Source organism: Lactuca virosa, chromosome 9 (genome assembly GCF_052849685.1).
Source record: "Lactuca virosa cultivar CGN04683 chromosome 9, Lactuca_virosa_CGN04683_v6, whole genome shotgun sequence".
Lineage (NCBI taxonomy): Eukaryota > Viridiplantae > Streptophyta > Magnoliopsida > Asterales > Asteraceae > Lactuca > Lactuca virosa.
In genome coordinates this window covers 191,277,901-191,349,989 of record NC_136434.1, presented here as the reverse complement: position 1 = coordinate 191,349,989, position 72,089 = coordinate 191,277,901, and the positions used below count along the sequence as shown (strand labels likewise).

At 37.3% G+C, this 72,089-nt stretch overlaps 1 non-coding gene across 1 annotated transcript; it reads left to right on the top strand.

Annotated features, from left to right (window-relative positions):
- The first annotated feature begins 23,975 nt into the window (after window positions 1–23,975).
- LOC145141781 (small nucleolar RNA R71) lies at window positions 23,976–24,082 on the top strand. The gene has a single exon (XR_013722975.1). It is a non-coding gene; the product is annotated as a small nucleolar RNA R71 (small nucleolar RNA).
- The last annotated feature ends 48,007 nt before the right edge of the window (window positions 24,083–72,089 follow it).

Here is a 72,089-nt window from a genome sequence, read left to right as displayed (position 1 = left end):
GCAAGAACAACAAGGGTGTACGGCCGTACACACTTCATATGGCCGTAAACCCTTGTTTAATGCATGTATAGGCCTCAAACTCACCCCATGTTTCAACATAAGACCATGAACACTTAATGGATGCTAGTTAGCACCATGAACACCCATTTTTGCATGTTTCTTCAATGAGTGTACGGCCGTACACTCCATGGCCATACAAATCATGGCCGTACACTCCCTTAAGTGACCATATACCCCTTTAATGCAATCAGATGTGATTGTAACACTTCAATTCAAGTGTTTCCTAGTCCCTAAAGTGGTTTCCTATCATAATTAGTTGTCATATACACTAATTATATTCATATATGTATCATTATATGCTTAATAGGATCCGTTTGTGCTCAAGACTTCACTTGACACTTAACATCCTACATCGACCTTTCACTCGAATCACTCACTGCAGGTGAGTTCATACCCCCGTATTTTCATATTTTTACTGTTTTAGGGGGCGGGGGGGGGGGGGGGGGGGGGAATACAAGTCTAACACAAAGATTTTGTGTTATAAACAAATGGTTTCAAATATCTTATCAAAATGGATTTCAGTTATCATCAAATCAAATGATTTTCAATGATTGTATCAAAATGACATCAAGTCACCAAATTGTATTTCAAAATATTAAATTTCTTTTAAATGTTTTATAAACTTATATTTTCCTCCAGAAATCATTCTTGTATATCTATATTTATATAAATAAGATTTAAAAGGCTTAGGACTGATAATCCGCTTTGGTTCCTTTTCCTTGTTTGGATGTGGGATCATAACTATCCGTTATTTGTCCGAGTGTCATTTAAATTTTACTTATATATATATATATATATATATATATATATATATATATATATATATATTTCTATATGTATACAAGTATAAAAGTTTAGTTCATTAAGTTTCAATTACCCTTTGTAACATGTTGCGCAAGGGGTTGTATTCATGAGTACTCGGTAACAATACAGAAAGTACATATAAATTATAATAGGTATAATTTATGATTCACAGAACATTAATTCACGATTCAAGTATACTAAAGTACATTGTTTTACAAGAACAAAGGTTTGATTTAAAACTATTCAAGAGTATACATCTTTCAGATACATGTTAAAAATACTAATTCAAGAACATACTATCAATCATTTATTTTAGAATGATTGGGTTTTCATAACTATTATACATGTAACGTTTATATGATTTTTATGAGTCTATTGATACAGGTTGTTTAATTCATTTAAACAATATAGTTAAAGTCCTGACATTATAACCAGAATCTCCTGCGGCGGATCAAAACAATGTGTGTATAGATCGATATTGGGATTGACAACCCCGCACTCGGACTGCTAGCTACAATCAGACATACACGCCTGTGAGTGACAATTGTTATCAACAGTTTTCAGTGCATTCATAGCGTTGGGTCAGGCCATCTAGTCAGTATGGTTATAATAACTCATATAAAAGATATTAACAATACGTTAGTGTATAATTAACTAAACTTAAGTACATTTTCAAAGTACTAGTTTACAAGATACAATTTACAGTATTACATTACAGTTTACAATAACAGTTGATGAAACCAGGCACACTCTCAGATACAAGTTTACAAAAGGATTATAAATACAGAACATTGGTTTACAAATAGTACAGTTTTATGTAACTAAAACTACTTTTCATATACAACAGAAAATATAGGATTTTATGGAATAGTTTACATATTCAAGAAACTGAAAACATTATTTCAAACATAAATACTTATGCACTCACTCAACTTTATGTTGATACTCTCTTTTCAAATTACTTGTATTCTCAGGGAACCAGTAGACAGGTACTCCCCATGCTTTGAGAAGATGGAGCTATTTATGTCTTGTCTTCTTCTTTTGTATAACTATTTGGTTTCAGTATACAATGATGAAACACATGTAAATACTACTACTTTTTAAACACAGTGGTTGTTTGTACTTTGATTACGATAATGCATGTGTTGTGATACTACAAATGAAGTCCTCCACCCCGGACGTTTCCACCGTCTGGTTTGGGGGTGTGACAGATTGGTATCAGAGCAATGTTTATAGTGAACTCAGTATATCAATCCATAAAAGATATACAAACTATAAATACATTTGGGGCTGAGAGCTCTGACTACAAGTATACTTTTAAAAATTGAAGTATTTTTACAAGAAGTATACTAACACTCATACCTACATGTACAATATCACAGTCATAAGAACTTAAAAGTATTTGGATGTTGAACATTACAGTCAAACTTAGGTAGTTATGTTATCATATCTGGGATTAATATAGCCTGATCAACTATATTAATTTTAGATATGACCAACATGTGTTTGGGAGTGATAGTGGTGTTGCGACATGTCTAAAACTTACCAACCATACATATTCAGAAGAACTCTAGAACACAACATAAATATTAAAATACTATAGGGGTATTTTAGGCACTATATACTAATAACAAACATGTGAAAACAATAGAACAATTGAGGGTAGAACTATAAATATTAAGGGTATATTACAATTATATATAATTAAAGTTATATAGACTTAGAATATGTGATCTAGCTTCATTTCCTGTTCCTTGTTTGGTTGTGGATTTAGAGCCGGGTCATTTAATCGAAGGTCGGATATACTCAAGTTATATATAATTAGTATACACTTTATAGTTATAGTAATACCTAGAACAAGTCATACATAATACATTACTTGTTAACTGTAGGTCTCTCTCGTAGAAACTTGTATCCATAATCAATCGTTACTAACTATATTCTATATCTCTTATCCCTATTCTCGCTTAGATAACAATGGCTGGATTTCACTTACCGAGAGACCCGTACTTCCCCGGTCAAGGACAAGATGCAGAGCCAGAAGAAAATCACGAAATTCCTTTAGATGATGATTTTGCAGAAAATTTTCCTGAAAACAACGATTCCGGATCAGAAGCCTATAATCCACCACCAGTTGCCCAAAATCCTAACCCTCGTCCGGCTTTTCAAGGCCCGACGTCTCTGTGGGCGGAAAGCTTGGAAACATGGAGTCAAGAGCAGGGTCAACCTATGCCATACAACGGAGACAGAAGCTTCTACAACCTGAGCGAAGGAGGCTCAGCAGATAGAGTCCTGCCAATTCTGGTCCGCATGGTTGCTCGAAATGAAATACAGGGTAGGACAGGCATCAACCGAATCATGGAAGTTGATGCCAATGCAGGAGTTACTATAGTCCGCATTTGTCGTCTTGAAGATGCTCGTGATAGAGCAATGAGAGACAATGAAGCCTTACAGCAAGAGTTAGCTGTAACTCGAGCTGAAGTCATAGAGCTTCGAGCACGTCTGATAGTATATTAAAAGACATCTGCTTGCTGTGGAGCGTCAACTGGCTGAGTTGAGGTTTCATCCAAGTGATACCCGTCGCTAGTAGGAGATGCTCTACTTGTTTCCTGTTCACTCTTTTGGTTATAGTTTAAGTCTACGGATAGGTTCTAGCGTTATTTTTCATGTTTTACAGTAAGACCGCGAAAATTTTATTTTCGGTAGGTCAGTATGATGTCGATATTTTTCCCAGAATTTGGTATATTGTAGACCTGTTTAGGGTCAAGTTTTTCAGACTTTATGTATTCAATATGCCAATTTAATCAACATGCATTTTCATATTCTTTGAGAAATAACCATTCAATTTCATATCATTCTGTTACAAGTCGTACTTGTCGTAGACTACTATTTCCAATTCATTACAAGATTCATGTTGAACTAAATGTTTTAGTTCAGAGATATCAAAATTCATATTCACTCTTGATATCTTACCATATTTGTATCTTTTAACTTTTATAGAAAAAGATGCCTCCTCGTAGAAATCCAAGACGTAACATTGTTAATGAAGCACCGACGCCACCTCCGCCACCACCTTCTCAGTTCGACGCTGCTATGTTCCAAGCGACGGTCACGGCGGCTGTAGCTGCTGCCATGTATCATATCAATACTCCTGGTGCTAGTGGGTCGGGAGCTGGTGCACATCCTTCTAACCATGGCAAGAGTCATAGGCACTCGCGAGAGTGCACTTATAACGATTTTTCTAATGCCAAACCCAGAACCTTTAATGGGACTAGAGGAGTTATGGCATTAAGACAGTGGATTGAAAAGACATAAGCAATTTTCGAAATCTGCTCCTGTTGAGAGAGCAGCAAAGTCAAATTTGCTGCTTGTACCTTTTCGGATAGAGCTTTAACGTGGTGGAATGGCCATGTTAAGTCACTGACTCTGGTAGTGGCTAACTCGATAAGCTGGGAGAACTTAAAAGCCATGCTAATGCGGGAATACTGTCCGCGAGGGGAAGTTCAGAAACTTGAGCAAGAGCTCTGGGGTCTTACAATGGTTGGTTCGGACATATCAACCTATACTAGTAGATTCTGTGATCTGGCAATTCTTTGTCCGGATATGGTTGCTCTGGAGAACAAAAAGATTGAGAGATATATTTGGGGTTTGTCGCCCCAAATTCAGTCAAGTGTTTTAGCTTCAAGGCCTGTTACTTTTGACAGTGCCAAAGAGCTGGCACAATCTCTTATTGACCACGGAGCCCGTCAAAACTCAGTGGTTGCTGCACCAGAACAATTATGGGAAACAACAACAACAACAATAACAACAACAACGACAAGAAGAAGGTTTGGAACAAGAGGAAGGGCAAGTCTTCACAGGAATCCTCAAAAAAGCAACAGCTGGTTGCAGTCAATGCTGCTACTGTACCTGCTGCTGTTCCGGCTAACCCTGCACCAGCTAAGCTTTATGCTGGTAACCTCCCCAAGTGCAACAAGTGCAATTATCACCATAATGGAAATTGCCGGGAAATGAGTGTCGTAACCGCAACAGAAAAGGGCATACTACCCGATTCTGTAGATCACCACCTCAACCACTTAACCAAGTACCTGCTGCTGGAGTAGGTCAAGCATGCTACCAATGTGGTGAAGTGGGGCATTTCAAGAAAGATTGTCCTGAAGCTGGAAATGCCGATGGAGTTGGGAGAATTTTAGCCTTGGGTCACGAAGAAGCGGTAGCAGACCCTGCAGTGGTCACGGGTACATTCCTTCTCAACAACACTTATGCATGCATTCTATTTGATTGTGGTGCTGAGAAGAGCATTGTGAGCCATAATTTCAAACACTTGCTAAATCAAAACTCCCAACCATTAAAAGAAACATTTACAGTCGAAATGGCTAACGGGAAATCCGAATCCACCGACGATATATACATAAGATGTACTCTTACCTTGAATAACTTTTCGTTCCCAATAGACCTTATGCCAGTCTCTATCAAAAGTTTCGATGTCATAATAGGTATGGATTGGTTGTGCCCTAACCATGCTGACATCGTATGCTATGAAAGAGCCATTCGTCTGAACTTGCCAACTAACGAGACTCTTATTATTTACGACGAGAAACCCGGAACGAACCTACAGATCATTTCTTGCATCAAGGCACAAAAGTACCTTCACAAAGAGTACTGTGCTTTCTTAGCTCACGTGGTAGACAAAAAGCAAGAAGTGAAAGATATCGCGAGCATTCCTGAAGTCTGCAACTTTCCCGACATTTTTCCCGATGATCTTCCAGGAGTGCCTCCCGAACGACAAGTCGAGTTCAGAATCGACTTAATCTCTGGGGCTACCCTTGTAGCCAAATCCCCCTATCGTCTTGCACCTTCTGAAATGCAGGAATTATCCAGCCAGCTTAACGAACTCCTTAGCAAAGGTTTCATAAGACCAAGCTTCTCACCCTGGGGAGCACCGATTTTGTTCGTGAAGAAGAAGGATGGATCATTCCGTATGTGCATAGACTACCGCCAGCTGAATAAAATTACCATTAAGAATCGATACCCTCTGCCTCGCATTGACGATCAGTTCGACCAACTTCAAGGTGCGAGCTACTTCTCAAAAATAGACTTAAGATCCGGGTATCCCCAGTTACGGATTTTGGAGGATGACATTCCCAAAACCGCATTCAGAACTCGTTATGGTCATTATGAGTTCGTAGTGATGCCATTCGGATTGATGAATGCACCTGCTGTGTTCATGGATTTAATGAACAGATTGTGTCGTCCATTCCTGGACAAATTCGTCATAGTCTTCATTGAAGACATCCTTATCTACTCAAGAAGTGAAGAGGAACATGGCCAACATCTTCGTCAAGTATTGCAAACTCTTAGATCAGAGAAACTCTATGCGAAGTTTTCAAAGTGTTAATTTTGGATCAGGAAGGTTGATTTCCTAGGTCACGTGGTCAGTTAAGAAGGAATACACGTCGACCCTTCCAAAATAAAGGCAATTGAAAACTGGTCGGCACCAAAAACACCTACAGAAATCCGTCAATTCTTAGGTCTTGCTGGCTATTATCGCAAATTCATCCAGAATTTCTCTCGAATAGCTAAGCCTCTTACCACCTTGACACAAAAGGGTGTAACTTTTAGTTGGGGAGAAAAGCAAGAAACAACGTTCCAAACGCTGAAACGAGCTTTGTGTAGTGCACCGATCCTGTCTCTTCCTGAAGGGACAGAGGATTTCATAGTGTACTGTGATGCTTCTAATCAAGGGCTCGGATGTGTTCTTATGCAAAGAGGAAAGGTTATATCCTATGTCTCAAGACAACTAAAGACACATGAAGTCAATTGAATAACACATGACCTTGAACTAGGAGCAGTGGTATTTGCTCTGAAGATCTGGAGACATTACTTATATGGCAGGAAATACACAGTATTCAGGGACCATAAAAGTCTCCAGCATATCTTCGATCAGAAAGAGCTGAGCATGAGACAACAACGGTGGGTGGAGCTGCTGAACGACTACGATTGTGAGATTCTTTATCACCCTGGTAAAGCTAACATAGTAGCTGATGCCCTTAGTAGAAAAGAATACTCAGGACGCCGAGTAAAGTCGTTGACCATGACAATCCATTCACATCTGTACACACAGATTAAAGAGGCTCAACTCGAGGCCTTAAAACCTGAAAACGTGGCAGGTGAAAGCTTGAGAGGAATGGATAAAAACTTCAAAGTCAGGGATAATAGAGTCTATTGTTTCATGAACCGGATCTGGACACCAAAGTTCGGTGGTTACAGAGACGTGGTTATGAATGATGCACACAAAACCCGATACTCCATTCATCTAGGTTCAGACAAGACGTATCTGGACCTCAAGAAACTATACTGGTGGCCTAACATGAAGGACGAAATTGCTATCTTTGTGGGCAAGTGTCTTACTTGTGCCAAAGTCAAGGTAGAATACCAGAAACCTTCAGGTTTATTACAACAACCTGAAAACCCTGAATGGAAGTGGGAGTGGATTACGATGGATTTCATAACCAAGTTACCCAAGACAACGGGTGGTTATGATACTATTTGGGTAATTATCGATAGATTAACCAAATCCGCACACTTCTTACCAATCAAAGAGACCGACAACATTAAGAACTTACCTCAAAGAAATCGTTAGGCTGCATGGTGTGCCAATATCTATTATTTCTGACCGAGATAGTAGATTCACTTCTCGTTTCTGGCAGTCTTTACAAAAATCTTTGGGAACTAGGCTAGACATGAGTATAGCCTACCATCCACAAACTGACAGACAAAGTGAGAGGACGATTCAAACTTTAGAAGATATGTGGCGAGCTTGCATGATAGACTTTGATAAGGCATGGGATACTCATTTACCCCTTGTCGAATTCTCTTACAACAACAGTTATCACACTAGCATAAAGGCTGCTCCTTTCGAAGCTCTCTATGTCCGCAAGTGTAGATCACCTCTGTACTGGGCTGAAGTGGGTGACACGTAGCTATCTAGAAGTCAAGTTCCTGACGGTACTCTCACTGGTCCGGAAATCATTCGCGAAACTACGGAGAAAATTGTACAAATCCGGGAGCGACTTAAAGCTTCCAGAGATACAGAGAAAAGCTATGCTGACAAAATCTGAATCCAAGGTACATAGGACCATTCGAGATTCTTGTTAGAATCGGTCCAGTAGCTTACAAACTCCGACTACCTCAAGAACTATGTAACATACATCCTGTTTTCCACGTCTCGAACTTGAAAAAGTGTCTGTCCGACGGGACTCTTGTAATTCCACTCGACGAAATCGAAATTGACGAGAGCCTCAACTTCGTGGAAGAGCCAGTAGAGATCATGGACCGTGAGGTCAAGCAAACGAAACAAAGCCGTATTCCTATAGTGAAGGTTCGCTGGAATGCCAAGCGGGGACCTGAATTCACTTGGGAGCGTGAGGATCAAATGAAACTGAAATATCCTCATCTTTTTGCTTAGTTATTTGTAATTGGTTAATTCCTTAAACTCTAATTTCGGGACGAAATTCTCTCTAACGGGGGGATAATGTGACAACCTGAGATTTCTATCTTGTATAGTTATTCAATTCAATCACAGTCAGACTCGTTTATGCTATCTTTTAGCATTGCTCAGGGTCTGTTTGAGTTTTCTAAGTCTAGTACATTCAAGGTTTGGGTTTATGGATGAGTTAACTTAAGTTCATCGTATCACATTCGGGCCAAACACTCCATTTAGAGGAGTGTATGGCCGTACACATGTGCACGACCGTACACATGAGTGTACAACCGTACACATGGGTGTACGGCCCTACACCCAAGGTGGCCGTGAACCCAAACATATATATATATATATGTTTTCCCTTCATTCTTTCTCATTTCTCACACTTTCACCTCAAGAAAATCCGATTCTCTCTCAACTATCATCAAGTTTTACACCTTGATCTTCAAAGATGTAAGTATTCCTTCCATTGAATTGTTGATACATGGCTTTATCTAGTGAAGATTCATGTTTTCATCCATGAAAACTTCTCTTATGATTAGATCTTCAAATCTTCTTCACTTTCACCAAGAACACCAAGAACACCTACTTGTTCTTGAGCCTTGAACTCCTTAGAAGCCTTCAAAAGTGTGAGTATCTCTTCTATCTGCTTGTTAAGCTTAATAAACACTTGATTCCTAGCCTTGATTCATCATCTAATGCAAGAACACCAAGGGTGTACGGCCGTACACACTTCATATGGCCGTAAACCCTTGTTTAATGCATGTACAGGCCTCAAACTCACCCCGTGTTTCAACATAAGAGCATGAACACTTAATGGATGCTAGTTAGGGCCATGAACACCCATTTTTGCATGTTTCTTCAATGAGTGTATGGCCGTACACTCCATGGCCGTACACATCATGGCCGTACACTCCCTTAAGTGACCATAAACCCTTTTAATGCAATCACATGTGATTATAAAACTTCAATTCAAGTGTTTCCTAGTCCCTAAAGTGGTTTCCTATCATAATTAGTTGTTATATATAGTAATTATATTCATATATGTATCCTTATATGCTTAATAGGATCCGTTTGTGCTCAAGACTTCACTTGACACTTAACATCCTACATCGACCTTTCACTCGAATCACTTACTGCAGGTGAGTTCATACCCCCATATTTTCATAGTTTTTACTGTTTTAAGGGGGGGGGGGATACAAGTCTAACACAAAAATTTTGTGTTATAAACAAATGGTTTCAAATATCTTATCAAAATGGATTTCAGTTATCATCAAATCAAATGATTTTCAATGATTGTATCAAAATGACATTAAGTCACCAAATTGTTTTTCAAAATATTAAATTTCTTTTAAATGTTTTATAAAATTATATTTTCCTCCAGAACTCATACTTGTATATCTATATTTATATAAATAAGATTTAAAAGGCTTAGGACTGGTAATTCGCTTTGGTTCCTTTTCCTTGTTTTGATGTGGGATCATAAGTATCAGTTATTTGTCCGAGTGTCTTTTAAATTTTACTTATATATATTTGTATATGTATACAAGTATAAAAGTTAGTTCATTAAGTTTCAATTACCCTTTGTAACATGTTGAGCAAGGGGTTGTATTCATGAATACTCGGTAACAATACAGAAAGTACATATAAATTATAATAGGTATAATTTATGATTCACAGAACATTAATTCACAATTTAAGTATACTAAAGTACATTGTTTTACAAGAACAAAGGTTTGATTCAAAACTATTCAAGGGTATACATCTTTCAGATACATGTTAAGAATACTAATTCAAGAACATACTATCAATCATTTATTTCAGAATGATTGGGTTTTCATAACTATTATACATGTAACGTTTACATGCTTTTTATGAGTCAATTGATACAGGTTGTTTAATTCATTTAAACAATATAGTTAAAGTCCTGACATTATAACTAGAATCTCCAGCGGAGGATTGAAACAATGTGTGTATAGATCTATATTGGGATTGACAACCCCGCACTCGGACTGCTAGCTACAGTCAGGCATACACGCCTGTAAGCGACAATTGTTATCAGCAGTTTTCAGCGCATTCATAGCGTTGGGTTAGGCTATCTAGTCAGTATGGTTATAATAACTCATATAAAATATATTAACAATACGTTAGTGTATAATTAACTAAACTTAAGTACATTTTCAAAGTACTAGTTTACAAGATACAGTTTACAGTATTACATTACAGTTTACAATAACAGTTGATGAAACCAGGCACACTCTCAGATACAAGTTTACAAAAGGATTACAAATACAGAGCATTGGCTTACAAATAGTACAGTTTTATGTAAATAAAACTACTTTTCATATACAGCAGAAAATATAGGATTTTCTGGAACAGTTTACATATTCAAGAAACAGAAAACATTCTTTCAAACATAAATACTTATGCACTCACTCAACTTTATGTTGATACTCTCTTTTCAAATTACTTGTATTCTCAGGGAACCAATAGACAGGTACTCCCCGTGCTTTTGAGAAGATGGAGCTATTTATGTCTTGTCTTCTTCTTTTTTATAACTATTTGGTTTCAGTATACAATTATGAAACACATGTAAATACTATTACTTTTTAAATGCACTGGTTGTTTGTACTTTGATTACGATAATGAATGTGTTGTGATACTAAAAATGAAGTCCTCCACCCCCGGACGTTTCTGCCGTCTGGTTTGGGGGTGTGACAGCCCTGCTGGCCCCTGCTAGAAGTGTCTGATATCTTTGGCTTTTTAGCCTGACCCACCGCTGCCTGTGCCTGCTCCAGCTTCCGCTTGGTGCGGAAGTCCAGCTCTATCTCCCTCTCACGGGCCTTCTCTACCATCTCATTCAGGGTTTTGCACCCTGTAAAGCTCACAAACTCCCAGATATCATCCCTCAACATGGAATGATATCTCGTCCTCTGCATGTCCACATCGGTAGCATACTGTGGTATCAACAATGCTCGCTCTCGAAACTTGGCGGTGATCTCCGCCACAGTCTCGGTGGTCTGTTGGAGCTCCTGGAACTCCCTCACCATCCGTTGCACTTTAATAGTTGGTGCAAACTCCAAGTCAAATCACCGGACAAACTCGGCCCATGTCATCTCAGCCACACTGGCTGCTCCCACCTGACTAGTAACCTCGCCCCACCAGTCTCGGGCTCTGCCTCTCAACATACATGATGCAAATCCCACCTTTGCCGCGTCCGGGCAAGAACTCGTGCGCTGGGCGTTTTCGATGTCCGCCACCCAGCGTTGGTTCACAATGGGGTCCCTGACCCCGAAAAACTCTGGTGCTCCATATGCATTGAACTCCCGAAACGAGGGAGTTTGGGCCCCGATCTGGCCCACATCAATCTCAGCTCTAAATGACCTGAGCCTCTCCTCCATAATCTCCATCATCCCCTCCTTGACCGTCCTAAAGATCATTGGGGAAGCATCATGGATGCCCTTCGTAACCTCGACTGCAATGATCCCGCGCAACCTCTCATCAATGGGATTAGTACCGCTGCTCGATCCGGATCCAGATCCTAATCCCGCTGTCCCAAATTGCGTCACCACCATGCTGAACTGAAATGTCATATACATAATAATCAGGACATCTATATAGGGGATCTCCCCACACCGGTCCTCCTTACAACTGTCAGATCTAGCATTAGTTCGGGTACAGGTCCTGTGCTTTTAGTAGTATGGGTCCAATACTACCTTCCACACCTACCTATACATTCCCCAAAGCTCTACCTAATAACTCCAATTCGTCCCAAAATAAATCATATCCCATAAACCACTGCATAACACAAATCCCAGGCTGTCCTAAGATTTGCTCTACCCATATCAATCAGACCAATCATAATAGGTCGCTTTTATGCATGCAAATTATACACAGAAAAGGATCAAATAGACTTTTAAATAAGAGATTCTACCCTAGGACCACAACCAAACGAGGAACAGGAAATAAGGCCAAATCAATCATTCTAAGGCTATAAGCTCCTAACCGTATACAATTTTAAAAGCATACACATAGTAAGTTCCATACGATTATCAAATCTCAAATATCAGTACAACATGGCTAACATATTGGGGAACTACTTACTTGGCTCGGCCGATCACGCGCGTTGCACTCTCCTCTTTTCAAGTCTCAAAAGTTTTTAACTTTTATTTTATTTTTGAATTTTTTTTACCATTTCCTTAGTTTGAGTCCTAACACACTCGAGAGCGTGCCCGAATCCCTTAAAACAAGGCTCTGATACCAACTTGTAACAACCCAATTTTTCAAAGGAAAATTTTCATTTTTGATTAACCAAAACACATTCCCATAAACCACGAAATCCAAATACAATTGTTTTCAAAATTCATATCAATTACAATTTTATTTCAAAACATCAGAGTGTCCCATAAAAAGCCTGAGTGAGAGTGAACACCGTGCCATCAAGCCTTTCCCTTGCCCTTAGGCTCAGATGTACCTAAAACAAATCCAAAAACTATAAGCCAATGCTTAGTGAGCCCCCCAGAGCATACCCCACACACAATCCGCATATCACATATCATATTAGTTATAAAAGCTACACATATCACATAAGCCATGCATACTAACATATAAGGATGTCGTGGGCTCCTCCAGGGTCTTATACCTTCATGTCATGGGCTCCTCAATGGTCTTTGCCTAGGAATGCGATGGGCTCCCCCACATGGTCTTATATCCAACTGTCACGGGCTCCCACTGTGGTCTTCCATGCAATAACATATTAGTCAACTAGCATATCATATATCACAGAAGTATCTATCATACTACAAAACTCATACATAAACATATAAGGAGGTCGTGGGCTCCTCCCAGGATCTTAAACCATCATGCCATGGGCTCCCCCATGGTCTTTAACAAGGAATGCCATAGGCTCCTCTGCATAGTCTTATATCTAGCTGCCACGGGCTCCCCCCGGGTCTTCCATTCAATAACATAATCACTAGCATACCACTTAGCATAAAGCTAACTATCATACCACATATCTCTACTACAGCTAGTGTATCACATATCATAAATTGGGCCGGCCTTGGTGTCGTAGACCCATTGGTATGGTGAGAAGACTCACCTCTCGGATGCTGAACTAACAAACTAGAATCAACTATGTCCCACGCACTGCTCTTCCTCAACTGCCTATAACCATCATGTGATTAACTTGTTATACTCTCATAGTTACCCTCAAAGTCAACCCTGGTCAACCCTGGTCAAAGTCAAGGTCAACAGTCAAGGTCAACAGTCCATGTTGACCTCAACTCGTCGAGTACACCCATCAACTCTTCGAGTACCTGTATGACTCGTTAAATCGCCGAGTTACATTTGTAACTCGTCGAGTTCCTCCCGAGTCCATTCCACTGCGTCCTGCCTCAACTCGCTGATTAACCCTGTTGACTCGTCGAGTTCATCATATTTCCATAAAACTAAGTCTGAACGGACCAAAACCCCAATCCTTCACTGCACTCATCCAGAAACCCAAAAACGGGCAACCCTACCCCCGACTCATCGAGTCAGCTAAGGGACTCGATGAGTTCCTTCAGTCCCTCCCAAGTTCAGCCCTTTTCAGTGGGATCTAAGGTCCCAAACTCTAGATCCAAACTCCCTTAGTGCAGATACCACGTCAAGTTGCAAACTTTACGTGCATGCATGGCCCTACAAAACCATAACCTCTAAACTAGGCTTCTTACAAGGTTTTTGTGCATGGAAATGGGCTAGGCTGCATAAAGTGAGCAACTTTATGCCATTGGGGACCTTGAGAGGTCCAGATCTGGAACCATATCCTTGTGATAAATCCAGATCCAAGTTTGACTCCATTTTGCACAAAAAATGGTCATTTACTTCCAAGAAAAGGGATCTAATCAACTAGAGGTCAAGGTGACGACTTTATACCTCAAAATGATGGCCAAGACAGTGTAGATTTTGGATCTACTGCTCCTCTCCTTGCTCCTTCCTATTCAAGCTCTAGAATCCTTCACAAATGCCCCAAAATCACTCACCAAAGCTCTTTCTCTCACTCAAGAAGGTTCAAGGTCGATCTAAGGTCTTCTCTGGATATTAGGGTGATAAGGGAGGCCACAAGAGGCTCAATAAGTTCTTTAAATAGGGTGAAAACCCTAAAAATTCGGGTTTCTCTTTACAACTCCTACCCGTCGAGTCGGGGCCTTCCGACTCGTCGAGTAGGACCCAAACCCCACGTCCCCTAATAGTCTCTACTCGATGACTTGGAGCACCCCAACTCGCCGAGTCCATGCACAAAACCCTAAAAATTATAAAAATAAATCAATACCTGGAACAAGTGTTATAAAGGATATGGTGGAGATCATCGATTAAGAAATCAAAAGCCTCAAACAAAGTCGCATTCCTATATTAAAAGTCCGATAGAACTCTCGTAGAGGGTCAAAGTTTAATTGGAAACAGGAGGACCAGATGAAACAAAAGTATCAGCAACTATTTAGCGGTGCTCCCTCCACTAGTAGAACAAAATGGTAGTGGAACAAAATAATCTAGAACTAAATAATTTCGGGAGGAAATTCCCTTAATGAGGAGGTAATGTGACATCTCAGAATTAGGTCAAAGACTGTGAATAGTCAAGTTCATAGTAAACCTCTTTGTAATTTGACTCATTGAGTTTTAGTGCATCTTATTTAAAATAAATGAGTTCATTTATTATAAGGTACCATATTGTATCTTACTTCCAAATGTGTAAAGTGACAAACGAATCAAACAACTCAAACTACAACCATAGTTAATGCATCTAAAACACTGAAATTTCGTATTAAGCAATTATGAGCAATACAAACACTCCAGTCTCATAGTACATGTTTCCTTGTTTCCGAAAATATAAAGAATGTCCAAAACGGAGTTCGTATGCAAAAGATATGATCGTTTTAAGAATCCAAAACCAGTATAATACTGATTTTCTTAAAACCGCTAAAACCGTTTCTATCCGTTGAGGGATTTGCACACCCCAAATTGAAATTCCAAAAGCAATTTTGGACTCAAGTCATGGTCTATTATTTAATTTCATATTTAAAATATTTTTTGTAAAAATATTTATAGAAGTCGAAAAATTAGACGTTTTGAATCAGTAAATCGCGAAACCTTAAACTATTGATTTTGATATGATTTCAATTATTGGCAATATATTCTGGAAATAATATATTATTATCCAATCGGGTTATTGCGAATCTTAACGAAGAGATAACTCAAAATTTCTAAAATCGTGTACATATATATACATATATGTCTGGGGAATGTATTTTTCAAAAATGTATTATGTATTTGCTATAATTTTTATAAACCCATATTGCATATGACAAATAGTCATTTTTGTAATCACAATGAATATATGTTATACAATTAAAATTACATAACAACCCTAAATATATAAATATTTATATATGTCATGTAACATTTCCAAATACCAATTAACAGTATATGCGACAAATTGGACACTGATTATGTACAGATCTCGAATCCTTTATATATCTCACAAACATACATAATAATCTTTTAATGTGAGAGTGTATAAATATTGTGTATGTATTATTGCCTTAAAATGTCTCATTAAAATACACACACACAAAATATTATTAAATCTAAAAGTGTATATAAAATCTATTAAAAACAATACATCAATACACACACATTACATACATAATGAAACCAATACATTATACAAAATACAAAAATGATTGACAAGAATCACCCCATGCTAGAGAGTCCTTCGAATTTTGATTAATTTCAAACACACTCATCACACACACACTCTTTCCAAATAATTTACAGCCAAACAAATTAAGACTTACACTCCCTACCAATCAATTACTTTACAAAGATATGGAGTGTTCATCTAGCCAAAGGAAAACACATAAGTTTTACTAAACAATAATCAGAGTATTCATAGTACCAGCCCCGTTTTCTTCTTCTTCATACCGATTGCAAGCAACAAAATCACCATTATTCGTTCTTCATTTTTTTTCCTGTAAAAAAAATCAAACCCAAAGATCCACCTGATTTCAGTTCTTCTTCCCTCCTCCTTCTTATTCAGTACAAGCAAAGAAACCTCCACCTTCTTCTTCGTCTTTCTTCTTTCCTCAATAGCAAGAGAACAAATGGTGCTCCCTTGATCAACTACTGTAACAACCTCTCCATATTCCCTTTATCTTTTCCTGTCAAAAAAATATAACAAACACCCCCTTTGATCGAATTTTATGTCTGCATCATCATCCTTTGGTTTGGATGCCAAAAAAAAAAGTTGAAGCAAGTCACTGCTTACCTTGCCCCATTAAAGACTTCTTTTTGGTTTTTGCCTTCGTTTCCCCTTCGTGATCGGCTAAAGACTGGAGACCCCTTTCCCCTTGCTTTCTTTCTCTTCTGTTCCCATCGACCACAGACGTCCAAGGGTCTCCTCTTCGTTGCTACTGCTGCTTGCGATGCCTGTAATTCACACATCGCAGCCGGACGAGAAGAGTGCAGCTTCGCTTCTTTTCCCTTCCTCCCCTTCGGCCGTGTTGCACCCCAGAGACAATCCCTCTTCGCGATCGATCGACCTAGACCTCGTTGCCTGCGAGCTTCTTCTTCCTTTGGTCCTCACCGTGTCATGCGACGAGCAAGGGTTGGGATGCAGCAACACTGCAACGTTCTTTTTAAAATAATTCCCTTCCCCAAAACCTTGGTGTATTTTAAACAAAACAGCCTCTTATTTGGTTATTTTTAACAAAATAAATCCAGATCTTCAAACTTTGAATAAAAATAAGCATTTCAGTCCCTTCATTGGAAATCCTTAACAAAAGCAGTCCAATTTTCAAACATAAATTCAATTTAAACCATTTCAGTCGCTCCCAATATTTATTTTAACCAAAGCAGTCCTATTTTTGTTAATTAAATTACCAAAAAGCCCCCAATAGTTTAAACTCATTAGAAACGGTCCTGGAAATATTTCAAAGTTCAAGAAACGTGAATTTGCGGTTCTCACGTCAAGCTTCCGAAAAATAAACGAACTCCAAACAACTCGAACTTACACTTCAAGGGTGAGTGCTTACGACCCCTTTTTAATATTTCTAATTATTTGGGGGCGGGGGGGAATACATGAGCCTATATACCTCGTTTATACAAACAAATTATCCTATTATACAAAAAATACAATAATCCTAGTTTATAAAAATGTGATTTAACAATGTAACATATTGTTACAAATAAACTAGTATAAACTTTTCGTATAAGTATGATGGTTATTTTATTGTAAAATAACTAGTCCACACAACAAATGCTACATGATACAAAAATATTTTATTTTTATGTGACATTGTATATTATAACAAGCACATTATAAAACTTTGTAGTATTTCAAGGATTCAAGCTATTACTATTCATGTATATTTATATGAATAAATACATAAAGTTTATACATGTACATATGTTCATTACTTTAAAACATACATCTTTATAAAAGTGAGTACATTACACTTTTACATACATACCACGCGTACTCGACTTTTATAAACTTTATACAAGGAAATTCATTATGCCTAGTGACTTAATCACAATTAAGTTAGGGCTAAGAGTTATTCACATAGTTTAGTTAAGGGCCTTTTAGTGAGACTATATTCTTCATTTGAGTCTAAACACTTAGCATACCCACACTACTATCACCGTTGATCTTCGGAGCGAGATAGATATGTATAGATCTATACAGGGTTGACATCCCCACCTGTGGTTGCTAGCTACAACCTCGACCGATCAATTGAAGCGGGGGATAAGTGTCTATAATTGTTACTACAATGTCTAATGAAGCGTTTTAGGGGGTACATTTAATCACATAGCTCAGTTATAGGACTCACTATAAACATTAACTGGAATCTCTCTCACACTCACTACAAACCATGGGCTTGGTTGCTTTCAAAACTATTGGAATTACTTATGTAACAGTACAGTTTCGTTTTCAAGAATATTCAAAGATTCATTACAAACATAGCTTTAAGTATGGATTTACATATACAAAAGATACATTTTGGCTTTCAAAGATTCATTACAAACACAGTTTAAAGTACGGAAAATATATTTTGGCTTTTAAAGACTCATTGCAAACCCTGTTTTAACTATTGTTATACATACAAAGAAAATACTTTTTAGATTTATTAAAAGTATTATTGTTGTTAGCAGAAAACCTGTAACTCTCACCAACCTTGTGTTGACCCTCAAAACTACATGTATTCTCCGTAAATCACTAAACAAACATTCAAGACGGATTGGATTATAGGTGGCCCAGTTTACTTGCTATTGTATTATATGCCTATCTGTTAAGGCAATTCATGTACTATTATTATATGTAAAAAAACCTTGTATTCAAATATCAAGATGGAACACGAATGCTATTTTGTCTATTATTGTATTTGTGCAAAAGAAAACCATTTTTTTATAAAAAGGATTTTGACAAGAGAAAAAGGGAGCAGTGCATGCAATCAGCCGCGCTCAAGTAAGTACTCCCAAATTACCCATACAAGTTTATGTTATGATAGGATTATGAGAATTGCATGCTAGATTAGGGATAATGATCTAGGAATGATGCCTTGTATGCCTATTATATGTGAATGAGAACTACATGCTAGATTAGGGCTAAGGATCTAGGAATGATGCATTATATGCCTGTTATATGTGAATGAGAACTGCATGCTAGTTTAGGGCTAAGGATATAAGAAGGATGACTTATATGCCTGTTGTATGAATGAACTTAGTCGCACCACCCGACGTGTTCCGTCGCCTCGGTCGGGGGTGTGACAGCGACTAACCATGCTTAAAGCAAATGACACATCAGGGCAAGTACATGTCATAACGTACATGATCGATCCTACAACCGAAGCATCAGGGACTTGACTCATATCAACTATCTCTTCATCTGTACTTGGGATTTAAGTCTTACATAACTTGGCATTTCTTTGAATAGGTAGCTCTCATCTTGTTGAAATTTCCATACTAAACCATTTTAGTACCTTGTCCAAGTATGTACTTTGACTAAGTCCAATTAGTCTTTTCTTTTTATCTCTTAAAATTCTTATCCTGAGAATATAGGTTGCCTCTACTAGATCTTTCATAGTGAAGCAATTTCCAAGCCCAGATTTCACTTCTTGAAAGGTTGGAATGTCGTTTCATATGAGTAGTATGTCATCAACATATAATACTAGAAAAGTTACTATACTCCCACTAGCTTTGACATACACACATGACTCATCCTCACTTATAGAAAAACCAAACTCTTTGATTTTCTCATGGAAGCAAAGATTCCAGCTGCGAGATGTTGGTTTCAATCCATCAATAGATTTTTCAAGCTTGCACACTTTATTAGGAAACTTTGCATCTACAAACCCCTCTGGCTGACTCATGTAAACATCTTCAACCAACTTCCAATTAAGAAAAGCAATTTTGTCATCCATCTACCGTATTTCATATTCATGAAAGGCAGCTATTGCGGGCATTATCCTAATAGATTTTATCTTAGCCACTGGTAAGAAGGTCTCATCATTGTCAATCCCTTAGGTTTGACCGCCACCATGATGTAGTCTTCGAAAAAATCTCCTAATTGCCATGTCAGCATCTGGTCCACGATTCTTCCAATCACCACATCGCGGTTAAGGCACCACGACGTGGTCTTCGGACCTTTTCTTCTCTTCTTTTTCTTTTGCTCCGGTTTCCTGCTTCCAACTCCTCGTATGCTTCATTGTTTTTCCCGAGCAAGTCTTTGCAGCTACAAAACATAATTAATATAAGTATCTTTTGTTCCATATTAAACATAATTATAGCTAAAAGTATTAGAAATATACATTTAATATATAGTTAATTATCCACATATCAAAACACTCCACACTTGTTCTTTGCTTGCCCCTAAGCAAAACTGATTTTATTATCATTATATCAAGACTTTAGCTACCAACATTACACAAGACAATCCATTTTGAGCTTCTCCATTACTCTAAGACCGCAATGCATGTATTTGTGTTTAGATTTTTCCTAAGAACTTTTGCAATCCTATATACTCACAATCTCCATTTTGAGCTTCTCCATCCCTCCGAATCCATCCCCATAAAACTTTCTTAACCTCAAGGTATTTATGGTTAAACCCCCGAGCATATTGACAAATAACGTAGAAATAAAAAGATTACAATAATAACTACTTGGCAAATTTTGCCTTTTTCTTGAGTCTTTAATAATTTGGAGCTTTTATTCATGATATTTCTTGATCTTCATAGCTTTGTAGACTCTTATTCCCTCAAACTTTTCATTTTTTTCACTCAACACTAAAAATCCTAAAAATAAAAACAGATTCTTAAGCAATGGAACTTAACTTCAACCCTTGTTGGTTAGAGGTATTAGTCTAAGTGCAATGACTACATGAGCTCTCCTGGATACATTTCTGGTACATGATGCTAAACATATTGCGACCCTCAAACTAAGCAAGTTCGTGTTTTTGTTCCATGATTTCACTAGGATTTGGAAGCCACAAATACACTATAACATATATTAGCTCAAATAAACATTGAAACTCTCATCGGATCGTCCCACACAACACTAGCAACCTAGATCTCAACATAACCATTTTTAAAACTAGGTTTAATTTTAGATTATTGTTTCAAATCTTTCTAATAATAATTATTAAAATCCTAGTCATTTTTTCAATTTTTTTTAATCAGTAAGCTAGCATTCCTATATATTCGACCCCTACCCCACACTTAAATGATGCAATGTCCCCATTGCATTCTAAAATAATAAAAGAACATAAAATTAAAAAGTGAGAATTGGAACACACTCCCCTTAGATAGTAGTGGCGAGTTCGAATTCAGAAAGTGTGTGGAAAGCTTGGACTTTTCCTAATATTGGCTGGAAACAGTACTTATGAGCCTTCTTCTTGTGAATGCAAATATGCCGGATCGAATGAAATCAAATAACCAATCTTGAAAAATGTGATGAACCACTGTCATGACGTAGGAAAACAACACCACGTTGTGGTGTCAGGAAAATGGTCATCAAGGTCGAGCAAAATAATGTTGCCATGATGCGGTGTAAGGATGCCATGTTGTGGTGTAATCAAATTCAGTTCCGATTAAATTTTTTGCCACGACGTGTTGATGATGTCCACGTCGTGGTATTGTCTCAGAGAATCTTCTAAGATTGAATAGGGCATCGACTCTTTATAACATGTAAGACCATTCCCATTCTTCTTTTTCCAGTTAATATTCTTCGAAAATGCACTTTTCTTCATTATGTGGGAACCCCATACTTATTCAAACACTTGTTTTTCAATTATGATCTTCAAAATTTCACAACTTCTTCATCCATTTAGCTCCTTAATCACTGCACATACTTAAAACTACAAAACAACTTTAGAAGACCAGAGAAACATATGATCAATTGGTTAGACATAAAATAAAAAAAACTAAAAACTAAAAGAAATCAAAAGGTAAAGAAAATGCAAACTCTAAAAAATATCGGGTTGCCTCCCGGAAAGCGCTTCTTTTTTAGGATTCGTGAGCCGAACTCCTTCCCACTCTACGTTGTTGAAGTTAGGAGTGGGATCTCCCTTTGCTCCTTTTTTCCTTCCATTTTTGCTTGTATGCTTGAACCCTTCTTTTCTAAGCCTTCTTCGAATTCTCCTTCTTCTTCTTCTTGTTGGCATTGTCTTCATGCTTACGCTTCACCCCTTTTCCTTGCTTCTTTGCCTTGTTTACCTTTTTAACATCTTCCCTAGATCCTTCCTTTTCAACCTCCATTTAGACCATGATAGTCTCCTTCAACTCTCCATCCACCTCTTCATACAACTCTTTTTCGAGTTCATCTACTTCTTCTTCCTCTTGAACCTTGGGTGTAGTAAATGCAATCGCCTCAAATGTCATGGGAATCAAGGCTCTTGGCTTCAAACGCTTGACTTTTCGACATTGTGCTCCTTCTAAACCTTAAGTTCTTCTTCCATCATCTTTTCTAGTGCAACTGGCTCATTAAATTCTTCTTCCATGGCATCTATTTTTGACAATTCGTCATTTTGCTCTTCATGATTTACTTAAGGACTCATCTCAAAGGTAATAACATCATCTTCCACACGAAGTGTGAGCTTTGAGTCATGGATATCAACTAGTTCTCTTGCGGTACTCAAAAATGGTCTTCCTAAAATAATTGGAAGTTCTTCATCCTCCTTCATGTCAAGAACCAAAAAATCAACCAGAAAAATAAATTTTACCACCTTAACTAGTAAGACTTCAATTATTCCCTGTGGGTATGTGGTTGAGTGATCTGCCATTCGAATGGTCATTCTTGTATCTTGGAGCTTTGGTAATCAGAGCTTTTGATAAAAATAGTATGGCATGAGACTAATGCTTGCCCCCAAATCGTCTAGATCATTGATAGAAGTCGAGTTGCCAAATTCATAAGGCAATGTGATTTGTCTTGGATCTCCCATCTTGATTGGTAATCCTTTGATAATTACAGCTGAACACAACTCATTAAGAACTATTGTTGAGGCCTTTTCATACTCCTTTATATTACCCACTACATCCTTTGCAAACTTTGGAAGTTTCGCCATTGATTTGAGGAATGGGGCATTTATTGAAAGTGAAAGAACTTGTTCCATAAATTTCCTTTGTCCGGGTTCTAGAGAATGTTTGATGGCTCAAGATAGGAATGGTAGTGGTGGCTGAAATGATTGAAGAAGAGAAAAATTATCCTCTACTTGAGACCACGACATGGTGATCTCACCGCGACGTGGTGAAGCTTCAGAGAATACTTCATTTTTTGATCTTTTAACTCTGGGTTGTTCTTGTCCCACATTTGACTTGGGATAACTTGTAGATGCTTCATGGGTCATTATTGGCTCAGAATGAACCTCTTCTTCGGTGTAGATCACCATGACATGAGATTGTGATTTTTTATCTTGGTTTTTAGGTGGTAACCTTTCATTGACAGGTGTGGTCAATTTCCCAAGTTGAGTCTCTATATTTTTTATGGAAGCTTGATGATTTCTCACATTGGTATCAGTAGTAGCATGCCTTTTTTCAGATGCTTCCATAAATCGATGGAGTAGCGACTTGAAATCTATCTTTTTTTTTCGGGTGGTGGTTGCTCTTTTTGATAGAAACCTCTTCCAGTTTGTCTATACTTTTCATCTTTCTGTTTCTTGTACTCTTCATAAGGTAACCACTCCTTCTTAGGCTTTCTCCAATCTTCATCAAACTTGTCACCACTTGAGTAGAACACTTGCGCCTTCTTATTCCGATTTTTATCCGAATCACAATCCTTGGTCAAGTGTGGACCACTACAACTTTCACAACCAACTCTTATGGCGTGGATTGATTGATCTAACTTTGTTATTTGCCTATCTATAGAGTCGAGCTTAGCTATGATTGCAGCCATATTCTCGTTCCCTCAATCTCCTTTTCCTTTTGTAACATCCACTCATGGATTGCGGTACTCTCGTGAGTGCTTTGCAAACTCTTCAATTAATTCTACAATAATTTCCGACTCCTTCTTTTTCATAGGCCCTTGTGAGTCAAGAAGTTGTCTAATAGTTACATTCACTCCATCATAGAAGATGGAAACTTCTTGTTAAACATTCTACTCACGTTGAGGGCAACTTCTTAGCAAGCCCTTTTATCTCTCCCAAGCTTTATACAATGACTCTCCTGCCCCTTGTTGGAGGTTAGCAATCTTATTTTTGAGCTTTGAGATCTTTGAAGGTGGACAAAATTGCCTGATGAAAGCATCACGAAGATTAGCCCATGTAGTGATGGATCCTGGTGCAAGATATTTCAACCACACCTTTGCTTCATCGGTAAATGTGACCGGAAGTATCCTTGGTAAAACAGATTCCCTTGGCACATTAGGAACATGAAAGTAGTTGGCAATGTCTTTGACCTCATCAATGTGCTTGAAATAATCTTCATACTCTTTCCCAGTGAAACGTATGTCCTTGAGCATGGATAAAATGTGTCCTTTGAGCTCAAAACTTCTCTCGGCTGGTATCTGAGGTCGAACTACACCTGGTTCATGTTCTTCACGTATCCTCTTCTTGTGGTCTCTTCCTCGTCTGAACTTCCTTCAGTAGATGACTCTAGATCGTATCAAATTCCCTTTTTATCAGCCATCCTCTCGAAGCTTTCAAATCCTCTATCCAATTGAGAAGTGCTTGTTGACTCCTTGACTTTCGTGTCTTTCTTCGTGTGGAATGCGGATTCTGAGTCTTGAAGTGGAGGAACAATAGGAGTTTTAGATCCTCGGGTCATAAATCACTGAAACAAAATAAAAACAAAACAAAAATGCATAAAAGGAATAAAAATCAATAAACTAAAACTTGTATGAAGCGAGACCATGACGTGGTGGACATAACCACGATGTGGTTGCATCTCAGAGAAAAACTAAAATAAACAAACATAGCCAAAGTAACGTTTTGTGAGTTTTACCCTACAAAAGGATCGAATAACCAAAAGCAATTAAAATATAAATCAAATAAGCCATTCCCCCGCAATGGATCCAAAAACTTTGATGTCCACAAAAGTAACTACAAGTTTTAAATTTATTACCTAACAAACGTTTACTATCTATGCACCTATAGGCAGTGAACCTAGTCAGATTATAGAATAGCTTAGGTAAGTCGGGTGTCGATCATAGGGAATGGAATTCAATTAATAAAAATAACTACTTATAATTAAACTATTAAACAAACTATGATTAGGGGGGGTTACTGATTTTGCAAAATCAGAATAACTTACTATCAACTAACAAGTATCAAGCAACAAAAACAAAGTAACTTCAAAGAATACTTCTGTCTAGATCTGATTTCACTTTCTCCTATGGTTGATTTCTAGTAAATAGATTATATTGATGACCAATTATCTAGCTCTTATGGTCAAATTACTAAGCCTGTCGATTTATGTATGACAAGGCAATGGTCATGCTCAAGTTAAACACTAAATTGATAATAGCAAAATTTGAGTATGAAATATATTAGTTACTCTTCTATGGTCAAGTTGAGAAACCAAGCACAAATTAATACTAATTATGCTCTCTAACATAGCTAAAGTTACTAGCTTTAATTACTTTTAACTAAGATGTGATTAATCCTAGCTCTAACTATTTAGTGGTCATAAACAATTAGGAGATAGTTTCATACAATTAATGTGGTCAATTAACACACAAAATCTGATTTATGAGAAATATAAACTAGAACTAAAACATGATAGGTTTTAATCATATCAATCACAAGTAAATCAATAATAATCATCCAATAATTGAAATCAACACATAAGTATCAAGCTAATCTTCACCAAACAAAAGTAAAAAAGCCTCTCATTGTAGCAGAAAAACACATTAGATCTAAGTAAAATAAGCTAGACGTAAATTTAAATAGCAAACCAACTAGATAAATGTTGAATATCTACTAAATCTTCTTAAATCCTTGAACTCTCTTGAATTTCGTCTTCCTCTGGATTTCTAAGGGTTTATTAGTCGTAATTAACCTCAGAGAACCGAATGCATGCCTCCAAATTTGACCTAATGACCAGGATTTTATATATTTGGAAATCTAACCACCACGTCATGGTTGACCGCCACCACGACGTGGTCTTCGACTAAATCCCGTAATTTCCACGTCAACATCAAGGTCGTGATTCATCCAATCAACACATCGCGGTTAAGGCGCCACGATGTGGTCTTCAGACTTTTTCTTCTCTTCTTTTGTTTTTGCTTTCGTTTCCTCCTTCTAGCTCCTTGTATGCTTCCTTTTTTGTCCCGAGCAAGTCTTTGTAGCTACAAAACATAATTAAAGCATACTAAGTATCTTTTGTTCCATATTAAACATAATTATAGCTAAAAAGTATTAGAAATATGCATTAAATATATAGTTAATTATGCACATATCAGCAACTAGTCATGCCTTGAAGGTATGTACCTTTCCATCCATGTCGGTCTTATTCTTAAAGATCCACTTCCACCCGACTATCTTGTGACCGAGTAAATGATCAACCAAACTCCAAATTGGTTATCATACATGTACTTGATCTCGCTGTCCATTCCTTATTTCCATTTAACAGCAGGGCCTACCCTTGCTTCCTTGTAGTTAGTTGGTTCTTCCAAATTTACCAGTGTACGATCAACCCTTCACATGCAGTTATATGGGAACCATAAAACTGAAGTGGCATGCTATCTCTACTGGAACAATGAAGAGGTAATGAATAGTCAACCGGTTCAACTGGAATTTATTCCTCTGGTTGAACGTTAGTTTCTTCTAAGGTTCCTTCATTGTTTGACAAAGACCACATTTTCACTAGTTCTGTAGAACAAGTATGCAAAAGACTTTTGTAGGTAGCCAATGAAAATACACTTCTCACTTCTAGCTTCTAGCTTGTCATGAGTCTCTCGTCTAATGAAAGCTTCACAACCCTAGACTCTGATATGTGCTAACGAGGAAACTTTCCCTGTCCACATCTCGTGAGGTGTTTTGGCAACCTTTTTAGAAGGGAAAAGATTGAGGATATGGGCGGTTGTCTCTAAGGCATACCCCGAGAAGGAAATGGGAAGAGTGGATCGACTCATCATGGAACAAACAATGTCCAACAAGGTTCGATTATGCCTCTCAGTCATAGCATTAAGTTGTGGTGTTCTAGGAGGAATCAATTGTGAAAATATTCCACATTCCTTGAGGTAGTCGTGGAACTCGACACTAAGATACTCTCCTCCTCTATCAGATCGGAGCATCTTTATGTTCCTGCCTAATTGATTCTCAACCTCATGTTTAAACTCTTTGAAATTTTCAAAGGTTTCTGATTTATGTTTGATTAAGTAAATATAACCATATCTACTATAATCATCAATAAATGTTACATAAAACCCATTAGCATCTCTTGTGGTGGATCTGAAGGGTCCACACACATCTGTGTGTATGAGGTCCATAATCCTTCACCTCTTTCACAAGATCCAATGAAACGTGATTTTGTCATTTTCCCCAAAAGGCAAGATTCGCATTCATCATCTGGACTTAAATCAAATGATTCCAAGACTCCATCCTTTTGGAGTTGGGCGATGCATTTCTTGTTAATGTGCCCGAGATGACAATGCCACAAGCATGCCTTGTCTAAACCACTAGATGAATCAATGTGAAATACACTATTTCCTAAGCTATTAACATAAGTCACAGTTTCATACACACCATTAAAAGGTAAAGCCTCAAATATAAAACACCATTTTTATATGCTAAAACTGAACCATTCATATCTTTAAACGAATAACGAAAACCTTTTCTGGATAATGCATGAAAAGAAATAATGTTTTGCGTCATTTTTGACAAATAACAACAATCACTCAAACTAATCCTAACATCACCACTAAGTACAAGCTGATAAGTTCCAATATTGGTAACAACAAAAGATCACCTATTTCTCATGATCAGATTCATCCTTCCATGCTCCACCACTTCACTTTATTTTAGTCCCTGCAAATCAAAACAAATGTGAAAACCACATCCTATATAAAGGACCCAAGAATGCGTAGATTGTGAGTTATTAGTTTGAATTGTGTATATACCTGCTGACGATGGGTTCACCTTACCATCTTTGATGTTTTGTAAGTACTTGGGGCAGCTCCACTTCCAATGGCCCTTTTCATTGTAGTAGCAGCAAGTGGCCTCTTTGGGATCACTAACAACTAGAATATATGAAATGGGCCTTGCGTTTGGGGCATTGCTAGATGAATCAACATGGGCCTTTCCCTTCTAGTTAGCTTTGGGAGTATCCTTACTTTTCTTCTCTTTGTTTTTTCCCAATGACGAGAACGTTAACATTAGTAGAAGGGGGTGGATTCTTTCCCTTCATTCCCAACTCAACAATCTGTAGCAAGTTATGAAGTTGGGCCAATGTAGTTTCTTTATTGTTCAAGTGATTAGCCAAAATGAACTGATCATAACATCTTGGAAAGGAGTTTAAGACCATGTCAATGGCCAACTCCTCATCAAATTTCACATTGAGCCTAACAAGACGTTCCACGTACCTTTTCATTCTTTGCATGTGGTTGCACACAGACTCTCCCTCTTTCATCTTGCAATCCATGAGAGCTTTGACCACTTCGCATTTCTCTTGATGAGCTCTCTTGTGGTACTTTTCCACAAGGTCATTGTTCATCACCTCATCTCATATGGCCAATAGTCCTCGTAGAACCTCTGTAATTCAGGGACCATAGTAGCAACCATGATGCAAGCAAATTTTGTTTCATCGTCGTAGTGTTTCTTGTAGGAGGCTAGTTGTTCTGGAGTACTAGTGGCTTAATTGATTTTAACAAGTTTTTCTTCAAGGACATACTCTTTGCCCTCAAATCGAAGAGCCATCTTGATATTACACATCCAGTCATTGTAGTTGGTGCCATCAAATGTCACCTTGGACACGATCGATAGTACGGAGAAACCCGAGTGGTAGGTAGATAACGAAGGAGTAGAAGCATCACCAGGAGTAGACATCTATAGAGAAAAAGTAGTTTTAGTTTGATGACAATAATCCTTAATATTTTAACCCATAATTAATAATTAAGGCTAGGACTCAACTATGTAATTCATAATCTAGAAGAGGGATGCCCTAATCTAATTGTAAATTTTATAAAGATAGGCAAAAGCAAGTTACCAATTTCAATCAAAATTAAACTCCTAGATCTTTTAAGATTCATTGAATCTATCAGTGGCATGTTTAATCACAAATTATGCTCGTCTATTTGTGACTAGGATACCGAGGATCACAAACAAGATGTGAATAACCATACAAATATGCTTGGCAACCTCGATGTCATTTATCATCTCATATTGATGTGCCGGAAAACCACACACACTCCATCAACAATGAAAATTCTCGAGATGCCCATTATTAATCTTTATAGTTCCTATTAGTGTGTGGGTTAACCACACACATCCACTAACGACATATAAAACATAATGTGCAATTTCATGTATTAGCATACAAATTCAAATTTTCCCTAAAGTAATTAGATTGGGATTTGATAAAAGAGCTCTAGTACCTTAACAACATTATACTTTTAATGAAGTTAATGTCCTATCAGATCCGTTCTGCTAGCGACCCTCCAACAAACAAGGAAGCGGTGGGTGAGAGTTGACACCCATTCAACTACCATTTTATAGGTAGTTTCCTTATCCCCCCCTTATAGTTCAGCTTTGTGAATGAGGCATACTAGCGATCTGACTGACTCAATCTTATACAAATAGTAATTAACTTATAATATTATATATAAGTTGTATTTTAAAACTTTTCTAAAATACTCGGTTTAATTTAAAATTTTCCAATTTAAAAGAATTAATTCAATTTAAAATAAACCAATTAATATTTAATCTTTATCTTTTAATTAACAGTTAATTAAATTAATTTAAATCTTATGATGACTAAATAATTATTAACCATTAACTAGTAATCAAATAATTTAAATTTTATCCTAATCCTTTCCATCAATGTTTTCGAACATCAAGGGATAAGGGGTTATCCAATTTTAATTATCCTATTTTAAACAATTTAAAAGCAATAATTATCAAATAAGGAAACCCTAGGAAACCCTAGAAATTATAAAATTAAAGGGTGGAGGCTAGGGTTTCATGAACCCCAACCCAAGTCAAAATTTGCATCCTTTAGGGTTTAATTTCTATAAACCCTAAACTCAATCTACTAAACTATTATGCATATTCAATAGAAAACAACCACTCTGATACCACTAATGAGATTTGCAGGTTACAAAATCATATTTTGGCGGAAAAACTTAAACCCTAAGTTTGCATGTCATCTAAAGGATATTTGTTTTGAATACAATAACCAATTGTATATTAAGAACCCTATAAGAACCCTAGGTATTTCGAATATAGAAAAAGGGTTTAGAATTACATACCTCTTGATTATACTAGTAGATAACTGATCACAATCCTGCTTGAAGTTACTTGGAAGCTAGCACCAAAAATATCATGCCTCTGATGGTCCACACCCAACCCTTGTAACAAGGAGGGGATGGAGAAAAATCAAATACTGAGGGATCTTTATATAGTGGATTTAGGAAGCCCTAGATAACCCTAATTTGAATAAAATAATATTAATTCAAATTGGTAATTATCCAACTTTCTATTTATCTGTAGGGAATATTCCAAAAACCCTAGAATATCCCTAATTTCGTCCACCCTTCCAAGGAAGGTTCTGGAACCCCAATTTGTTCAATTATTATACAATTACACTTCAGCCCTTACACTTTTAATTAATCCAGTTAATCTTAAAATTAATTCCAATTAATTTCGGATTAATTATTAATTAAATTATACTATTTCTAATTAATATATCTTATGAGAGAAGTAATGAATAGTAAGGAAGTGACTTGGAGGATTTGAGACAATCCTTAAGGAAAGTATAGATTGGTGTGGAAGGTAGTATTGGGACCGTACTGCAGAAAGTACGGGATATATACCCAAGACAGGGAAGGTCTCGATGACTTCGAGAAACTTCGAGAGCGTGAAATTGTACGTATGCTAATTGTTTATGTATTATATTTCAGTATGGTAGTGACACGAGGCAGAGCAGGACGTTCAGGATATGGATCTGGTTCGGGCATGGGCACCGAACCAATCGACGAGGGTTTATGCGAGTTCATCACGTCTGAGATTACGAGAGGAAACCTTGATGCGACCCCGGTGATGTTCGGTCGATCAAGGAGGGTATCATCAAGTTGATGGAGGATCATCTTAGGATCTTTAGGGTCGATCTGGCTGCTAGTCAGCATAGAGCCTGCACTCTCTCTTTCAAGGATTTTAGGGGATGTGGGGCGCCGAAGTTCTTTGGGGTGAAGGGCCCCATTGCCTCCGGACAATAGATATCAGATATAGAGCATGCTTAGATGACTAGCTTCTGCCCCGAGGGGTCAAAGGTAAGGTTCATTGTAGGCTATCTGAGAGAGCGAGCATGGGATTGGTGGGAGGAGGTCGGTTATGCTCTGGAAGCCCCAACCAATGAGGACATGGCCTGGTCAGATTTTATGACCTATTTCCGAGCAGAGTTTGCACCGGCTGTTGAGGTGCAACATCTGGTAAGGGAGTTCCTGGATATGTGACAATTAAATGAGACTATGACGGAGATCACCGCCAAAGTTCAGGAAGAGAGCTTTAATGGTACCCTAGTATGCCGCAGATGAGGATATCAGGAAGAATCGGTACCATGCCATGTTGAGATCGTATATCAGGGAGTTTGTTAATTTTTCAGCCTGTTCGACATTGGATGACATGATATGTAGAGCCCGGGAGTGGGAAATTGATTAAGAGCACACCGGGAAGATGAAAGTTGAGCAGGTGCAGGCGACTGGGGTTTCATCAAAGAAACCAAAGGTTTCCAAGTCTGGATTGAGGAGCCAGCAGGGTCAGGGCCGCTACGGCAAGTGCGGTAGGATGCATGACGGGGTTTGCAGGGCCGGTGGTTTGGCCTGCTTCAAGTGCGACAAGATAGGGCACATAAGCAAAGATTTCATTGCCACCATCACCACCCATGTTTCAGGTCTGGTCTGTTTTCATTGCAATCAGAGGCGCCACAAGAAGGCCGAGTGCCCGAGATTAACTGCAGGAGTGGTTGCATCACCCGCTCCAGCGACGTTAAGGATCATTGATGGCCAGGAAGGCAAGCAGTTGGATCATATAGTGAAGCACAAGGTCTTTTCAGTTGACAGGCGAGGAGGCGCATGCAACACCTGATGTGGTCACGGGTATGTATCTTCTCCTTATCTCTTTATTTATGTTATTTATCATTCTTATATATATATATATATATATATATATATATATATATATATATATATATATATATATATATGTGTGTGTGTGTGTGTGTGTGTGTTATTGTTCTAGGTGTAGCTCCGATAGCCAAGGCACCTTATCAGTTAGCACCTCCAGAGATGCAGGAGTTGTCTACCCAGCTTTAGTAGCTATTGGACTAGGGGTTTCATTCGACCAAGTAGTTCACCATGGGGAGCGTTGATCTTGTTTGTGAAGAGGAAGGACGGGTCGCATCATATATGTATCGACTATCGGGAGCTAAATAAGCTAACGGTGAAGAACCGTTATCCACTCCTGAGGATCGACGATTTCTTTGACTAGCTTCAGGGCACATCTTGGTTCTCCAAGATTGATTTGCGTTCATACTATCACCAGATGAGGGTTCGAGAGGAGGATGTTTGGAAGACGACCTTCAGGGCTCGTTATGGTCATTACGAGTTTTTGGTGATGCCATTCGGGTTAACCAATGTACCAACAACATTCACATATCTCATGAATTGGGTTTGCAGATCGATATTGGATCGGTTAGTCATTGTGTTTATTGACGATATCTTGGTCAATTCTAAGACCAAGGAGCAGCATGAGGATCATATGTGTAAGGTACTGGAGACTCTAAGGAAGGAGAGGTTGTATGCCAAGTTCTTCAAGTGTGAGTTCTGGTTGCGCGAGGTGTAGTTTCTTGGACACCTTTTCAACCAGAAGGATATTTTGTTCTATCTGGCCAAGATTGAGGTCGTAGTGCAGTGGGAGATTCAGAGGGCTCCATCCGAGATTTGGAGTTTCCTTGGATTGGATGGGTATTACCGAAGGTTTATCGAAAATTTCTCCAGGATCATAGTCCCGTTGACTAGGTTGATGAAGAAGTCTGCTACGTTCCGTTGGGGGCCGGAGCAACAGACAACATTTGAGACTTTGAGGCAGAACTTGTGCGAGGCTCCGGTCTTGACCCTGCCAGTGGGTGTGGATGATTTCGTGGTAAATTTTGATGCATTGATTTCAGGATTGGGTGCAGTTTTGATGCAGATGGGTCATGTGATAGCTTATGCCTCGACACAGCTGAAGCCTCATGAGGAGAATTATCCCACCCATGACTTGGAGCTGATGGCGGTGGTGTTTGCCCTCAAGATTGTGCGACGTTACTTGTATGGGGTCTGTTGTACCATTTACACAGATCATAAGAGTTTCAGGTACTAGATGGATCAGTTGAATTTGAACATGAGGCAGCGTAGGTGGTAGAATGTGGTCAAGGATTATGATTGTGAGATACTTTATCACCCGGGGAAGGCCAATGTGGTGGCCAATGCTCTCAGCCGTAATACGACTACCACTCAAATCAGGGATGTGTGTTTGAGGATAATCATGAGTACCCCACTCTTAGAATAGATTTGAGAGGCTTAGGTCGAGGCTATGAAGGAGGAACATCGAAAGAGTGTGCGCATAGTGAGCCAGGTGGCTTCTTTTGATTATGATAGTCGAGGATTATTGAACCTTCATCAAAGAGTTTGGGTTCCATACTGTGGAGGTTTATGGCAGATCTTGATGGAAGAAGCACACACGCTGAGGTTTTCTATTCATCCAGGTGTAACAAATATGTACATAGATCTCCGATTTGACTAGTGGTGGCTCTGCATGAAGCGGGATGTGGCCTAGTATGTGGAGAGGTGCTTGACTTGTAGGAAAGTCAAGGTCGAGCATCAGTAACCTCATGACAAAAATGGAGCCATTGGGTGTTCCCGTTTGGAAATGGGGACAGATTATGATGGATTTTATCGCAAAGTTGTCACTAACAACACAGGGAGTGGATTCGATTTGGGTCATTGTGGACCGATTCACCAAGAGTGCTCATTTCATTCCCATTCACGAGAGCATCTTTGCGGAGAAGCTGGAAGACACCTATATCCGAGAGGTTGCGGCACGACATGGGGTGTCGGTTTCAGTTGTTTCAGATAGGGATGTTCGGTTTACCTCCAGGTTCTACAAGAGACTTCATGAGGAGTTGGGTACTCGCCTACATTTAGCACGACTTTCCACCCACAGACTGATGGTCCGAGTGAGCGAACCATTCAGATTTTGGAGGACATGCTACAGACATGTGTGCTGGATTTTGGCGGGAGTTGGGATACATACCTTCCTTTGGTGGAGTTTTTGTATACCAATAGTTACCATGCCAGTATCGATCGACCTCGTTTTGAGATGCTCTATGGGAGGAAGTTCCGGACCCCGATTTGTTGGGGGGAGGTCGGTCAGTGAGTCATGGGTAGCACTAGGGATGAGCATAGGCGGGGAGAACCAGAACTGAAACCAGAACCGGCGGTTCCTAGAAAGTTAGAACCGGAACCAGAACCTGTCTAGGCAGTTCATAAATTTTTGGAACCAGTCCTGGAACCGGCGGTTCCATTTCCAGGAGCGAGTAACCCGGTTACATAAACTTTATTTAAATTTTTTCAATAAAACCGGAATTTAGTTCGATCGAAATCGAATCAATTCGGACCAAAGACGGACAAAATTGGACCAATATATTCTACATATATCTAAAATAACACACACACATATTGTTACTAAATACTTATATATATATATATATATATATATATATATATATATATATATATATATATATATATATATATATATATATATATATATATATATATATATAAACCGGTTCCGGCAGGTACCCAACTGGTAGCTGTTTTGAAAAAATGAGAACCGGAACTGGAACCGAAACCGCTTATGGTAGTTCTAGTTCCGGAACTGCTTAAGGCAGTTCTAGTTTCGGAAATGACAGATCCGGTTCTGAAAGAGGGTACCCAGTTCCGATACTCAACCTTAGGTAGCACAGTGGTGGTGCTTCGGACTACTGAGTTGATCCAGTAGGTACGCGGGAGGTTGCAGATCGAGGAGAGCTGCCCGAAAAGTTATGCCAATCAGCGGCGATCAAATTTAGAGTTTTAGGTCGGGGACATGGTACTCTTGAAGGTGTCACCTTGGAAAGGTGTCATACTGTTCAGGAATCGGGGCAAGTTGGGCCCCAGATATAACGATCCCTTCGGGGTTATTGCCCGGATGGGCAGGGTTACGTATCGATTGGAGCTACCTGAGGAGCTCAGTCAGATTCACAGCACCTTTCATGTTTCTTAGCTTTGTAAATGTTTGGTTGATGATTCCGCATCAGTTCCTTTGGAGGACGTTCAGGTGGATGAGCGGTTGAATTACATAGAGATACCGGTTGCGATCCAAGACAAGAAGACGAAGACTTTGCGAAGCACGGTCGTGGGTTTGGTGAAGGTGTAATGGCAACACTGGAAGGGTGCATATTGGACATTGGAGCCTGAGGAGGAGATGAGGGATCACTACCCATAATTTTTTGCGGAGGCGGACTTCAAGGACGAAGTCTGATTCAAGTAGCGAGAGTTGTAACGCCCGATATTTCAGGTAAATTTCTAAGTTTCCTAGTACATAAAGTTTGCATCTTGATGGTTATAGATCAACCATGCATGAGTTAATGATCATTTGATGGAAGTAGAATGATAAATCTAAGGTTTGAGTCTCTTTGAGACATGAAAAGGCATCAAGTTAGGAACTTTATCGTTTAAGACATCACCCAAGAGCCAGATCTGCAAAATGGACATTAATACTTAATGCACTAAGTGTTTAATGGTGTTTTGGCAACCTCAGTCGTATGTCGAGCATACGTAAGTGTACACTGAGCGTACGTTCTTGATTCCTCGTTTCCCGTTGGCTAAAGTTAGTACGCGGGGCGTACTGGTGGTACGCTTTGCATACTCACCAATAACCCTTTTTGCAGTTAAGGACATTTGGGCCATTAATGGGCCTTGTGCCTTTTTGGGCCTTTATTGGGCTTTAGGTATCTTGGGCCTTTCTGGGCCTTAGGTATTTTGGGTGTGGGCCATGTGTTGAATAGCCCACTAAGGGAAAGGTAAACTGGTCTTTTACCCCTTAGCATGTTGGATGGTAGTCTAGACCTTTTATGGGTTAGTACCCAAGTACTTACTAGGGTTGATTGGAATGTTCAGTGTGAGGAGCCATGGTAGTAGAAGTTCGGGAGTACGATTTGTCTATCTTCAGTTGAGGTGACTCTCTTTACTATACTCGTGGGTCGAAGGCACCAATGCCGACCCACTGGATCATGTTTGTAGGATGATAGTGGTAGTTGTGACACTTGCTGATTTATATATATATATATATATATATATATATATATATATATATATATATATATATATATATGTGTGTGTGTGTGTGTGTGTGTGTGCGCATGTTCTTGTTGTCTTTATGACTCTTGCATGTGTACGTATGTTTATATATATTATTGTGCGCGAGGACCGTAAACGATTTGGGCAGGGCCCGTTATCCTGTGGCCGGGGCCTGTATGCAATTTGGGCGGGGCTCGTTTATATGTTTGGTATGGGGTATTTTGAGTAAACTCACTAAGATATGTGCTTACAGTTATGTTTATGTTTCCAGATACTTCCGGTTTGAAAGGGAAGGGTCCGGTTTGATCGCAGTGCATCCTCCTATGTTTTTATGCACATTTATGATTTTGGGAATCGTACTGTGATAACTAATTCACTATAACATACTTTTGAATGGTTGATATGTAATTTGATGGTATTTAGGTTTAATTAAAAATGAAATTTTTACTTAGATTTTTGGGATGTGACATTAAGTATGTGTGTGTGTGTCTATATATATATATATATATATATATATATATATATATATATATATATATATATATATATATATATATATATAGGTAAGTTCAATTGAGAAAATAAAAAAGGTTGAGAATGGGGGAATCATTCTCAGCCACTCATTTAATCTAAGCATAAAAAGACACGGTGGCAAACTTGTAAACATGATATTAACCTTCAATCCCAAATACGTAACTGTAGAGAATTAGATAACAGTTCGTTCATCATCAAAATTTATCCTCCAACCTTCAACAATCATCCATATTTCTTCAATTAAACCATCATCAATTTCATCCAGTGTTAATCAATCATCGATCTTCATGGCTGGGAGGTTCGCCGTTCAAGACAGATTCGCAACCCAAATTCATCAATTTCATCGATTTCTTTGTTGAATACTCCGAATGTTCGTAGCTTGCAAGCATTTGTTAAAGTTCATGACGGCTTTGGAATTGGAATTTCCCAGATTCGCAAACGAACTCAGTTGGAATCGGAATTTCTTCGTTGTTCATGAAATTAGAATCGGAGTTCTGGACTCGCAGTCATAGTCGACATTGAAGGACTCGAAATCGGTACTCATAGGTTCCCAATAGGATTTTCGGAAATCAAAATCAAAATGAGAAATCGATCAGACATAGGATGTCGCATCTGAAGTCGAAATTGGAAGTATATGATGATTTGGAATTGATAACTTGAATAGGAAGTATCATGTTTTTAACATTTTTAAAATAGTTAACTTGTATGCACTCTGTCACACCCCCGGACCAAACGGTGGAAACGTCCGGAGGCGGGTGACTTCATTGTGCAGTATCATAACAATTGAATATAAATGAAACAGAGCAATCCAAACATCATATATTGAGATAACAAACTTACATTGTTTACATATTGTATTTGTTCTTCGAGTTAAACAAAAGAGACATAAGTAGAAAATTCCAAGCTACAGCTAAATAGTCCTGCATCCGCGTCCCTCGTTACCTGCTTACTAGATCCCTGAGAATACAAGTCGTTTTGAAAAGCGTCAACTAAAAAGTTGGTGAGTTCATAAGCATTTTTGTATAAAATCATTTACACTTGTTTAGAATCGTTCGTATAGTACTTTCAGAAAATCCGATATTTTCTATGAAATCGTTTGCAGTCTTGCCTTGAAAATCATGGATATATGTGTGCATGTCATTACTTTTATTCATCCTTATAAGGAGTGATTTTGAAAAGTAGTGTGATTTGTAAAAGCGAGCTGTGTACGAGAATAGTTCTTTTGAATAGTAATAGTCAACCGTTTCCAGAAAAATCCCTTATTTTCAAAAAGAGAATATGGTTGAAAATCTTGTTCCTCTTATCGAGTAAAATTGAGTGTGCGTTCTAGTTTATCGTTATCGAAATCGTAGAAAATCGTTTTCTCCAGAAAATCCTATATTTTCTGCTATAAAATATTCGTAAGTTCTAGTTCCAACTATGTACATGTGTGGGTTAGATTATCGTTTTCAAAATCATTTACAAACGTTTTCCATAGAGTCCTACGCTTTTTAATTTGTAAAATAACAGTATTACGACTCTATACTTGTTAGGAGAAAGAATCAACATGGCTATTGTGGACGTTCTACGTTATGAAAAAGGACAGTCAACGCAACAAATGCGGACCAACACTTATCACGTGTAGGATAGTCGACACAACGTGCCAAAATTTATTTATGAGGTTTTCCTTACATAAATTTCTAGTTAATATAACATATTGTAGTGAGCCGTTATAACCATACTAATCTGACGGAGTGCCTGTTCTGGCGTTTCCCAGGCGCCCTCGGTTTGGAAAAGACATTTGTCACCCTAGACTGGCCTGTCTAGCTGTAGCGAACAACGAAGGTGCGGGGTGTCAACCCCGTATAGATCTACACACAAATTCCCGCTCTCCCTCTAGAAGACTCTGCCTATAACTCCTTACAGGACTTAGACGTACACTAATATTTTTATATTTAGGTACTTTTGAGATTTGTCTGACTAGAATATTAACAACCTTTTGAGCAATCGTTAGAGATCCATTACTTGTTAGATAAATAATGAAATTCGTACTTATTGAATAAAAATATCGTTCTCGTTCCATATCGTTGATTGTGCTCGTTAACTAGGTGCTCGTGTTCGTTCCTTTTCGTTTATTGAAAAATAAGTCATTTTAGTCAAGAGAAAAAGTGTTAAGTTATAATTTGTATAAATTTATAACTGCTGGTTATGACACGCATTTTCTGTTTTATGACATATAGAACATTACTTATGTTGTTGGAGATTTTACGACAGCAGTTTATGACATGCAAATATTTTAGTCATAAAGGTTCTATTTGTGTATTTTCTTGACGCAAACATTTATATTGACTATTTATAAAATACTCACTGACAGTTTGCAAAATAGTCACAAAGTTCCCATTTTCGAAAATCACTAAAAATAGTGTCAACTTATCAAGGTTCCTTTTTATAAGTTTTATTTCTAGACATGAAAGCATAGATAAAGGGGTTAAGTTGGACACATCCAATAGTTGGGAGGCTCTTTTGTACACAAAGTATCATCTGTTCCTTATGAAGTTGTGAAATCTTACGTTCATGAGGATATTACTAAAATAATAATATAATAATATTTCACACACACATGCAAACATACGTATACATGCAATTATTCAAGTATTTAGGCAAGATTTGACTTGTACTCTCCCCAAAAACATTAAAATATTGAAAAAGGTGGGGTATGAAGCTCACATTGAGTTGGTTGAGGAGTTGTTTGGAGTGGTGGAGTGGAGATTCCAGGACTAAACTTTGGCTGAGATGAGGAACTTCTCTGGGGAAAATGTTTTCTTTAAGGTGATTATCACATATTATTATGAATAAATAATATGGATTCATCTTGAAATATTATAAAATATTAGATGAGTGGAGGAATTTACCTTACAATTTCCCAGGAAGAAGTTGAGAAACTTCCTTTCAGCAAGATTCCTTGTTCTTGCTTTGGAGATGAGTATGTGAGAGAAGATGAGACGGGTGAGAGGAAATGGAAAGCCCAAACTTTCTTCTACTGTCGTTGCTTAAGAGTATAAGAAAAGGAAGGGAATCTTTGGTGCATGGGGATCTGGTGGTCCATGCATGGATATATGGTGGGTAAAGCATGGGATACTGTGATTTGCATGGGAAATGAGGATTTCATCAAATCACAAAGTGAAACTTCCTTGTCCTTTTTTTGATTTAGGATAAGGTTTTCCTACATCCTAAACCTTTTATTCTTATGTAAATATAATTTAAATAATTAAATTTGGTATAAAATAGAGGTTTTAGGGGTCTTAGTTAAGAAAAACACGAGTTTGGTGGGATTCCCAACCCCAAAATACTCCAAAATGGAGAAAAGGTTCGAAATAGTCCAAAATCCGGAGCTAAAAGGTAAATTCTGGAGTCCTAGGGTAAATTCCGAAGCTATAGTTCAAATTCCGGAGGGAAGGGTCGGGTCTGCGAGGTTCCGAAGTGGCTGGCAAGGAGTTCCGGAGCAAACATCCATGTTTCCGAAGCTCTTCTATTTCCGGAGTACTCCCTTCGGATGCGAGGCCAGCTGATCTGGAACGAAGTTGCGAGGCAGGTTAAGGATTTCTGAGGAAACTGAAGTGTTCGGATGAGAGGCTTATTCCGGAGTGAAGCCTTCCGGAGTGAGGGAGGTTCTGAAGCAAAGGAGGTTCCGAAGTGTAATTCCTCTTGGCTCCTTAGAAGGTGTTCCGGACTAAGAGGGTTCCGGACCAAGAGGGTTCCAGACCAAGAGGGTTCCGGACCAAGAGGGTCCTTTTGGGGTTTCTCTTTCGGTTTTGAGCTGTTTTCGACTGAGGAAGGTACTTAGGGAGATTTGAGAGAGATTTGAGATACGTAGAGAGATTTGGGAGAGATTTCACATACTTGGAGAGATTTGGGAGAGATTTCACATACTTGGAGAGATTTGGGAGAGATTTCACATACTTGGAGAGATTTGGGAGAGATTCACTATACTTGGAGAGATTTTACATACTTAGAGAGATTTGGGAGAGATTTCACATACTTGGAGAGATTTGGGAGAGATTCCCTATGCTTGGAGAGATTTCGCATACTTAGCGAGATTTGGGAGAGATTTCACATACTTGGAGAGATTTTGGAGAGATTTCACATACTCGGAGAGATTTGGGAGAGATTTCACATACTTGGAAAGGTTTGGGAGAGATTTCACATACTTGGAGAGATTTGGGAGAGATTCACTATACTTGGAGAGATTTGCATTCTAACACTTTATGGCTCCTTAGGAACTCATATTGAACACTTAGGTGTGTTAGCACAAGTCTCACAATAGTCCTTCCTTATTTGAGGATGAAATTTCCTAGCCAAAAAGGCTAGTTGTGACATCATCCCCCCGTTAGAGGGAATTTCGTCCCGAAATTCTTTCGAAAGATAGAGTCATGAAAGCGGAAATAGGTGAGAGTACTTTTGACTTATTTGGTCTTTGTGTTCCCAGGTGAATACCGGCTCACGCCTAGCGTTCCCTTGAACCTTCACCATCGGGATGAGGCTTTGTTTTATGTACTTAACTTTTCTATCCATAGTTTCGTTAGACTGATCAACTATTAGGAGGTTCTAGTTCACTTAATCTTATCTAGTGGAACTGGGAGGGTTTTGCTCGATTGACACTTCCTAGGTTAGACACATGGAACACCGGGTGTGCGTCACTAAGTTTAGAGGGTGGTTGGAGTTGGTAGGCTACCGGACCGATCCGTGTAGGGATTTCGAATGATCTGGTGCATCGGGAGTTTAGTTTACTCTTCCTTTTGACTCGTGTCACTCTTCCCCGAGGGGAGTTCTTAAATAATACCCCGATCTCCTACTTGGGATTTCAAGGTTTTAACATGTTATCTGCATAGTTCCTTTGTCGGTGTTACGATGTTTGGGGTCGTGTTTGGGTTTGGACTATCCTTTCCGTGGTTTCTTGAATAACCTCGGGTCGAGTGAGTGTGCTATTGGGTGTTTGTCATCTTGTCGGTGGGTATCTTCCATCTCAGCCTAACAGAGGATGATCTGCACCTCTGGCCACACAGGGCCTCGAGGGGTGCAACTCCTATGCTCGAGTGGTAGTTGTTGTTATATGAATACTCGATTAGAAGCAAGTGGGTATCTCAAACCTTGTCAATGTCCATTTCACATGCTTCTCTTCGGGATGTGGGTTCTTGTTTACCTTGACCTTGACAGGTGGCATTTCTAGAGTTTAGATTGTCTAACACTTATAAGCGCTGAGCACATGGAAGGTGAAATGTCCAAAACTAGTTCCTTATGTTAATCGGAGGCTATAAGTTAGCGGTCCCTTTTTTGGCGAGGCCTTTTGAATGGTCTTCTAGGGATCGGGATCCGGGTGTCCTAGAAGTAGAGTTTTCTGGGTCTTATGAGTTGGTACTATGGTCACCAAGGTTGAGTTTGCGTGATATAGTTGACCTTATGAGTCTTAGATTATCTTGGGAGTTTTCTCCCTAGGGTTTTTCCAACCTAAAGGTAGGTCGGCCTCCGCCCGTTCTTTGCTGGTGGTTGAGCGAACTTCCGATTTGGGGGTAGGGAGTAACGATCCCTGAGGATGGGTTTGTTTGGCTTACTCGTAGTCAGTGGTGCTTATGGTAATTTTCGTCTTTCTCCCTTATGAGTTAGACAGGTGTTTCCTGTGGTTAGGGATTGGGTCTGATGTTTACTTTATCTATTATGTCGATCTTGCGATCAGACACTATCTGTTCTTGTGACAATGATAAGTGGTCTCGGGTGTTTGGTTATTGGGGTGGTTCCAGGAGTCGGGGTGATTCTATTTTTGCTTAGCACTTGGTTGAGGTTTCCAAGAGGTTTTGGGAACCTTTGGAGGAAGGTTGGAAGCCTTTCGGGTCCCCTTGATGCCCTTTGCTTCTTGGTTTTTAATCTTTATTGGGGCTAGGGAAAAGTGTGTGGCATTCCTTACTCCAGGACTTAAGTGTCTGGTTGCTAGGGATTTGTCGTTACCGGCTGAAAGAGTTTCGTTACCCGGTGGAGTAGGACGAAAGTCTATTTGTAGTGCTCAGGGTTTGTAAGGTGAGGATCAAGCGTATCCGTGCCAATTGATGGCATTAGACTTCTTGTTGTTACATCGATTCGAGGAGCACTGGTTGCTAGGAATGACAGGGTGTTCTATATTCATGTTCTTATCGTTGCTAGTTTTGTTTTCGTTGTTACTATTTGGGTCTATCTCGTTTCTGCTTGTTAGGTGTTCTAGTGTTCGTGTTCTTATCGTTGCTAGTTTCGTTTTTGTTGTTACCATTGGGTCTATCTCGTTTCTGCTTGTTAGGTGTTCAAGTGTTCGTGTTCTTATCGTTGCTAGTTTCGTTTTCGTTGTTACCATTGGGCCTATCTTGTTTCCGCTTGTTAGGCGTTCTGGCGACACGAGGGTGCTGCTATAAGGCAAGGGAATTCGTAATCCGAATTCTGCCAGGTCCTTCCGCTATAGATGGATGTGACCTAACCGTACATACTTAATATCTTAGGATCTTTAGAGATGGTTGACTGGGGTTCTGTCCTAATTGCTATTCAGCCCAGGGGAAGAAAGTAAGGCGGAATCGCACGTTCTTAGTTTACGGAATCCTAATCATAGGTGATACTAACGTTCATATGGGACCATCATGGTCCATTCGTAAGGATCCTTAGCTTCCCGTAATTTACAGGATTTTCTCTAACGAGACAATAGTTTGGATTATGTTTTTAATTAACAAAAACTTTTTGTAATAACTCGATGCCTAAAGTTTATTGTTTGAAACGTACCAAAAATCTCGGTAGGGTTTCTTGTCATCAACTCCTGTCTAGTTGTCAACTCCTTCGTTAGTCATCTCTGTTGGACAATCTCTCTTGAAATTGTTGGGTTTTGAGCATTCTAACACTCCTAAGTGTACATGCAACCCTAAATACCTTGGATCTATGTTTTCTCTATTATACATGCAAATATGAATATTCCAAGGTATTACCCTAACTAGCATACAATCTTTGATACTTGGGTAATAAACAAGTTAGAATACATACCTTGTTGATGTAGCTTGACTCCATGAAGCTTGAGATCCTAGTGCCCCAAATGTGACACCTCAAATGGTTCACACAACATCACCAACACATGGAATAACCATGAGGAGAAGACACTCCATGCTCAAATCGGCTAGCCCTCACATATGTATCACTAGTGCCAATTTCTTGAGCTAAAGGGGTCCTTATATAGTGTGCACATTAGGGTTACACCATGTAACCCATGACTTTACCCATTCCTTATGCTCCATGGGTTTTAACCTCCATGGAGTTATTGGATTAATGTCTAAGTCCATAACTATAATTGGTAAGACTTGACCCGACCCGGCATGGTCCATTTGGGTTGCATGGCATCATGCATTTGGATAGACTATAATGAGAGAAATAACACTTAAGGTTGGTTAATATATTATAAGTTCTAATATATTAATAAGGTTATTTAATTAGTATTGATCAAGAATTAATTTGGAATTAATTAAGTGATCAAAAGGAGACTAATTAAATATATGGGTTGATTGTGTAAATCATTCATTCTTATATAGGTGGGCTTGTGATCCAAGATTCCTTATGTTGGACTAAGTCCATGGGGTGACCCATGGATACTCCATGGAGGTTAAAATCCATGGAGCATAAGGAATGGGTAAAGTTATGAGTTACATGGTGTAACCCTAATAGCCACCATATAAAAGAATCCCATGGCTCAAGAAATCGTGCACTAATGTGTGAGTGTGAGGGCTAGACGATTTTAAGGAGTGTTCAAGTTTCTCTCAAGTTATTCCAAGTGTATTTGGTGTTGTGTGAACCATTTGAGGTGTCACACTTGGGGCACTAGGCACTCAAGCTTCATGAAGACATTCTACATCAAAGAGGTATGTATTCTATCTTGTTATATTTATTATTTTGTATGCTAGATTAGGATAATACCTTGGATGTTCATAATTTTATGTATAATAGAGAAAACATAGATCCAAGGTATTTAGGGTTGCATGTACACTTAGGAGTGTTAGAATGCTCATAACCCTACAGTGGTATCAGAGCCTAGGTTTGTTTTCTTGTTATACTTCCAAAAATAGCTGAAAAATCGAGTTGGATGCATATATTCGATTGTTTTGGCTGGAATTGGACTAGGAACATTACCCTAAGATGTTTTTGGACTTATAAACTTGTTTTTGATGTGGTAATGTTCATGCTAATCCAATTTCTAAGATAATTGTCATAATTTCAAGATTTGTATTAGTTTGTATGTTCATGCTAATTTCTTGAAGATTAATGATTTGAATTATCTTGTTCTTATGAGGTTCTTAGATTAATAGAAAAATTGTGTGAAATAGTTGTTTTCAATCCATTTTAATCTAAGAGTTGATTCCAAAGTGTGTTTTTGTAACTTGTCCTCAAGTTATATGAAAAGTCACATTTAAGAATCATAAAACTCATAAAAGTTGGCAAAGGTTACAAAATGAAGAGTCTAGTTCTAATTAAATGGTTTTATGACTCCATAACTTGTCCTCAAGTTATGGAGGTTCAAGAGTCTCTTCATTAAATTAAAAAAAAAATGTAACCTTAATTAGTTTCATAAGTTACAATAAAAAAAAGTTATTTTTTTTTATTAATTAGTTTAAAGTCTTCCATAACTTGTCCTCAAGATATGGAACTTGAAGAGTTTTTTTTTTTTTTTTTTTAATTAAAACTACTTTAAACTCATAAGTTATGGAATTAATTAGTTTTAAATAGTTTCAAAACTTGCCCTCAAGTTTTGGAATTTGAAAAGTTTTCACTTATGAATACTTTAATTCCAAGTTAGCCCTTAGAATTTTAAAAGTTAAAATTCAACCCTTATACTTTATAATATTATAAGTTAATAATATTTATATATATGTATAAGAGTAAAGTCAGTCTTACTGTTAGTAGGCCTCATTCACGAAGCCGGTCTATAAGGGGGGTATAAGGTTACTGCCTATAAAATGACAGTTTAATGGGTGTCCACTCTCACCCACCGCTTCCTTAACTGGTGGAGGGTCGTTAGCCGAATGGGTAGGACAAGGACTATAATTCTCCTTTCATTAAAAGTATTAATGATAAATACTAAGTAACTAAACTCTTATTAATACCCAATCTTAGTTACTTAGGAAAATGTGAATTTGGTGCTAACCCATGAAATTACACTTTGCACTTTGCTTAAGTCGTTAGTGGAGCGTGTGTGGTTAACCGGCACACTAACCTGGACTTAACAAGGTAGGCAAAGGGTAACTTAATATTTATCATAGTATTGGTGGAGCGTGTGTGGTTAACCGGCACACTGATTAAGGGGTAAATATTAAGGGTACCAAGTATATTTGCATGGTTATTCACACCTTGTTTTGTGATCCTCGGCATCCCAGTCACAAAACCTGAAGGGCACACTCGAGATTGAAACATGCCTTTGAACAGTTCAATGAATCTCAAAGATCTAGGACTTTCAAATCCAATTAAAACCTAATAAATTATTTCGTTTTTCATGGTGGAAATTGGTGAATCGTCATTCACCTACCTTCAAATATTTTATAGCTTGGATTACAACATCCCTCTTCTAAGTTATAAAATAGTTTGTTGGGTCCTAGCCTTAATATTTCATATTGGGTGTCATATTAAGGACTTTAAATCAACTATCTTGAATATCTCCAAAAAAAGATGTCTGGTCTAGACATTTATGATCTTCCCAAATCTCTTGAAACAAGCTTTCCTAAATGAAGATGATGTCCCATGGATATCATACTTCTTTCACCTCCTCCAATTATTCTCCCTAACCCACAAGTTCCTAAAAAGTTTAAGGTCACTCAAGCCCTATTGGCAAGGCAAGGTCTAGGTGTGATCACATCTTGAAGATGTAGTCACATATTGACAAGCCGGGAGAGTTGGGTGTCAAAGTCTTGAGAAAGTTGGTGGCTCAACTACTTTCTAAGTCACATAGTGAGTTCTTTTGGGAATCCTATGAAACAGACTAAGACAAGACCCTTAATGATCTTATCTATTTACTAAGATCAACTTCCTAAAACGCTATGGACATTGACAATGATGACATTGGATATCCAGTAAAGCTCTCTCTTCCCAATGGAAAGGGATCGGCCATAGTCAACTCGGTTGACCCAATGGTAAAGAGAGAGGCGAAGTCTGATATAGTCCCATTATCAAGGGTCCATAGCTAACTATTGCCAAAGGAAGGGGCATTGGTTACGAAGCTGCCAAATTTACCTAAGGATGTTAAAGTCAATAAGTTTGGCTCTACTTCAGGTAAAGTCCATTGTCTAACTCTATTAAGTACATGATGATTCTGATCGCGAAGATGGATTTCAATCGCATGGTTCGGTGATCAGAATTTTGGGCTATTACTTAAGAGTTATGATATTTATATTGCTTAGGAATAGATAACAACAAGGTTTTCATATGGATTGTAAGGATAAGTTTTTCCGCAAAGTTTTAAAATAAAAGAAAAAGGTTTTGATTTTATTTATTTTAAGTATCCTTACAATGGCATTTGTGAAACGTTGTTGCTTATAAGATTCCATTGATAGCAATATTGGAAAAATGGATTTGATTCTTTCGGTTGTGGTAGTGTCTAATATTACCAAATAAGGAAAGATTCTCATCACCCAAGGTTCAATTGGACCGAAACTTGGAATCATGCAAGTTGTATAGTATGATGAATGAGAACTTTCAGCTTGGAAAATTAAGACTAATTCCTTATGTGAATAAGGAAAGGACTAAGGGATCGAGTACACATTCTTGTGCACTGGTCAAGTCCACCACAAAAGATCAAGAAGACTATTCGTCATGATTTACTTAAGTTCGGTAAATATGGTTATACTTATAAGTTTAAGTATAAGTCTGTAGCATTGGAGAAGTTTCAATGTGAGACAGAACGAATAAGAAGAATCAAAGTATGGCAGAAAGATAAAAGTTTCTCAAATCTGAGAAGATGGGAGAGTACTTTAGTATCATGTTTATGATCATCTTAATGATTAAGATACCATATCACAATTGGTCCTCTAAAGTCATCTTAGTGCATTCTTATGACTAAGAAGAGGAGTCATGAATTGTTGAAATGGTTAAATCAAAAAGATGAGTCATACTTCGTTCCAAAACAATTCTTAGAGTCATACTCCAAGATTGTAACTTGAGTGACATATCTTAAAGAGGGTTTGTTAACACTAGTCAAATGTAAGAGTAAAAGGTTATCTACTCTTGTACATTTGAAATTGGTAAGTTGTGATGTTTTGGATAAAACAGAGACCAACTTAGGCCAATTGTGTAAAGTGTTAGTCTTGATAAAGAATGCACACTATCTCTTGAATATTTGACAAGGGAGTCTTATATGTCAAGAGGACAGTGGGAGTCTTAAAGCTCTTGAAAGTTTCAAGACTTATTCAAGAATAAAACCTAAAGTCCTTCAGTAGCACACGACTTGAGGTTTATAACCTATCGTGTTGAAATTTTTGTGTCTATTCAAGTTGGCTTTGCATAGGAGTTCTGAGAGTTCTCAATTGGTTGCACAACTACTTGGAAGCAATGGCAGGCACCTGAGCTGCCAAATGGCAAGAATTTAAGATTGCACAAGTTTAATCAATATGAGTTTGGATTTGTCACTAACCTTGTCTTGTGATTATGGTTTTGACAAATTCACATGGATAAGAACACATACACTATTAAATCTAAGTGTCATAAGGTTTCTCTCCGATTCATGAAAATGATGGTGAGGAAACACTTTCACTAAGTAGATTTTAGATAGATAGCAATTGTGATATTTGCATTCTCAAAGTCGTTAGTGGAGCGTGTGTGGTTTACCGGCACACTAACATGGACTTGTGAGAAGTGGCAAAGGTCTAAACAATTGAGACTATGATTACGGCATCCTTTTTCATAGTTCTAAAATTGTTTAGACACACATGTGAGCTATCTAAGAGAGGTGTATGATTTTGATAAAGTTTTATCAAAACAATCTAGTATCAGAAATCTGAACTTTGGTAAGAAAGTCAGCTGATTTCTGAGTACATGTCAAAGCTAGTGGGAGCATAAGTGTTATGCTAATAATCATCATGTTAGTGGGAGCATGATAATTATGACAAAGGTTGCAAGTTAGCAATGTTAATTATAGAAAACAAAAGTTTCAATTCGTGAGGTTGCAGGGGTTGAAAAAGTTGTTTTGCTATAATTAAGGGAGAGGAAATTATACTTCATTTCAATTCTAAAAGCTTAGATTGAGATTTTAATCGTATTTAATCAAGGATATATATATATATATATATATATATATATATATATGAATTTCATGTTGGAATGGCTCAACATAAGGAAATTCTATATATGGGTCCATTATTTGCGTTCTAAAATTCGATTATGATTACGGCATCCCTTTTCATAATCTGAATTTTGAGAACTTGGCAAATTGAAATGGAAATATTATAGCAAAAGACTGGTTTAGTCTTTATGTGAGACATCATGAATCGTGTCCCATATGCTTCAGATATTGGATCGATTACATGTGCTATATTCATCCTCTCTAAAATTTTCCAAATGCCTGGGGCATTATGAAGGGAAAAGGTCTAGAATTGGATATGACTAAAATGATTAAGCAATTGTTGAGGACAATCTGAGGTTTACCAAAGATTGGTTGCTCAAGGACAGTTGGAAGTATAATGTTAATTCTGGAAGGACCATATTGACATAATCTGTAAGGAGGCAACTCTTGTTCAGAAGTGATAGTCAAAATGGAATATGGAAATGTTTCAAAGTTAGAAATTAGTCAATCTGTGTAAGATTAGGAAACTTAATGAAAGAAGGATGTTTCCAAGGAGCCGATCTCCTTTGGAATGCTCTGTAATGATTGTTGTCAAGTCTTTCTGACTTCGTGCATAATCATTAAGAGGATCAATGCATATAAGTTTAGAATCTAACAGATTTCAGTAAATGGCATGAATTTGGAATTCTTGCATTTGCAGTAAGGATTTGGGACTGTGAAAAGAGGATCATTGGAGTGATGTTCAATTGATCTATTTTACAAAGTAAAGATCATAGACAAACATAGTATGCATACTTGGTGTATGGCATGACTAGTGTTTAGAATACATAGTGTACATGCTTGGAGCATGGGACAACTATTGTTTTAAATTCAAGTATAAAGTTGATAAAACCGAAACAATGAATAATGAGTAATCAGTATGGTGATAAATAAAAGTGTTTATTTATATTCATAGGGTTTGATACCATATTTGATTCATTTATTCTTGTGTTTCACTTTGCATGTTTTGACTTCCAGAATAACTAAGTCGCTCTTCCTGAATGATTAAGTTATTCAAACCATCCACAGTCGGTCATATGTTGGAAGTAGATATGAATCAAGACTGTCATTGGTTGGTTTGTAGAGGTCCAAGTTGGTGGACAAAGTGGTGCTACAACACTCATGAGTGCTCATAAGTTCTGAGTATTGGATTCAACCCGCGCTCATTTGAATCACTTCATGGATTTTATCACGAGTGATCATGAGACGATAATATCTTATATTCTTCAAACCTAGAGATATGAGTTGTTACTATGAGTTGGTTATACATTGATTGCACGAAAACGCATTGGTAACTCGATGTTATAAAACGTGCCTTTGTGTATGATTCAACAAGTAGTAGAACAAGCCATATGAGTCGAAGTTTATCCATTCCTTTTACCTTCGGGATAAAAGCGATATCTGTGGGCCCCTCGATGATTTAAAGATGATACATGTGAGTGCTTGGCCAAGCCAGTACTGATTTGATTTGTTCAATCAGTCAGTCATCATGAATCGGAAATCGGGAAACAACAAATGGACAGAGAGAATGATTGATAATCCATGTCTCAGTCCATATGATATCTAGAATGGAGGAATATATGATCCCTTATCTAATGGACAAGTCATTGACAAAGGTCAGAGTTCATGGACAAGGTCAGAGTTCGACAGAAGCTTTTGAGAGCTACGATTGCTGATCGGTTCCTGAAGTCATACGCAATAATAGTTTTAGACTTATCCAAGTGGGAGACTATTGGATTAATGTCTAAGTCCATAACTATAACTGGTAAGACTTGACCCGACCCGGCATGGTCCATTTGGGTTGCATGGCATCATGCATTTGGATAGACTATAATGAGAGAAATAACACTTAAGGTTGGTTAATATATTATAAGTTCTAATATATTAATAAGGTTATTTAATTAGTATTGATCAAGAATTAATTTGGAATTAATTAAGTGATCAAAAGGAGACTAATTAAATATATGGGTTGATTGTGTAAATCATTCATTCTTATATATGTGGGCTTGTGATCCAAGATTCCTTATGTTGGACTAAGTCCATGGGGTGACCCATGGATACTCCATGGAGGTTAAAATCCATGGAGCATAAGGAATGGGTAAAGTTATGAGTTACATGGTGTAACCCTAATAGCCACCATATAAAAGAATCCCATGGCTCAAGAAATCGTGCACTAATGTGTGAGTGTGAGGGCTAGACGATTTTAAGGAGTGTTCAAGTTTCTCTCAAGTTATTCCAAGTGTATTTGGTGTTGTGTGAACCATTTGAGGTGTCACACTTGGGGCACTAGGCACTCAAGCTTCATGAAGACATTCTACATCAAAGAGGTATGTATTCTATCTTGTTATATTTATTATTTTGTATGCTAGATTAGGATAATACCTTGGATGTTCATAATTGTATGTATAATAGAGAAAACATAGATCCAAGGTATTTAGGGTTGCATGTACACTTAGGAGTGTTAGAATGCTCATAACCCTACAGGAGTATCCATGGATCACCACATGGGTTAAATCCAACATAAGGAATCATGGATCATAAGCCCACATATATAAGAATGAATGATTTACACAATCAATCCCCATATATTTAATTAGTCTCCTTTTGATCACTAAATTAAGTCCAAATTAATTCTTGATCAATACTAATTAAATAACATGATTTCATATTAATATATTAGAACTTATAATATATTAATATGTCACAAAATGTCTTCTCCTCACAAACGGTCTATCCAAATGTTCTGATGCCATGCAACCCAAATGGGCCATCCCGAGTCGGGTCAAGTACATACCAATTATAGTCATGGACTTAGACACTAATCCAACAGTCTCCCACTTGGATAAGTCTAAAACTATTATTGCGTATGACTTCAAGAACCAACTGGCAATCGTAGCTCTCAAAATCCGCTGTTGAACTCTAACGTTGTAACTGAACTATGATCTCGTTAATGACTTGTCCATTAGATAAGGGATCATATATTCCTCCATTCTAGATATCATATGGACTGAGACATGGATTGTAAATCATTCTCTCTGTCCATTTGTTGTTTCCCGATTTCCGACTCATGATGACTGACTGATTGAACAGATCAAATCAGTCCTGGCTTGGCCAAGCACTCACATGTGTCATTATTAAATCATCGAGGGGCCCACAGATGTCGCTTTTATCCCAAATGTAAAAGGAATGGATAAACTTCGACTCATATGGCTTGTTCTACTACTTGTTGAATCATACGCAAAGGCACGTTTTATAACATCGAGTTACCAATGCGATTTCGTGCAATCAATGTACAACCAACTCATAGTAACAACTCATATCTCTAGGTTTAAAGAATATAAGATATTATCGTCTCATGATCACTCGTGATAAAATCCATGAAGTGATTCAAATGGGCGCGAGTTGAATCCAATACTCAAGACTTATGAGCACTCATGAGTGTTGTAGCACCACTTTGTCCAACATCTTAGACCTCTACAAGCCAACCCATGACAGTCTTGATTCATATCTACTTCCAACATATGACCGACTGTGGATGGTTTGAATAACTTAGTCATTCAGGAAGAACGACCTAGTTATTCTGGAAGTCAAAACATGCAAAGTGAAACACAAGAATAATCGAATCCAATATGGTCTCAGAACTTATGAATATAAATAAAACATCTTTTATTTATCACCATATTGATTACATATTGTTCATTGTATACTGTTTCAAACTATCAACTTTATACTTGAATTAAAACAATAGTTGTCCCATGCTCCAAGCACGTACACTATGTTTTCTAAACACTAGTCATGCCATACTCCAAGTATGCACCCTATGTTTGTCTAAACATTAGTTATGCCATACACCAAGTATGCACACTAAGTTTGTCTATGATATTTACTTTGTGAAATAGATCGATTGAATATAATTTCAATGATACTCATTTCACAATCCCAATTCCTTACCGCAAACGCAAGAATTCCAAATCCTACCATTTACCAAAATCTGTTAGATTATAAACTTATATGAATTGATTCTCTAGTAATGATTATGCACAAAGTCACAAAGACTTGTCAACAGACATTACAGAGTATTCCAATGGAGATCAACTCCATGGAAATATCCTTCTTGCATTAAGTTTTTTTTCTAATCTTACACAGATTGAATCCACCTATGGAGACAACTCCATATTCCCATTTTGATTATCATTTCTGAACAAGAGTTGCCTCTTTTCAGAACATGTTAATATGGTCCTTCCAGACACACTATACTTCCAACTGTCCCTAAGCAACCAATCTTTGGTAAACCTTAGATTGTTCTCGACAATTGCTTAATCATTTTAGTCATATCCAATTCTATATTTTTCCCCCTTAATGCCCAGAGCATTTGGAAAATTTAGACAGGATGAATATTATAGCACATGCAATCGATCCTATATCCGAAGCATATGGAACACGATTCATGATGTCTCACATAAAGACATGATACTAGACCAGTCTTTTTGCTATAATATTTCTATGTCTATTTGCCAAGTTCTCATAATTCAGATTATGTTAAGGGATGCCGTAATCATCGAATTTTAGAATGCAAATAGTGGACCCATATATAAAATTTCCTTATGTTAAGCCATTCCAACAAAAAATTCATATATATCCTTGACTAAAGATGATTAAAACCTCAATCTAAGCTTTTAGAATTGAAATGAAGTATAATTTCCTCTCCCTTAATTATAGCAAAACAACTTTTCAACCCCTACAACTTCCGGAATTGAAACTTTTGTTTTCTATAATTAACATTGCTATCTTGCAAATACTAATCATAATTATCATGCTCCCACTAACATGATGATTATTAGCATAACACTTATGCTCCCACTAGCTTTGACATGTATTCAGAAATCAGTTGGACTTCTAGAAATCAATACTTTATTGACTTTCTTACCAAAGTTCAGACTTCTGATACGAAATGCTTTGATAAAACTTTATCAAGATCATACACCTTTTCTTAGATATCACACATGTGTGTGTAAACAATTTCAGAACTATGAAAAAGGATTCTGTAATCATAGTCTCAATTGTTCAGACCTTTGCCATTCCTCACAAGTCCATGTTAGTGTGTCGGTTAACTACACACGCTCCACTAACGACTTTGAGAATGCAAATATCACAAATGTTATCTACTTAAAATCTACTTAGTGAAAGTGTTTCCTCACCATCATTTTCATGAATCGGAGAGAAACCTTATGACACTTAGATTGTTTATGGTGTAAGTATTCTTATCCAAACTCATATGGACTGAACTCAATCGTACTTTCTTGCCACCTGGCAGCACAAGGGCCTGCCATTGCTTACAAGTTGTTATGCAACCAATTGAGAATTCTCAGAACTCATATGCAATGCGAACTTTCACTGGAATGGGCACGGAAGTAGGAATATGTCAACACGACAGGTTATAAACCTCAAGTCGTGTGCTAGTGATTAACTACAGGTTTTATTCTTGATTAGATCTTGATGTTTTTCCAAGATCTCTAAGACTCCCACTGTCCTCTTGACATATAAGACTCACTTGTCAAATATTCAAGAGATAGTGCGGACTCTTTATCAAGACAAACACTTCACACAATTGGCCTAAGTTGGTCTTTGTTTTATCCAAAACATCACAACTTACCAATTTCAAATGTACAAGAGTAGGACACTTTTACTCTTACATTTGACAAGTGTTATAAACCTTTCTTTAAGATATGTCACTCAACTTACAGTCTTGGAGTATGACTCTAAGACTTGTTTTGGAACGAAGTATGACTCATCTTCTTGATTTAACCATTCCAACAATTCAAGATTCCTCTTCTTAGTCATAAGAATGCACTAAGATGTCCTTAGAGGACTAATTGTGACATGATTTCTAAATCATTAAGATGATCACAAAACATGATACTAAAGTACTCTCCCATCTTTTCAGATTTGAGAAACTTTTATCCTTCTGCCTAATTTGATTCTTCTCATTCGTTCTGCCATACATCGAAACTTTTCCAATGTTTCAGAATTATACTTAAACTAGTAAGTATAACCATATTTACTAAACTTTAGTAAATCATGACGAATAGTCTTATCAATCTTTTGTGGTGGACTTGATCAGTGCACCAGAATGTGTACTCGATCCCTTAGTCCTTCACTTGTCTCAGATATACATGTGAACAAGGAATTAGTCTTAATTTTCCAAAGATGAAAATTCTCATTCATCATACTATACAACTTGCATGATTTCCAAGTTTCTATCCAACTAAAACTTGGTTGATGAGAATCTTTCCTTATTTGGTAAATTATGACACTACCACAAACGACAGAATCAAATTCCATTTTTCCAATATTGCTATCAATGGAATCATATAAACAACCATTTTTCACAAATGCCACTGTAAGGATATTTAAAATAAATATAAAATTAAAACCTTTTTATTTTATTTCAAAACTTTGCGGAAAAAACTTATCCTTACAGTGCAAATGCATATGAAAAACTTGTTGTTATCTATTCCTAAGCAATATATCATAACTCCTAAGCAACAGCTCAAAAATTCTGATCACCGAACCATGCGATCGAAATCCATCTTCGCGATCAGATCAGCATATACTTCCTTTAAGTTTCTTCACTTTTCTTTGATTCTTAAAACAACAACATGTGACCCAGTCACATCATGTAATGAGAATCTCAGAATAGAAACTTAACAGAGTTAGATAGTAGACTTCACCTGAAGTAGAATCAAACATCTTGACTTGATCAACCCTACGATCCTTCAGGTAAATAGGCAATTTTGTAACCAATGCCCCTTCCTTTGGCAATATAAACATATCGACTCTATGGAAATGGTACATGAGACTATCATAGATTTAGACTTTCTCTTCACCATTTGGTCAACCGAGTTGACTATGGCCGATCCCTTTCCATTAGGAAGAGAAGGCTTTTTCTGGATATCCAGTGTTGCCATTGTGAATGTCCATTTAAGGTCTGGGAAGTTGATCTTCTTAATCAAACTTGCTTTACTAGTCCTCCAAATCATTGCTGATTCAGAAGCACCAAGCAAATAGATAAGATCATTTAAGGGTCATGTCATAGTCTGTTTCATAGTAGTCCCAAAAGGAACTCACCATGTGACTTAGAAAGTGATTGAACATCCAACTTTCTTAAGACTTTGACACCCAACTCTCCCAGCTTGTCAATATGCGACTTCATCTCCAAGATGTGAGCACACATAGACTTTGCTTGCCAATAGGGCTTGAGTGACCTTGAACTTGTGGGTTAGGGAGAATAATTGGAGGAGGTGGAGGAAGTGAAGTTCCAAGAGATTTGGAAAGATCATAGATGTCTGAACTAGTCATCTTTTGGGAGATATTCAAGATACTTGATTTAAAGTCCTTAATATAACACCTAATATGAAATATTAAGGCTAGGACCCAACACAATATTTTATAACTTGGAAGAGGGATGCCGTAATCCAAGCTATAGAATATTTGAAGGTAGGTGAATGACAATTCACCAATTTCCACCATGAAAAACGAAATAAATTATTAGGTTTTTAATTGGATTAGAAACTCCTAGATCTTTTGAGATTCATTGAATTGTTCAATGGCATGTTTCAATCTCGAGTGTGCCCTTCAGGTTTTGTGACTGGGATGCCGAGGATCACAAAACAAGGTGTAAAGTAACCATGCAAATTACATGGTACTCTTAAATGTTTATCACCCAACCGATGTGCCGGTTAACCACACACGCTCCACCGGCCTATGATAAACTTTAAGAAACCCTTTTCATACCTTGTTAAATCAAGCTAGTGTGCCGGTTAACCACACGCGCTCCACTAACCGACTTAAGCAAAGTGCAAAGTGTAATTTCATGGGTTGGCACCTTATTCACATTTTCCTAAGTAACTAAGATTGGGAATTTATAAGTGTTTAGTTACTTAGTATTTATCATTAATACTTTTAATGAAGGGAGAATTATAGTCCTTGCCCTACCCGTTCGGCTAACGACCCTCCACCAGTCAAAGAAGCGGTGGGTGAGAGTGGACACCTATTAAGCTGCCATTTTATAGGCAACAACCTTATACCTCCCTTATAGACCGACTTCGTGAATGAGGCCTACTAACGGTAAGACTGACTTGCTCTTATATATATATATATATATATATATATATATATATATATATATATATATATATATATACATATATATATTATTAACTTATAATATTATAAATTATAAGGGTTGAATTTTTTTTAACTTTTAAAATCCTAAGGCCTTAATTTGGAACTAAAGTATTCATGAAAGAAAACTTTTCAAATTCCAAAACTTGAGGGCAACTTTTGAAACATTCAAAAACTTTTCAATTCCATAACTTATGTGTTTAAAGTAGTTTTAATTCAAAAAACTCTTCAAGTTCCATAACTTGAGGACAAGTTATGGAAGACTTTTAACCATTAAAGAATGATACTTTTCTTTATTCATAACCTATGGAAATATTTATGAGTTTTATGAATCTTAAATGTGACTTTTCATCTAACTTGAGGACAAGTTACAAAAACACATTTTAGAATCAAATCTTAGATTAATTTGGATTGAAAACAACAATTTCACATAACATTCCTATTAATCTAAGCAACTCATAAGAACAAGATAATCCATTCAAACTTTTTTCACGTAATTAGCATAATCATTAAACTAATACAAAACATGAATCTATTGATAATTATCTTTGAAATTGGATTAGCATGAACATTACCACATCAAAAACAGGTTTATAGGTTCAAAAACAGCTTAGGGTAATGTTCCTAGTCCAATTCCAGCCAAAACAGTCGAAGATATGCTGTCTAGGGGTCCAACTCGTCGAGTGCACGAACCAACTCGGCGAGTTGGATGAGTTTTGCCTTGGACTCGTCGACTCCCTTTATGGACTCGGCGAGTCTGCTGTTCAGACAGCAAAAAACTTCGATTTTTCAGCAATTTTAGCAAGTATAACAAGAAAACAAGCCTAGGCTCTGATACCACTATTGGGTTTTGAGCACTCTAACACTCCTAAGTGTACATGCAACCCTAAATACCTTGGATCTATGTTTTCTCTGTTATACATGCAAATATGAATATTCCAAGGTATTACCCTAACTAGCATACAATCTTTGATACTTGGGTAATAAACAAGTTAGAATACATACCTTGTTGATGTAGCTTGACTCCATGAAGCTTGAGAGCCTAGTGCCCCAAATGTGACACCTCAAATGGTTCACACAACATCACCAACACATGGAATAACCATGAGGAGAAGACACTCCATGCTCAAATCGTCTAGCCCTCACATATGTATCACTAGTGCCAATTTCTTGAGCTAAAGGGGTCCTTATATAGTGTGCACATTAGGGTTACACCATGTAACCCATGACTTTACCCATTCCTTATGCTCCATGGGTTTTAACCTCCATGGAGTATCCATGGATCACCACATGGGTTAAATCCAACATAAGGAATCATGGATCATAAGCCCACATATATAAGAATGAATGATTTACACAATCAATCCCCATATATTTAATTAGTCTCCTTTTGGTCACTAAATTAAGTCCAAATTAATTCTTGATCAATACTAATTAAATAACATGATTTCATATTAATATATTAGAACTTATAATATATTAATATGTCACAAAATGTCTTCTCCTAACAAACGGTCTATCCAAATGTTTTGATGCCATGCAACCCAAATGGACCATGCCAAGTCGGGTGAAGTACGTACCAATTATAGTTATGGACTTAGACACTAATCCAACAGAAATGTCCTGTTGCACCGCACTTGTGGCAAACTAGACTTACTTCCGAGTTAAGGGTTGGAGTGACGCATGGGGCCGGGGCCTTACAATAGCGGGAGGTGTGCCCCATCTTATTGCACCTTTTATAGAAAAATGTCTGGCTGGCTCCCCAATGATGGTATTTACACCTGTTGTAGGGTGGATTGTTCCCCAGGTATGATTGTCTCGATGTGGGAGGAGTAGGGTTAGTGGGGGTAGGGACTGATCCCGCTTGTTGTCTCTTAGTAGGCCTCTGAGTCGAACCGCCTACTTTCTTGTTCCCGAATTTACGTTTCTTGAGCTTAGGTTTAGGTTTTAGGGTGCATTGGCGAGTTGTTTTTCGTTGGTTTTCCTGGTTACTGTTAGGATTGAATTTACCGGTACTGTTTCTATTTTCGTTCGGGCTGTTGGCATTGAAGTATGCCATGACAGCTGCTACGACAGCTGTTAGAGTGGCTTGGAATGTGGTGGAGTTTATTTGTAGGACCGGTGCATTGTTAGGGTACTGGTTATCTCCATGGTAAGACATGACCTTGTTGCACACGAAAAGTGAGCTCGTAAGTACTTGTAGCTAGTTTCAAGTGGGTTTACTCCTATAATCTTAATGTACTGGTGCTAATTGTGTCAACCTACATCCCCATGATGCAGTTATGGTATTGAGTGGGAACATGTATTGTCTGACGTAAAGTCCGTCACAATAGCACATAGCTAGCACTATAGTTAACGGATTTGGATGTATGGATTCTTGGAGGATGTACTCCTCTTGGTTTACTACTACTGGTTGCGATTAAGGGCATTATGAACCTAAGGCGAGTAGTGTGGTGATCCTCTTTTGGCGCACAAAGTGCTTGACCATTTTACTTATACTATGAGTGCCCTTTTTGTGTTCCTTATGCTGCTAAGGCTGTCCTAGCCTTGATTGCTATGAGTTGCGGTCTCCAAATGACCATTTCCCTTTTTAAGGAGTGTACATGGTCTGCATAGTTTTCTGGTCCTACTTGTGGGTTTCGTAAGGCATTTGGAATGGCGTTCTTGTTACTCGTGGGGGATCAGATTTACATTCCCATATATCGGGCTTTGTTTATGGTCTCCATTACTCCATGACAGAGGGTTGGAAACCGGGAGTCACTTTGGGTTACTTGTGGTTTAAACGGATGTCTGATTCGTGAGGGCGTTAGCTATCGGAGTTCGGTGCACGTGGATTGTGGATCGGGTTGTCTTTTGTGGAGATACGCCCTAAATGGGATAGGAGCCAATTTCTCAACTTTTTTTGTGTGGGTATCGTTTTGTTTCTAGGTATGTCTATTCCAGGAGTACCTATATCGGGTGTTTTTGTATCTGGGAAAAGAAAGGTGAAAGGGTCTCTGATCTACTATCAATTAGGTAGAGCTTCGCCAAGGGTTTCCTCGGCGCTTTTATCCTTGCTGGGTTCTTAGTCGGAATCCTCCCTTTCACAATTCATCACTTGGTGTTCCTTAGGATCCACTTCTAGATTTTTCCACATGGACTTCTTCTGCTCTCTCCTTGCCCCATCCGCAAATTGTCGTGACAGGGTAGTAGAAGTCTTGGCGAGGAATTTCAACTACGTTGTTTGTGCGAGAATCGAGGTACGAGATGTATTGGGAAAGTTTAGGTATGGGAGGGGTTTATAGTATCCTAAAATACTCCTATAGTATTTTAAACTTGAAGTTCGATTATAGTATTCTCTTGTACTCATAGTTGGTAGGTTTTAGGTTTGTTGCAACACCACCATCACTCCCAAGCACATGTTGGTCATATCTCAAATAAATATAATTGATCAGGCTATATTTGTCCCAGATATGATTACATAACTGCCCAGGTTTGACTGTAGTGTTCAACCTTTAGTTACTTTTGTTTTCTTCTCGTTATGATACTGTGTTAGTAGATACGTATACTTTTATAGAATACTTATCTTTTTAAAGTATACCTTTAGGAAGAGTGTGTTTTAGTCTCATTGTATTTATAGTTGTATATCTTGTATGGCTAGATATACCAGTTCACTATAAACAATGCTCTGATACCAATCTGTCACACCCCCGGACCAGACGGCGGAAACGTCCGGAGGCGGGTGACTTCATTGTGCAGTATCATAACAATTGAATATAAATGAAACAGAGCAATCCAAACATCATATATTGAGATAACAAACTTACATTGTTTACATATTGTATTTGTTCTTCGAGTTAAACAAAAGAGACATAAGTAGAAAATTCCAAGCTACAGCTAAATAGTCCTGCATCCGCGTCCCTCGTTACCTGCTTACTAGATCCCTGAGAATACAAGTCGTTTTGAAAAGCGTCAACTAAAAAGTTAGTGAGTTCATAAGCATTTTTGTATAAAATCGTTTACACTTGTTTAGAATCGTTCGTATTGTACTTTCAGAAAATCCGATATTTTCTATGAAATCGTTTGCAGTCTTGCCTTGAAAATCATGGATATATGTGTGCATGTCATTACTTTTATTCATCCTTATAAGGAGTGATTTTGAAAAGTAGTGTGATTTGTAAAAGCGAGCTGTGTACGAGAATAGTTCTTTTGAATAGTAATAGTCAACCGTTTCCAGAAAAATCCCTTATTTTCAAAAAGAGAATATGGTTGAAAATCTTGTTCCTCTTATCGAGTAAAATTGAGTGTGCGTTCTAGTTTATCGTTATCGAAATCGTAGACAATCGTTTTCTCCAGAAAATCCTATATTTTCTGCTATAAAATATTCGTAAGTTCTAGTTCCAACTATGTACATGTGTGGGTTAGATTATCGTTTTCAAAATCATTTACAAACGTTTTCCATAGAGTCCTACGCTTTTTAATTTGTAAAATAACAGTATTACGACTCTATACTTGTTAGGAGAAAGAATCAACATGGCTATTGTGGACGTTCTACGTTATGAAAAAGGACAGTCAACGCAACAAATGCGGACCAACACTTATCACGTGTAGGATAGTCGACACAACGTGCCAAAATTTATTTATGAGGTTTTCCTTACATAAATTTCTAGTTAATATAACATATTGTAGTGAGCCGTTATAACCATACTAATCTGACGGAGTGCCTGTTCTGGCGTTTCCCAGGCGCCCTCGGTTTGGAAAAGACATTTGTCACCCTAGACTGGCCAGTCTAGCTGTAGCGAACAGCGAAGGTGCGAGGTGTCAACCCCATATAGATCTACACACAAATTCCCGCTCTCCCTCCAGGAGACTCTGGCTATAACTCCTTACAGGACTTAGACGTACACTAATATTTTTATATGTAGGTACTTTTGAGATTTGTTTGATTAGAATATTAACAACCTTTTGAGCAATCGTTAGAGATCCATTACTTGTTAGATAAATAATGAAATTCGTACTTATTTAATAAAAATATCGTTCTCGTTCCATATCGTTGATTGTGCTCGTTAACTAGGTGCTCGTGTTCGTTCCTTTTCGTTTATTGAAAAATAAGTCATTTTAGTCAAGAGAAAAAGTGTCAAGTTATAATTTGTATAAATTTATAACTGCTGGTTATGACACGCATTTTCTGTTTTACGACATATAGAACATTACTTATGTTGTTGGAGGTTTTACGACAACAGTTTATGACATGCAAATATTTCTGTCATAAAGGCTCTATTTGTGTATTTTCTTGACGCAAACTTTTATATTGACTATTTATAAAATACTCCCTGACAGTTTGCAAAATAGTCACAAAGTTCCCATTTTCGAAAATCACTAAAAATAGTGTCAACTTATCAAGGTCCATTTTTATAAGTTTTATTTCTAGATACGAAAGCATAGATAAAGGGGTTAAGTCACATCCAATAGTTGGGAGACTCTTTTGTACACAAAGTATCCTCTGTTCCTTATGAAGTTGTGAAATCTTACGTTCATGAGGATATTACTAAAATAATAATATAATAATATTTCACACACACATGCAAACATACGTATACATGCAATTATTCAAGTATTTAGGCAAGATTTGACTTGTACTCTCCCCCAAAAACATTAAAATATTGAAAAAGGTGGGGTATGAAGCTCACATTGAGTTGGTTGAGGAGTTGTTTGGAGTGGTGGAGTGAAGATTCCAAGCCTAAACTTTGGCTGAGATGAGGAACTTCTCTGGGGAAAATGTTTTCTTTAAGGTGATTATCACATATTATTATGAATAAATAATATGGATTCATCTTGAAATATTATAAAATATTAGATGAGTGGAGGAATTTACCTTACAATTTCCCAGGAAGAAGTTGAGAAACTTCCTTTCAGCAAGATTCCTTGTTCTTGCTTTGGAGATGAGTATGTGAGAGAAGATGAGACGGGTGAGAGGAAATGGAAAGCCCAAACTTTCTTCTACTGTCGTTGCTTAAGAGTATAAGAAAAGGAAGGGAATCTTTGGTGCATGGGGATCTGGTGGTCCATGCATGGATATCTGGTGGGTAAAGCATGGGATACTGTGATTTGCATGGGAAATGAGGATTTCATCAAATCACAAAGTCAAACTTCCTTGTCCTTTTCTTGATTTAGGATAAGGTTTTCCTACATCCTAAACCTTTTATTCTTATGTAAATATAATTTAAATAATTAAATTTGGTATAAAATAGAGGTTTTAGGGGTCTTAGTTAATAAAAACACGAGTTTGGTGGGATTCCCGACCCCAAAATACTCCAAAATGGAGAAAAGGTTCGAAATAGTCCAAAATCCGGAGCTAAAAGGTAAATTCCGGAGTCCTAGGGTAAATTCCGAAGCTATAGTTCAAATTCTGGAGGGAAGGGTCGGGTCTGCGAGGTTCCGAACTGGCTGGCAAGGAGTTCCGGAGCAAACAGCCAAGTTTCCGAAGCTCTTCTATTTCCGGAGTACTCCCTTCGGATGCGAGGCCAGCTGATCCGGACCGAAGTTGCGAGGCAGGTTAAGGATTTCCGAGGAAACTGAAGTGTCCGGATGAGAGGCTTATTCCGGAGTGAAGCCTTCCGGAGTGAGGGAGGTTCCGAAGCAAAGGAGGTTCTGAAGTGTAATTCCTCTTGGCTCCTTAGAAGGTGTTCCGGACCAAGAGGGTTCCGGACCAGGAGGTTCAGGACCAAGATGGTTCCGGACCAAGAGGTTACGGACCAAGAGGGTCCTTTTGGGGTTTCCTCTTCTGGTTTTGAGCTGTTCTCGACTGAGGAAGGTACTTAGGGAGATTTGAGAGAGATTTGAGATACGTGGAGAGATTTGGGAGAGATTTCACATACTTGGAGAGATTTGGGAGAGATTTCACATACTTGGAGAGATTTGGGAGAGATTTCACATACTTGGAGAGATTTGGGAGAGATTCACTATACTTGCAGAGATTTCGCATACTTAGAGAGATTTGGGAGAGATTTCACATACTTGGAGAGATTTGGGAGAGATTCACTATGCTTGGAGAGATTTCGCATACTTAGCGAGATTTGGGAGAGATTTCACATACTTGGAGAGATTTGAAAGAGATTTCACATACTTGGAGAGATTTGGGAGAGATTGCACATACTTGGAAAGGTTTGGGAGAGATTTCACATACTTGGAGAGATTTGGGAGAGATTCACTATACTTGGAGAGATTTGCATTCTAACACTTTATGGCTCCTTAGGAACTCATATTAAACACTTAGGTGTGTTAGCACAAGTCTCACAATAGTCCTTCCTTATTTGAGGATGAAATTTCCTAGCCAAAAAGGCTAGTTGTGACACACTCCAACTGTTTGATGAAATGCATAAACTAAATTACCACGTTATATTCACATATGAATATGTTTTCTCACCTGAATCAATATATGATTATTAAAAACACAAAACAAATATGGAAGTCTGTATGTTATTCATATGTGAATAACATATAAAAATTATATATATTTGTGAAAATACATTGTAATATTCATATGTGAATATATTGTGTAATATTCATAAGTGAATATATCATCTTATATTCACAAGTGAATATACTATGTAATATTCACATGTGATATACCATGTAATACTATGTAATCTTCACATATGAAAATATCATTTAATATTCATAAGTGAATATACCATCTAATATTCACAAGTGAATATACTATGTTAATATTCACAAGTGAATGCATCGTCTAATAATTAAATATGAATATACTATGTTTATTATATGCTATATTCATATATGAATGATACTTAATTATAAAAAAAATTAATCATACTTTTTATTCATAAGTGAATAATGAATGTACTGTAATAAAAACCTGATGCATTTTTATTCACTTATGAATAACGATAGCTGAAAATATAAAAAAAAATTATTTTATCTTAAAACTATATAAATATGGATGTCTATTTGTAGAGAATAAAAAATCAATAATTTTGGTATATTTAAAATCATTTTTCGATAAAAATAGCTTCTTACAAATTAAAAAAAAAAACGAAAAAATTATGTTTTTGTATATATTAAGGTAATGATTAGCATAGTTTAAGGAAACATGTTTTGTTGGAAAACACATATTTATTCCTTTCTCTGTTGGTACAACGGAGACTTTTGCGGCAAAAATAAATGAGTGGCTAAAAATGATTCCTCAATTCTCAATCTTTTTTTCTCAATTGAACACACACACTCTCTCTCTCTCTCTCTCTCTCTCTATATATATATATATATATATATATATATATATATATATATATATATATATATATATATATATATAATTGATTTCTAATATATATGTATCAAACATATATATATATTTATCTCCTTTATATATATATATATATATATATATATATATATATATATATATATATATATATATATATATATATATATATATATATATCACATTTATATACAAATAAACTCTAACAACTTATAAATAATCATACTTTATGATATATCTCATAATTTTTTATTTCTCCAATAAATATTATTTCCTTAAATAAAAAATAATCGTCAATTAGTGAAATATTATTTTCATAAAATAATAATTTTACAATTAAATAGAAGTGTTGATATATTTATTAATAATCAAATTATACTAATAAATAATCAATTGATGGTAACTTGCTATAATGTGTGATCTTATATGATCATATGTTATTAACAAAATTATTCTATAATGACTCTTGGATATACAAGATCTTTAATTAAATAGTCCCCACAATTAACATATATTTTACCTTTTTGAAATAGTTAAAAATGCTTAGGTTGTCTACCACATGTAAATGTCACGTATTAGTAATATTTTAAAACGCTTTAAGGCATTAAGTAGTGTTGTAGAGAGCTTCATGTATATATAGATAGATTAAAAAAAAGATATAAAAGAACTTTTAAGAGTATGTATTTGCTTTTTTTTTATATATGATTGTTTCTAAATTAAAATTTCACAAAGTTACATCCAATGTTGTATATAAAAAAGTGTTTGGAAATTTATGATTATTAATAATCTTTCGTTATTTTGAATAATATTTTTTTTTACTTAAATTACTACTAATTACTCATTTCATTTATAGCATATTAAAAATAATCCTTCTAGAAATCTTAAATATTACAATGTAACATTTTGAAATCAAGTCTAGGAGTTTGGCTTAGTGAGACTTATAAAACGTAAAGTTGATATTAATAACATTTTTATATATTTATTTTAAAAATAAATATATAAACTTATTGACAAAAATTTTGTATTTGTAAACTAATTAAAAACAATTAATTTTTTATTTGTTATTAGGATTCCGAATTATAAATATTGTTTTTCTTTCTCAATCGTGGTTTCCATGAGTTTAAAACTTAGTTATGACATATAATAAGATACACTAAGGACTTTGATTTTTTTACGTCCTATTAAGTTATGAACCGAATAATAACATTTGTGTATATCAAGTGTTGGTAATACCAAAACTATTTCTTATTTTGATGGAAAATGTATTGTCTGAAACTGAATAAATGTCTATTTTACCATTAGATTTCAAGTATTATGTTCCTCGGGGGTTGCTCCAACATCAGACAATGTCTCCATAAGGTTTCAGGTGGCCATTTCACAGAAGCAGCGAAAGTATTATGTTCCCCGTGGGTTGCTCCTGTAACGCCCGTAGATCCGGGCTAGTCGATTTAGAGACGATAAACATCAAAAGTGACTTTTTGATAAAATATTATTTAGAATGAATAATCTTAACTAAGTTGTAGTGGTCGTGGCAAGGTTTCCAAAAATATAAAGAATGTCGAAATCCGAGTTATAACGAAGAAGTTATGACCTGTCGAAGTTTCGCGACAGAACCGGTACGACACTATGTGACGTAAATAGTGAATTTACGATAGAGCGATATTTAGCCTTAGTGATCTAAAAGAAAGTCATAGAATACGTTAAACCGAGAACGTGCATAAAAAGAACGGCTAAATCTGACTTCGTATGAGGAAGTTATGACTTTTCGAAGTTTCGACTTAGCGGTATGCAACCCAAACTTCGAATATGAGATCGAGTGGTTTGTACCTGAAATAATCTAAACGAGAATCGAAGATCTCATCGATAGTAGTCCATCGGTAAAAAGACAGACGAAAACGGACGTTAGATGAAGGAGTTGTGAATTCCTAACGGACTTTTCCTGTCCCGTCCTACTAAAAATAATATAATAAAAGTTAAATTCAAAATTAGCTGACGGAGTCTAAACGAGAGTTGTAGAGAATAATCTCACCTACGGGTGGATATAAAGAATGTCGAAAACGGAGCTCATATGCGAAAGATATGAATTTCTGAAGTTCGGGGCACGAACCCCGACACCGTGTCAGAGTTCACGACGTGAACACAGTGTTTACAACGTGAACTCAGTATTAACGTCTTCTGGAGCCTGACAGACCCAAGTTGCGATGACGCACCTGATGACTACTGAACTCACGACGTGAATATTTGAGATTCACGACGTGAATCCAGAAAAATATACCTATAAATAGAAACCGAAGGGCAGCTGGCCATGGTTGCTAATTCCTTCATTCTCTCACTTCCTACACCCTCTCTAGCCCTCTTGAAGCACCCCTGAAGCCCCGGTATCATCCCGACACCCGAAGCGAGTCCCGAAGCCTCGAAGATCCCGAGAGAAAGAGTTTTCGAGCCGAAACTCTGCCCGTGAAAAGTCTGGTTTCTGAGAAAACATTATGGTTTCATCAAAGAATACTACTTGAAGAGCCGTAGTGCTATCCTATAATCGTCTTATCAAGTGAGTGTATAGTCACTTTCGTCTTACACATAGATATGAAGTATTTTATAAAATATGTGCTATGTGTATATATATTGTTTGTTTATTAAGATAGATCAGACATACCCTATCATGGAATATGGATTAGGTAAGGAGGTAAATTTTAGATCCGGGAGTACGGATTATGTATTTTTGAACTATGTGTTCATCCGATAAGGTATCATGTGCATAGTCCCTTTCATGAACATGATTTTAATACAAGTATTGTTTGAGCGTATCAAATATATGTTTTGTGTGAGTTATTTGGTGATGTCTGAATTAAGTGTTAAAGAACATACCTGATTGTTTATGATAACTTAGGTTAAAGAGTAAACCTAAGGTTTGTTATAGTGGTTATGGGGTAATATCTCTTTATGAGTACGAGTGAGATATATATCGAGAATAGTACTTTAAAAGTATGTCATCGATCTGGGAGTATGGATTAGACTTAGTCAGTTGTCCTTAGTCCGAGAGTATGCATAGGACATAGTTATTTGTTATTAGACTGAGAGTATGGATTAGGATATAGTTATTTGTTATTAATCCGGGAGTATGGATTAAGACATAGTTATTTGTTATTAATCTGGGAGTATGGATTAAGACATAGTCAGTTGTCCTTAGTCCGGGAGTATGGACAGGACATAGAATTTGTCATTAGTCCGGGAGTATGGATTTAGATATAGACAAATTGTCCCTAGATTCGGGAGTATGGATCAGGTCGAGAGGTTAGTTTTAGATCTGAGAGTATGGATCAGGTCGAGAGGTTAGTTTTAGATCCGGGAGTATGGATCAGGTCGAGAGGTTAGTTCTAGAATCTGGTAGTATGGATTAGGTGAAGAGGTAAATTTTAGATCTGAGAGTATGGAATGGGCTCAATCATGGACTCGGGAATATGGATTAGATCCAGGAGTAACAGTTATAATTTAAGGTCCGAAGGTATGGATAGTATCGTTGAGAGGATTGACGGGGTGGGGAAAGAGTCTGTTACAAAGTTATATATATGCTAAAGAGTTAAATATATGTTAAATAGATTACGATTGAGTGCGTAGTTACTTTCTTCTACCGCATAGATATGAAGTATTTGCTATGAAATACGTGCTATGTGTTTATACGTTCTTTGTTTACTTGAGTTGGATATTGAATGAATATTTTATACAGGTTTTAAGTTGTATATGATTGTATAAGTATATTGTTATCTACAAATATGTTGGGTAGAACATGGGTAGATAGTTGATGTGTGATAAAAATAAAATATTGAGAGGCCTCGATGTTATTGTGATCCTGTCATCTAGCGGAGTTTTGATGACGACCACAGACTTTTCTAGATAGTCTAGTAGAACGCTGGCAGGCTCGCCACCTGTAGGTGTTAATGAACTTGGGCGTTCATTTGTTGTACTCCATCCCCCACATCGTTACCTTGTTTGACTTATATTGGTGAGGAAACCTCGAAGCATGTGTTGTCGCCCCGATGAAAATTCTTAGGCTAGGTCCCTTGTGATAGTTGTTTTAGGGATGTAAAGTGAGGATAACGGGAATGGGTAATTGGGTTATTGTTGGTTAATGAAATTAATATAATTATTTATTGTGGGTTGAAAACCCTATATGCTCACCAGGCTCACAAGCCTGACCCACCCAGTTTTCTCTGTATTACAGGTAGTGGCGCGAGAGCATAAGTTGGATGACTTATCAAGATATTTTGATTATAGGCCTGTTGTGTAAATATATGTTGTAAGGCTTATAATGTGTCGTTTATGCTTTTGTCTATATCGGAACATGACATCCCGAGTTTTGTTATATAATGAAAATACATTTCTTTAAGAAATGCTTTGGTAATCTTATTTTATCATATTTCGTTTTTGGAACAAATTCTGCAACTCTTTTAATCAAAGGAGTACTCTGAAATTATTTTAAAAACATAAATTAAACCGGTCTTTTATGGCCGTGAATTTGGGGATGTCACAGTTGGTATCAAAGCATTAGTTTAAGCGAACTAGGAATTTGTAGGATTTCTAGACTTAGACTTAGAATGCTAAGTGATGATTGTGAGATGAGTGTCTACCATATTTTAAGACACGAGCACTAGCATATTTTTGGAAAGATGCCTAAAATTCTTTTATGTGCTAAATGTTATATGTTTTCCATATATGATATTATTTTTTCGGATCTATGGTCTGTTGCCGACCGGGTCTGGAAACCTTATGTGTTTCGGATTCTAAGCGTACGACTACGATATTAGAACTAGCATGTAAACGTTTCGGAGTGATAAGGAGATTTATACGTCTATCGTAAATAAAGCTTTCTTATCTTAAATTCTCGCCCGGTGCACCGAACGTCTGCTTAGGTGTACAAAACGTTATGATGAAGACTCGTAGAGAATTGAGTAAACGGAGGAAATGAAAGACTTATGATAGTGAATGACACCTATCGGAAGATATCGTAAGAGTGGTATCTTGCCCTTAGAATATGTCTGATAAAATAACGGAACATTTAGAGGAGTACGGTACGTCTGAAGTACACCTTCGATTGGCAGGATGATGGAACGATTGGTGTAATTCTTGAAGTTGTCCCATCGTCTGGAATTTTTATCACCAACCGAGTTGAAGTAGAATTGATTATTGAAGATACGCATGGAAGAAGTCCTAGTAGAGTCTAGGAAATTTTTTATGATTAATTGGACACATTCGTATGTATTAAATTGTTTGGTGATTTTAGGACTTGGGGACTGCGAGACAATACTTGGGACGCGTATGACTAGGTGTGAATAGTAGTAGAGATCTATACTACTGGAAGCACATGACTCACGCTTGGATCAGGGAAAGTCACAAGGTTACCAAGAAGCTAGTGATTGATTCCGTTATTATTCAAGTATGTCGTTACCATTGTTTCGGTAATGACTAAGAAGATGATTGATATTCTGACCCTAGTGGTCATATCAAATTGAGTCCGACTACGATGAGTTTGTTACGTGGTTCGGAGAACCAAGTTCGATGTAACATCTGAATTAAGTCAGAAGATTAAAATCAATGCGATCAATAGCATCGCACTCGTTGTTAAAGAAGCTTGTAGCTAGAAATGCTATATGCTAAAATGTGATTGTATCACATTAGAATATGAAGTAAGGTATATTCCATTCTGGAATATGACTCTCAGAGACTTGAGTCTAGGCGTTGCATCATCCGATGAATGGTCATTAGAACATGACCCATCGATCTGTTACAATAGATAAAGGAAAGTACTTATCATAAGAAGAAGAAGGAGTCCACAATAAGGATTTATTTTGTAACTCGTAGGTTACGATTGAATGTCCAACATAGTACAAAGGGCAGATGCAAGATTGAGCATCACCTGCGGTAAAGAAGTCCAAGAGTTAGATACTCATTTGAAGGAACATAGAAGTTACGATTATTACCTAGGATGAAAATATAACGTATGGAATCATTATACAAGCCCTATTTTCGTTGATGATTCCGGGACGTAATCATCCTAAGGGGGAGATAATTGTATGGCCCGTAGATCCGGGCTAGCCGATTTAGAGACGATAAGCATCAAAAGTGACTTTTTGATAAAAGATTATTTAGAATGAATAATCTTAAATAAGTTGTAGTGGTCGTGGCAAGGTTTCCGAAAATATAAAGAATGTTGAAATCCGAGTTATAAAAAGAAGTTATGATCTGCCGAAGTTTCGCGACAGAACCGGTACGACACAGTGTGATGTAAATAGTGAATTTACGATAGAACGATATTTAGCCTTAGTGATCTAAACGACAGTCGTAGAATACATTAAACCGAGAAC